Consider the following 72,089-nt stretch of genomic DNA (forward strand, 5'->3'; position numbering starts at 1 on the left):
TTTGACCAATCACAAACAGGGACAAGTGTACTGACAGCGCAACATCATACTTCATTAATGAAAAGTAAACTAATATTAGACAAATATGAACTTTAAACATCCATGATGACTTAAACATATAATCCAGGATACAAGCCACATAGTTGCACCTGCAAGGAGAATACAGAACAACTCGTTAAAAAATAAACTACCGAGTGTTTGAAAGCGTACAACAGTTTTATGATACTGCCCCATCTAAGACACGAGGGGATCTGACTTTATTACATTTGAGTTGAGTGTTTCGTCAACTTAATGTGTTGCTTAAAATAATACGTCTGCATACAGTATATGTGACAATGTAACTAAGTGTTGCACGGCCAGATACGGCTCGAGAAGCTGACTCAGATAAGGAAATATTGTGATATCGATGTGAGATCGATGATCTGATTGATGATGTGATGTCAGTGTGATATGAATGATAAGTGCGACACGTCGGCGTCTTCTCTGCATACGGCAGTTTAAACTGCATTTCCTTTTTCCTGTAATATGACTTGATAGATTTAAACTCCGCACACTGAGCTCTGATCGGTCAGCAGACGGTGCTTTCACTGAGTTGATGTATTTTCTATAGACGCCGGAGGCAGGGCAGCGTAAGATGAAAAAAAGAGTTATTTAGCCTTCCCAAACCTGAGCCTCACGCGCCGCCTATGTTAGGCCTACTGTATACATACAAAGGCCATTCAAGCTAGAGTTCTTCTGGAAATGTTCACATCAGGCACCTTCAAGTTAAACAATACTAAACAATTAACACTGTAGGCCTAAATTATGTGGATTAAACCACATTTATTTCGTTAAAAATAAACGAAATATGATTTAGTTTGAATGATTAAATGTCATCAGGCACCTTCAAGTTAAACAATCAGGTGCACACTTTAATGTGCCGCCACCTCCGGACTCGGCTTGACTCGGTTTAAAGAATGCACAAATGTGTTTAATCGTTTATGTCAGATATGTACTAAGTAGCCTAAATACATTTGTTCCTGCTCAAGATTAGATTCAACTTTATTGTTATTGCACATATTGCAGGTACTGAGACAACGAAATGCAGTTTAGCTTCTAACCAGGGGTGCAACAAGCAGCGAAAAGTAATGTGCACAATACAGTAAACAATTAACACAGTAAATTATGTGGATTAAACCACATTTATTTCGTTAAAAATAAACGAAATATGATTTTGTATGAATGATTAAATGTAGGGTGAATTGCCCTAATGTGGGACATTTTTGCATTTCAGACTTCGGGAATATATTGCGATATGAAGCCGATACAATAAATCAAAATCCAGTAGGCTACCATTCCGAAATCCCCAGTAATATTAGACACTAATAATACAGTAAACTATTAACACTGTACATATTATTGTTTGCCCGTGGGATTAGGATGATCGGTAGTGAGACCCGTGCTGCATTTTCCTCCGGTCGGATGTGATATAAAATCAAAGCGATTATTTTTGTTGTTGTAAACTCACGTGGATTAAATGTAGTGCATTCATTTCAACTCGCGAACATATGATACATTAAATGATCATGAGGATGATGATTGAAAATCGTTTGTTTGAGCCTGGATGCATTTCCTGATCTAAAAACATAGTGATGGTTTTGTACTTACGCCAACGTGAATTAAACATTATTTTGTTAAATAAAAACATGGGGATGTTTAGTAAATGATTACATGTCTCTTATTTAGCACAGAATATGATCCTATCCGTGACATATGGATCTTAACAAATATCCGCTATATCAGATACCTGTAGATCAGCTGTTTATTTCACATGAGTTCCAGTGTGGCAGCTTTTTAATCACGGCTCCCCCTGGTGGATCCATTATCCATTGCAGCTGGTTTCACTATAATTAAATGTATTTATCAAGGGGGCGTTTCAAGTCCTGCGGGGGGGGTTTTCCTTTTCAGCAGGGGCCCACCCCGTGCCGATCACGGACCCGCACGGGTAGGCGTCTGAAATGGAGCGCTTCATCTGTATACACACCTTTTAGGTGTGTAAGGAGGGACTGTTAGAAATTAAAATCAATGTTTTATGGCATAATGTACCTTAAATATACCGTCAGTTTAAATGCTATTTTATTCTGGAAAAAAACGGAAGTTCTCAATACCAAGCTTTTATTCTGAAAATCCTTCATGACGACATCCGGGACTACCGTCCATTAGTATCATTAAAGTGGCTATTGACGCCGTTAACATGTATTACATATAAAGTTATGAAAGAGATAAGGAGGAGAAAAGGCATGTGGAAGTAAGCAATGAATGTAAAATGTCGAAATCCTCTGTTTAACGCGATATCGGACACAGAAGCACGAGGGAGGAAGTCCCCTACGTCACTACAGCTCACAGAGAGGAGGAGCGAACAGCCAGCAAGCGGGAAGGACGAAGGCTTGTGAGCTCTCTACGGCACGGCCACCACCTGGGAGAGGAAGCTGCAGCCTTTCTCTCCTGACTGAACAATCTCCTGCTTATAACATTACCGCGCCATATTTTTAATTAAAGTAACCATTTGAACCTTCTCAGAGACTCCATTTAGTCTCCTTTTAAAGCTTGTCTCCTGGACAAGAGAATAACGAGCACAGTTAACACTGAGAAACAAAGAGGTGCAGGTGGAAGGCTAAGGATTTTCAATGAGGCACAGGAAGCAGCAGTTACAAACTGGGTTTTGGCAAACAATGCCATCACACTTACCCCCTAATTCCACCAGGAGCGTCTGCGCTGCGGCGTTTTTAGCGATCGCGGCCACTCTAGTCAATGGGTGCTATTCCACCAGACCCGCTGCGCCGCGGCTCGAAGCGTCCCAGAAGCTCCTCGCCGCAAGGAATTTCTAAAATATAGGATGAATCCTATTTTTGACGCGGCGCAGCGCGGCGCAGGCAGGAAGTGGAACGTTCATCCAACAACTGCGAGGCTGCACACACGACGCTCCGCTTCCGCAACGTTTTGAAACGCGCCTGGTGGGTTATGACGCAGGAGGAGGTCGCAGCCCGGCGCAGACGCTTCCGGTGGGATCAGGAGGTTAGAGTGATCCGAAGTATATTAGCTCTGTGCTGAGATGCATGTTGCACAATGTTATCTTTGAATAAAATGTGATTTTTTTCAACAACTCATTTGTATTTCTTCATTTACTGTATTTCTGTAAACTCAAGCAATCTTTCTCTGCAGAAACCTCTATGTACAGAGCACAGCCCATAACAGATGAAAGCGCTTTAGATTATGCTCAGCAGTGTGTAGCTGGGTGGTCAAACAATCTAGTATTATGAATGAAGTGTGTTATATTTGGTGCAAAAGTTTGCATTTGGAAAGTGTTTATGTAGTTTTGAGGGCAGATCTTCATTTAGCAGGAAAAATGAAGAGTTTTGCACTTTGGAAACTTTGGAAACTGAGCAATTAAAAAAACAAGGTGTGTTAGCAATCGAGAAAAACTGTAACATGCATTTAAACAGTCCTTCGGCGCCACTCAATGACGTAGTATACTTGAAATAGTTGCTCTGCAGCAGTTTTACTTGCGTTTGAGAAACGGCCCCTGTCTCCTAAAAATGACGTTCCCACAGAACTAAACTGCATTCTCAATTACGTTTAGCAAGAAACGTATTTTCCCCACATTGCGTTTCTTAAGAACGTATCTTAAATACGTTTATTTTCTATCTTTGCCATTTATTCTGATGATAATAGTCATTTATAAATATCATTTTAGAGCACACATTTGAAATCGAGAATCGGGCTTGATATATGGTTGAATTAAAGTCAGTAGGCGAGGCTGTAATTTCACCAGCTGTTACTTTCATGAGCGAGGCAGAAAATAATAGTTTTAACATGCCAAAAAGCTGCTGTGTCGTTTATTGCACCTCAAGCATTACAACAAATCCAGAGTTACGTGTTTCTGTACTTTCTCTAAGAAGAAAGGACAGTAACAGAAGATCTCTGTGGCTTCAGGCTTGATCGCCGTTCAAATGACAGTATTGGTTTCCCTAAAAGTGGGCGGGGCTTGTTAGAAATTAAAATCAATGTTGATATGGCGTAATTTGAATTAAATACACTATTTAATTTAAATCAGTTTTATTCTGAAAAACCGGAAGTTCACTAACTATTAACTTAATACTTTATTCTGAAAATTATTCACTTCCGGTTAGCATTAGCATGTGGCGAAATGCTGCATTTTCAAACCGTGAATCAAAGGTGAAATGACATGTGATGTTGTACACTGAGCACACTGGGTTTAGCACTCATTTATTACCGCTGAATAACGTTTATTAGGGAATGTTTAAATAACCACAGACACCAGAATGATATAATTTAACAACAGAAAAAGGCAGGAATTGCATTGAACCCGCCCCCGACGACGCCGGCCAATAGGAGAAGACCTCAGATGACAGCAGGAAGAGCAAGCCAAGAATGGATCTCTTCCACCTGCTGACCTGGACTGACCGGTCGGATGAGGAGAGCGCCTCCACTCGCACATTTCATTTGTACACCACCGCATCTTTTGTGTAATTAAATGCTGTTAACTTTTATAAGCTTCCCTTGACTCTTTTCAGTCTCTCCTGCCTTCAGGGTTCTAGAATACACTAACAGGCTGTAAAGTGACGTAGATTTTACTCTCATCTATTATTCAAAACCATTATATTTATTCTAACTACATGTATCTATTTACATGCCAGTGTTTTATCTTTTTATTACTTATATTTGTATACTTTATTTGCTATGAGTTATATCTGAAGCAAATTATGTTTCTGAAGATGTGTAGTCAATTCCACCCTTCAATGTAGCATACAGGAACTCTCATTACAGGAACAATATGCAATGCACGTTTTTAAAGATATTACTGATTTTCTTTGAATATAAGAATGTACATACTGAGTTGAGAGAATAGTCAGGGGTTTTGGGGGATGGGAGACACATCTATGGAATCACAATTTCAATAGCTTACCATTAAATGACGGATATACCTTTCTGTCTGTGATGTTTCACAAATCAGATATTAAGGCGAGACACGGCAGGCAAAAACATCGTTTTTCAAGTACTGGTCAATTTTGTGCTATTTTGATTCCATAACATGTTTTCTTTCAGGCTTTTGGAAGGAAAACGTACAAAATACACATTTAAGTGTTTATTTTACTATAGTTTGTCTATTTGTGTCTGTAGATTTCTCCTACATTCACCAAAAGTTAGCATTCTAACGTAACATAAAGTACCGCGACCGCTGTGTGCACCATGTCAACAGAGGTATCGCTGGAAAGCTCCGTCTCTCCTGCACAATCTCATCGGATCCAAATATGGTCATTTCCTTTGTATCAGCAACCAATCGTGAAAGCACAAAGGGGTCTTAAACCAAGAAACAAAATCTCATTGGCTGGTGTCAATTTCTGACAACGTGATTCGTTCAGATGCGTCACGTGGTGTGCTAAAACACTTCCTGGATAGCTTTCCGCTAGAAATTGAAATCTCAAAATGCCAAAAGAACGGCGAAAAAAACGTTCACAGAGAAGACGACAACAATTGTCACTTGCACGAAGCAAGGTTATACAAAAAAAAATGACCCTGAACATGAAATACCTTCACGGAGTGCGTCGATGCGCAAGCTGTCATCCAAAGAACAGGAGGGTATAGCTAGCGCCTCACTGGAATCTTTAAAGGTCGTTTTCTCAAAATGATTTTTTTCTCCCACTCTGAGTTCGAAATTTCAACTTCAGTAGCACGTACATACACCAAACCTTCCAGTTATATTCCTATCAATATTATGAAGGCTTTTACAGGCGGGTTTGTACATATATCATTCATAGCCTGAATTATACAATATTGTATACCTAAAAACATGGCGAAAATGGATATTTTAGGGCTGTTGACAGTATTTTCTGATTTATGGAGTGATAAAAAGAGATATCCAATATCCCTTCTGTAAAAGCCTTAGATACTAATATGACTACAAAATGAAACAAGAATTTTGAATCTGGCTATATCCAAAGTTCAGATTTCGATTCCTGAAATGTGTTAAAATATGTGCATATTTAATGAAGATAATGGATCATTTGCATATTTAAACATGCTATTTCAGAAAACTTGTAATACAAAAGACAATTGCCTTATTGTAAGTAATTAACTGGAGAAATTTCTAGCTGATACCTTTAAGTTAATAAAATTACCCTATTCACCTGGGGTGTCTCGCTTAATGTGTAGAAGTAAAACATGAGAAATAGTATAGCAATATCCTGTAAAATTATGTAAAAACATGAATAAAACCACATATCTTCAGATGTTATACATACATAAGTGTCCTACACTAATAATACAAAGTTATTATTAGTATGCTGTGTGTACTTTGTGTGCACCGCCTAGTGGTTAAAGCACGTTATTGAATTATTTTTGTTGAATAATGTTATTTGATGAAAAAAATATTAAGAGTACATACTTTCATAGGGGGAAAGTAGAAGGTCAATGATAGAAATATAGAATATAAAAAAGTCAAGAAGATAATGTAAGTGATCTCTACAATAAAACAGTTTAGTGCACGATGTACAAAGATATTAATATGAGGATGTGCAAAACAGACAAACTAATTAACCTTTATTAACACATTAAAGAATACTTTAGGTTAAGGTCTTCTTTTAAATACCTTTGGGGGTATCTACAGATAAATATTAAGCCTGACAAAGTACTTAACGTCTAATATATTGCTTTCCTGCAATGTTAACTATGTTGAAGCACTTATTTTAACCGATATTATACACATTAATTATACTCTTATGTATGTAGATAGTATAAGAAATGTGCATAATTTGACAGTTTAATACTGGAGGTATACACACATTGATAGATGTCTTGTAATGCACTGTTGAGGAACCTGTGACCCAAGTTTTTCATTCATTGCATAACTACACCATAGTTGTGTATATGATATGTCAATACACCTTTGAAAATCTTGAAATCTTGAAAGGGATGTGCAAAATAGCAATTATGTACAGTTTTTAATTAACTAGCAGTAGAGAATAACGAGTAATGATCCCTTTCATGCATAGAGGTCACTACAGTGGACAGCTATTCAAAATGTGTTTTCTTGTATATGCATTGTTTTTTTTTGCATAGTTGCACAATCAGCCACTACATAGGACCCTATTGCATCATCCCATACACTGCTACTCAGTGCCAAGTCAGTGTAAGTGCATGATACATGTCTATAAACCAAGATGGACGACAGAAAGCCACATGGACCAAGTCACCCATCTATATCTTGCCAATCCTTTTATGGAAAGCGTCCCCTGCAGGTATAAAAAATGTGGTGACATCAAGTAACAACTAAGGAATCATATAATTAATAAATGATCAAAGTATTGATTTTATGTTTGCAGGAAATCATGATTAACCACCTGTCCACTACAGTGGACGTCATGCATTACTGGCTATATTTCAACTACAATTAATACTGGTACTGCTGCTGCTGTACCCAGGGCCGTCCCTCCCTACAGGCAGATCATGCAGACTGTGTGGGGCCTCACCTTGTGGAGGGGGCCACACCTTGCGGAAGGGGGACTCATCTGAGGCGCACCTATGTGCTTATGTGGCGCAATTAGGGTGGTGCGGCACGGTTTCGCCGCTACGAGGCTCCACTAGCACTCATCAAATAACTGTGCGTGGGGCCTCAAATTGGCCCCTGGCCCTGGTTATTCTTGAAAATACTTCATCTGCAATATCTTTTTGGGCCGTAAATCAACATACTTATGTTAATATAATGTAATTTTAAGTTTGCACATCTTAATTCATCATTACTGGCTGCAGAAAGGAGCAATTTCCATAGACCCCCATGTTAAAATGCCCAACTTTACAGCAGAAAAAAACATGTTTCTACCCATGGATGCAATAAATATTATTATCGATATAGTTAGATTCCACCTTCATGATTATGAATCTGTGAGTGAATTGTTTTCTAACACAACCCTTTTATTTATATTAGGTCTTAAAGTTTTTTGCATAAATTAGGGCGTGGTCACTTTGATGGACACGTACATGCCTCACTGTCAGCTAACAGCAACTTGTCCACTCTGCTAGGCTATAACCATAGAGGCTACAATGTTAGTTAGTCATAGTAGCCTACTGTACTTGACCCTTTAGCTTTAGCCGTGTTCGTGGTGATTGTGCCTTTTAGGGAATATTGTTACAAATACCAATTAAAATGTCGTGCTGTGCGCTTGAATGTACTAACAGAACTTCCATGAAGTCTAAAATGATAATATTATACATGTTAACCCCGTTCGCAGGTGTTTGTGTGCTTGGTAGCTTAGCTTGTTACTTATTAGCCAGCTAAGGACGTAACCCTTTATACATACATACATTTTAGTCTATGGCTATGACGCCCATAATGCTAAACAGGAGCAAATGTTAATAGGGGACCCAATTATCCCAGTGGTGGCCGCCGGAGCTAACGGAGCCGCAGGGGGCTAGCTCCAGCCGGCGTCCCGGAGCTAGCCCACTGCGGCTCCGTTAGGTCCGGGCGGTGGAGTCCGTCTTTTCTCAACGTGTGAATGACAAGCATTAAGAATAACAAAATATAGCTAATTCTCTTGCAGATTGTCTCATTTGATTATGAATGTAACGTTTATATAGGGGAACTACACTGTTAGCAGTAACTTGGTATGCATGTATTCCATGTTAGCTTAGCTTCTTAGCCTGAGCTAGCTCTGTTTACTTCCAGTTCGGAGGCAGCAGGTCCCGCCTCGGCTCCGCCTCTTTGCCCTTATTTGGAGCAGGCGGGATTAGACTCTGACGTCACAGTCGAGCCGTTAGTGGCCGACTCCGCCTACTAAGGGCTTCACGGCAACTCTGCAGAATCCTATGGGTGACGTCACGGACACTACGTCCATTTATATATACAGTCTATGGTTCAAACCCTGAACGCATACTGTCCACCTGAGTGGACATATAAAAATCTATTTGAAAAAAATAGATTAAAAAAAACTAAAGTTAAAATCTTGTTTTCCATTCCCCAAGAAAAATATAAACACTTGGTAAAAAATATCCTGACTGAGGTTTTCATAATTCATGCATGAAAGGGATGACTTTATAGAGATCTGCATATTAATGTTTAGTCTTCTCAAGCACCAACAATCAAATATCTCTCCTGATTGTTGGCACTTGACAATCACCTTTCCATGAATTTTACTCAGGTGTAACTAAAGTCTGCTTTAAGGGTTGTTTATATTTCACATCATTAATCGCAATCTGCAAAGTAACTAAAATAAATGTAGTGGAGTAAACATACCAGGTTAACCTCTGCATTGTAGTGGAGTAGAATTACAAAGTAACAATGAGCTGTCATGTGGGTATATTAATGCTGCCCATTATGGATACAAGCGATTTTCACCCATTTAGTAATTACATGTTTTAAATGTGTACACACCAATTTGTTTCCTATCCCCTAAACCTCCAGGGCTGTACACAGTTTAATACTGTCAACTTCTAATTTTGGGAAAAACGAAAACGTCTTTTAAAACTACAATTCCCAGTAGAGACGTGCCATAGAGAACATGTTGCGAAACACAATAGCCAGCATGTGTAGTTCTGGGGGGGCGTTCGAGTCCAGTTTTGAATAGTCTGCCATGGTTTCGTTCCATTTCAAAGAGCTTGACGCTCGGCGTAACTTAGCGTACTGCCAATGGCGTTTTCTCCTGGAGGCCAAGGGAAGCCAGGCTTCCCCTGTTTTTTTCTGATTGTAGCCTAGTTATAATTTGAATAAATAAATAAAAACACTTCGTTTAGTTTCGGAAATTCTTTGTTGTGTGTTGCTGCCGGCCCGTCTCTCCCCCATTCTCATTGAATATTTTACAAAGAGTGAAATAGCGCCCCTCTAGATGTTATGGTGAAACAGTAGATTGCACTCTCTGTTGCGAGAGGAGGCCAGCCGAAATTGGCTTCCCTTGGTGAAAACAAATGGAGGGATTGACCAATCAGACAAGGCTCACGTCATGCCCCTGCCAACCTGTGATTGGTCAGGGCCATGCCAAGGGAAGCCAGAGGCGGCTGGCTTCCCTTGCCTCACAATCCAATCAAATCGCATCAACTTAGTGTTGCAGTGACGCATCCTAAAACACGGAAGTAAGCTGCGCTAGGTTTCCCTCGACAAAAAGGCAATGGGATTTCTCCATAGGATTTTGGAAAATAGCTCGAAATAAGGTCAGTGGAAAACGAACCTGTTAGATAAATGCACGTTTTGTTCAGCCGGATAATATCCACATGTCTACCCTACTTTTATAATTTTCGAATCATAAAACTAATCGATAGAAGATAGATCGCGCCACTGCACCACTCTCATCGCCGTTAGAAAGTAGCAAGCAACTGAAGCAAGTGCAATTATGGAGGGTGGAGATTTGGAGTATTTAATCAAAAATAATTGTACTAAACTTCCGCTACAGCAGCAACAACAAATACAATCTGATGACAGGCCAATGCCCAAACTGGAGCTGTGTACAGCGAGGAAAAAAGGAGCGAATCGGACGTAAAACGTTAAAGGTCTCCTGATTTAGTTTGTGAATGAATGCTTATTAGAGTTTGGGCTGGAGAGTGCGTGCGGACCTGTCGGTTAGATAACAGGTGTGTGTAAGTCCTGCATCTGTATGATACAAATGTGTGTAAAATGATACCGGGTGCTGTAATCACTCATCTGGTTACGTTATTATATTGACCACCACACCCCTGACCCAAAAGAAAGGACGTATTATTGGCTTCCCCTAATTTTTTCCCCACGCCACGCTACTGCGTACTGCCACTCCAACATCCAATCTCAGAGCTTGAAGATTAATCACAGGGTTTGCAAAGCGGACAGGCGTCGTCACAACAATAGCTGGGGATTGTGGGTAGTGTAGTCTCTTTGGCGCTCCACATTTCAGAGAAAACAAGTTGTTTCTCAGAATTGAAGGGGAAAAACACAAAAGCATTGTACACAATTTAAACCTATCAATGTCGTTTAATTAACAAGGATAATCTGGTGTTTTTGAGTTGATGAGTAGTGGAGATATCACTGTCAAATCAATCGACAGTAAGGAGCATACTTACTTCCGGGTGTACAATTCTCCGTTATCCAATGGGAATGGACGCTCACATTGCCTTTAAGAGCTGCCGACATAAACGAGTGCGGTGCTTCCATGAGCGTCAAATACAGCCTCAGCGCGTCCCAACTGCACGCCACGGTCACCCTGACCAAGCGTCGCTCCTGGACGTTTAGGGAGTGAGAGTGTGTTGGTTTCTTAACCCTGCTACGCCGGCCATAATGCCCCTGTACCCGCATAGCGTAGGGGTTTACAACTACCAATATTTACTAGTGGAGAAGTTTTTCAAAATAGTAGTCGACTAGTTGTTACGAAATAATAAAGACACACAAAGAGAGGTGTAAAACTGTATTTTGTATTGCAATGCATACAGTTACATTACAAACTGTAACAAAGCAGCATTTTAATTTGGGTTACATGGGTTACATGGCTGATTAAATAAAAAACAGTAACTGGACTCACCAAATCTACTGCAAAAACTATGTTAAGAACATAAATGAAATGTAAATCCAGTGCGCATTGCGCAACACTTTACTCGCTGTCACTGTCCTCCTCGATAACGATGTCCACCCTTCCAGGTTTTTTGGTTTGCGTTAAGGAAGACCAAAGCATCAACATCTGAGCAGGGCCGGCCCTTCCCACTGGCGAACTAGGCGGTCGCCTAGGGCGCCAGATCAGGAGCGGCGCTGTGCTGGGAGAAAAAAAAAAAGAATAATTTATTTGTATTTTTTATTCTTCCTAATTTTATGCCCTTGATGTAATACGTTTACATTAATAATTGAATAAAGTAAACACCCTTTGCACCCCGGGCCGGCGGCAACATTTGCCCTGTACGATGGGCGAAAGGGGGGGATGGTCGCTTATCTGGCACCCACGGGCCGCGACTCACAGCCAAAGTGACGTGGCAGCTCCAGCTGAAAGTGTCAGAGATTGCAACGATGCAACAGCAAGAGGCAAACAATTAGAATTATGAAAAGGTCCAAGCCTTCAGGGGCAACGGGAAGGAAACGGAAAAAAGAACAGGAGGAATCGAAAGTCAAAGACAGAGGTACGTCGGCTTGTGTAAAAAAGAAAAAAGTCAGTATGTAGTACAGATGAAGCGCTCCATTTCAGACGCCTACCCGTGCGGGTCCGTGATCGGCACGGGGTGGGCCCCTGCTGAAAAGGAAAACCCCCCCCGCAGGACTTGAAACGCCCCCTTGATAAATACATTTAATTATAGTGAAACCAGCTGCAATGGATAATGGATCCACCAGGGGGAGCCGTGATTAAAAAGCTGCCACACTGGAACTCATGTGAAATAAACAGCTGATCTACAGGTATCTGATATAGCGGATATTTGTTAAGATCCATATGTCACGGATAGGATCATATTCTGTGCTAAATAAGAGACATGTAATCATTTACTAAACATCCCCATGTTTTTATTTAACAAAATAATGTTTAATTCACGTTGGCGTAAGTACAAAACCATCGCTATGTTTTTAGATCAGGAAATGCATCCAGGCTCAAACAAACGATTTTCAATCATCTTCCTCACGATCATTTAATGTATCATATGTTCGCGAGTTGAAATTAGGGCACTACATTTAATCCACGTGAGTTTACAACAACAAAAATAATCGCTTTGTTTTTATATCACATCCGACCGGAGGAAAATGCAGCACGGGTCTCACTACCGATCATCCTAATCCCACGGGCAAACAATAATATGTACAGTGTTAATAGTTTACTGTATTATTAGTGTCTAATATTACTGGGGATTTCGGAATGGTAGCCTACTGGATTTTGATTTATTGTATCGGTTTCATATCTCAATATATTCCCAAAGTCTGAAATGCAAAAATGTCCCACATTAGGGCAATTCACCCTACATTTAATCATTCATACAAAATCATATTTCGTTTATTTTTAACGAAATAAATGTGGTTTAATCCACATAATTTACTGTGTTAATTGTTTACTGTAGTATTGTGCACATTACTTTTCGCTGCTTGTTGCACCCCTGGTTAGAAGCTAAACTGCATTTCGTTGTCTCAGTACCTGCAATATGTGCAATAACAATAAAGTTGAATCTAATCTTGAGCAGGAACAAATGTATTTAGGCTACTTAGTACATATCTGACATAAACGATTAAACACATTTGTTAAACCGAGTCAAGCCGAGTCCGGAGGTGGCGAGTAGTAGTACAAATGCCCCTTCAATCACATTAGTATGCAAGAAAAGTGACAGGTGGTGTGACAGGTCACACCTCTCCCTACTTATGTTAATGAGCTAAGTCCCGCCTCCCTTTCTTCGTGGTGGATGTCCCACCTAGGTGTGAATTCACACGTAGGTGTGAGATCCTTTGATGTGAGGGGTGAGGTATCATCACACATAGGTGTGAAATGCCCCCCTGTGTAGTCCCTTTGTTAGAGATCCTTTTGTGTCATGTGAAAAGCCCGGGGCTAGCGCCTTTGTTGTCTAATTCTTTGATGTATTGATTAAGTCTCTTTGTGTTGTCTGGCCCCTTGTCCCCTCAGAGTTGTATAATTATGAAGTCTAGTCCTTTGACGGGAGGTGTTATAACACACCGGTGTGACTTCACACTGGTGTGTTATAAGCCTCTGATGTTAATTTAGGAGTTGATTAAGTCTCTTTATGCTGTCTGGCCCCCTGCCCCCTCAGAGTTGTATAATTATGAAGTCTAATCTATGAGGTGTTGTAAGCCTCTGATGTTAATTTAGGTGTCTCTTGAAGTGAGGTGAGACTGTCTACCAGCCCCCTCCTAGCCTCTCCCCCCTTCCGGGCTATGACGCAGGCAGATAGTGGGGGGTGGAATTAGAAATATGCGCAAACTAAATAAAAAGACAGCAATTCCATTCACCTTTTCAAAAAAGAAAAATGGCCAAGAGACGCCTCGAATGGGGTTTAATCAGTCAGCTTACCGCATCCGTCCTGAGCGTCAAGAAACGAATGCATCAGCAGCAATGCGGGGGTCTCTGTGCACAAACTTATCTCGCGCCCCCTTTTGGTCATGCGCGTTCATGTGTGTTGGAGGAGGGGCTCTGTGAGGAAGTGACAGACTTTCCCTGGTTTGACTGCAAAATACTTTTTACAGAGGGCTCCGCCTCCCCTTAACATAACAAGCCCCGCCTTTTCCTCGCCAGATCATTTAAAAATGAGAACACCTCAAGGACATTTTGTGAGCAGCAACCATGGATCTCGAAGAAAACAACTCTCTCACCGCGAGCTGCAGCCTGGAGCAAACGCCTGTAGGACCTCCATCCTCTCCAACAATCTGGACACCAGATCTCGACAGCTATATGGCTGATATTGATATCACGGGGTGGCTGGATATGCATCAACCTCCATCCGAGTCTCCAGGGGAATCAACAGTAGTAGGCGTTGATGTGCCATGCTATACTTGTGTTTCAGAGGTTCATGCTACAGAATGTGAAAGGACAGCTTCGTTCCTGAATACGGTAAAAGCTGTTGTAGTTCATCTGCTGGATAGGGTCGTGCAACTGTACAGAGAGGAAACATGTAACGGATGTCGAATCGCTCACCCCAGTCAGAGGCAGCACGAGTGTTTGTTTCCGACCCAAGATTACTTTCTGGATATAAATTATGACGATGTGATAAAGAGACACAGTTCGTTTCTCTGGAACTCACTCCCCCAAGACCTCCGTGAGTCTGAGTCCCGCACCCTGTTCCAGTCCCGCCTCAAAACCCACCTTTTCAACTCTTTATCTATAAAGCCCCCCCCCTCTTAATCAACTTCCTCCTGACTGCTTTTCTGTTGTGTTTTTTTTTTTTTGTTTTTTTTTGTTTGTTTTCTTTTGTTTGTATACCCCCCCTCCCAAATGTAAAGCGTCTTTGGGTCCAGAAAAGCGCTATATAAAATTAATATATTATTATTATTATTATTATTCATTCCAGCCATTCGGGACGCTTTACACCAGAGCCAGCTTCATGTGTCGGAGAGGAGAGTCTTTGGAGCTACCGAGGCGATTCTGCACAATCTCAGAAACACCAGACTCTTTGAGGCTAAAATGAAGAAGATTTTCGACCAGATGGTAGATAACGACGAGACCCGTCTGAAGACTATAAGAGCAGCTTGGGTCTTTTGGCAGCAATAGGAAAAACAAATTTGATACTTTTTCGTTAAAGTATGTTTTATATTTTACTTATTTTAACATGTTTTTTATACATGTGTGACATATCAATAAAATGCTTTGTAAGAAACACTGTTGTACTCATTACCTCATCGGGCTGTAACAGGGAACATGTCTGAGAAACGTGTCATGCAAAGGCTGTATTACACTCCTTCTAATCCAGGGAGTTTAGGAGGTGTGGATAAACTCCATAGAGCTGTACAGAATGAAATGGGTAAACAAGTAAATGTAGAGAAAGTCAGAGAATATTTATCTGAGCAGGATGCATATACTTTACATAAGCCGGCTCGGGTGCATTTTGTAAGAAACAGAGTTTTCGTACTCAGGCCGCTGCAGCAATTTCAAGCAGATCTCTGTGATATGCAGTCGCTGTCCGAATATAATGATGGTTTTAATTATTTGTTAACAGTCGTAGATGTATTTTCGAAAAAAGCCTATGCTCAGGCATTAAAGAAGAAGACGGGTATTGAGGTTACCCAAGCCTTTGATACAATTTTAACACACAGTGAGATTCCTAAAAAGATACAAACAGACGCGGGGAAAGAATTCTTTAACAAAGTTTTTCAAAACTTAATGAAGAAACGAGGTATACAACATTATGCAACCGCCAGTGATATGAAGGCATGTGTGATAGAGAGATTTAATCGTACGCTGAAAACTAAAATGTGGAGGTATTTTACAGCTAAAAACACTCATAGATATATAGACGTCTTACCTGAACTACTTGAAAGTTACAATAATAGTTATCACCGAAGTATTAAAATGACGCCACTGCAGGTAACCAAGGAGAATGCGGCTCAAGTGTTTCGGAATCTATATAACCCCTCCAGCCTTCGTAAAAAAGCTGCTGTCAAAATGAACTTTAAGGAGGGGGAGCTTGTAAGGATATCCAAATTGAGAGGAGTATTCGATAAAAAATATGAGCAGAGTTATACGGACAAATTATTTACGGTGTCTGAAGGCTTACCTCGACAGCCACCTGTTTACAAACTCAAAGATTATGATGGAGAAGAGATCAAGGGGACTTTTTATGAGAAAGAGTTACAAAAAGTACAGATATCCAAGGACAAGGCTTTTCAAGTCGAGAAAATTCTAAAAAGGCGGGTGGTGAGAGGGAAAAAACAAATGTTTGTATCTTGGCATAATTGGCCCGAAAAATTCAACAGCTGGGTTGATGCAGGCGAAATCCAAGATGTATAAAAGCAAACAGAATCGCCGCTCAGTCCTTCATTACAGCCATGGAGATAAATGAAGGGTTCTACATTACGCTGCCGTCCAATGCCAGCCTTGATGTATTTCAAAACAATACAAGCTCTAGTTATCAGGTGAACCTAGCACAACCTTTACACTTGGATGGTTCGTGGCAGGTAGCCCTGACAGAAATATCATACCCACACACCTGGTATAACTTACCTACGGAAGCAGCCTTTTTTGAGTGGATAAAGAAAGCAAAACTCCCCGACATAGCCCCGACTAGCAAGTTAAGGCTTCATATGTTTAGAGCTGGTTACTATAGTAGCATAACTCAGCTCATGGAGGAACTTGAGTCCTGCTTCAAAAAAATTGACTCTGATGTCACTTTGTACTATAGTCCAATTCACAGGAAAATTGAATTTCTAGGAGGGGCCCAATATCGTTTCCGCTTTCCAAAAACCGTTGCTTATATGCTTGGAATACAACCAGACCAGTGGCTCAAATTTGATGATAAATCAGCAGCCTATCCAGCGGATATAAATGCTGGCTCAACACATCTATACTGCTATAGTAATGTGGTCAGTCACCAGCGGGTTGGTGACGCTTTTGCTCCTCTCTTGAGAACTATAGATATAAGAGGAACATTCGGCGATACCGTAACTCAGTATTTTAACCCTGCATATTACTTACCGGTAACAAAAACGCACATCGAGAATATACAGATAGAGATAAAAACCGATCAGAACAAACCAGTAAACTTCACCTACGGGAAGAGTGTGGTGAAACTTCATTTCAGACCCTCAAAATCAGGGCAATCTTTTACAAAACAATGATTCATCAAGACCCCCAACGTTTTGTGAGTTACTATGAAAATCAAGTGGGAGGATCCCTGCCGGGTTTTTATGGTGCCCCAGTGATGTACGGGCGAGGCATTGGCTCTATATTTTCCAGATTATTTCGTTTTGTCGCACCCCTGGTGAGAAAAGGGTTCGCCATAGCTAAACCTCATCTGAAATCGGCTGCCAAAAATATTGCATCAGATGTTATCAGTAAGGCTGTCCGTAAATTTGGCCGCCAGTCAGACCCCGGATCTCAAGAAGGAGCAGGTGGTCTGATGGTTCTGGCAAGAAGGGCCAGGAAGAGACCTCCAGGCAAACGGGTTCCGGTAGGTGTTAAAAAAGGAAAGCACTCAGTCAAAAGAAAATCATTAGGGAAAAAACACCCTCGGAGAAGGAACGTACTGGGGAGAGATATATTTTAGCGTGTTAAATATGGCTCTTTTACATCACAAATCTGCTGAATGCAGCATGGCAGAGCTGGATTTATTTTCAGCCCCAATGACGCAACTGTCTATAGAAGAAAAACACTACACAGAGGTCCTTCCGCTGTCTGCCATTACGGAGGACGGACCCATAGAATTTTTTATCCCCGGGGACGGAGATAAATACCTGGATATGAATGACACCTTGATACATCTCAGGATCAAAATAACCAACGCAGATGGGACTAATCTGGCAGCGGATGCCCCAGTCGCCCTAGTTAATTACCCTCTGAATACAATTTGTAGTCAATGCGACGTTATTCTAGGGGACAGGCTAATTTCTCAATCCAGTTCGACTCATCCTTACAGAGCTGATTGAAACGCTATTGAATTACTCTGATTCTACTTTAAAAACTCAGTTCACAGCCGGCTTATTTTATAAAGATACCGCGGGGTCTATGGACTGGCCATAGCCAATGGACCAAATAAGGGACTGGTAAAGAGGGCCTCATTCACAGCAGAATCTCGGGAGCTTCACTTGATGGGTGCTTTACACACGGATATTTTTTTCAGCGACAGGCTTCTCCTGAACTCTGTAGATTTGAGAATCAAACTCACCAGATCTAACGATGCCTTTACTCTCATGTGTGCAAATGACTCTACATACCGTATAAAAATACTGGGGGCTTCACTTTTTATCAAAAAAGCCACAATCACGCCTGCAGTGCGTTTAGGTCATGCTGCGGCTCTGCTGAGAGGTAACGCCCTCTACCCCCGATCACGGGTGAATCTAAAGACCTATAGTATACCGGTTAATTCTAGAATATGCAACCAAGAAAATCTCTTTTTGGGTAATATGCCAAAGTACATAGTATTGGGTATGGTAAATCACGAAGCCTTCACCGGAAGGAGAGAGCTTTCACCGTTTAATTTCATTCATAATGACATGGAATATCTGGCACTATGTCAGGACGGCAGACAAGTACCAGCCAAAGCATTCCAACCTCAATTTAACCGGGGGTCGTCAATCAGAGAGTTTTACAACATGTTCACTGCTACAGGGAGACACATGAAAGACTTGCCTCTGAGTATTGACAGAGATGATTTCGAACAAGGAAACTCATTGTTTGTGTTTAATTTAACTGCTGCTGAAGATGCCGATGCCTTATCTCCCATCACAAGCGGTAGTTTAAGACTGGAAATGAGGTTCAGAGTACTGCTGCCACAGACTACCACTTTAATCGTCTTGTTTTGATTCGATTCTGGAGATTAATTCAAAACGTCAAGTGTTGGTAGATTATTACTAAGAAGACTACAAACATGAATAATCACCAATTGGATAGTCTCCTGCATCATATGGTGGGGGACTCTTTCGGTGGGGTGTGGGCCTCAGATCAGCTACCCCGAGTAAAACAATTATTTAGATGCCCTGTATACATGATTGTAAACACCCACCCCTCCCACATGCCCGGAGAACACTGGCTAGCAGTGACTTTAGAGGAAGGGGAAGGAACTTTTTTTGATTCTTTCGGATTTCCCCCCGATTTTAGTCATTATCCGAAAAGCATCCTGCAATTTCTAGAAACACAGTGTGACACTATTTTATACCATAACCGGCAACTTCAGAATGTCATGTCTACAGCCTGTGGTCAACACTGTGTTTTTTATCTATGCAAAAGAGCGTCCGGGTTGTCTTACGAAAATGTGCTATCTCTGTATCACGATGATGTGGTAAAAAATGATACTGCTGTAACGAATTTTGTGAAAAAATACCAAAGGTGTGAGAGACGTCATAAAGACACTCATTTTAATCACAGTGTTTGTTCTCTACAAATGTTTAAAGATTGTTATAAAATGTAGAAATAAAAAAGGTCTGAAGACAAAATTAATTCAGTTGACTCTGTCTTTTATTAGGAGAATAAAATATATAATACAACTTTAAGGGGTTAAATGTAGCCATCTTGGTCTTAATATTCTGTCTTGCCTTATCCTTTTCTTCTTAAACAGGGCACTCAGAGGTTCTCCCCCCTCTGTGGTGTCTGGCCCCCCTGCCACCCCCCATCGGGGGGTCGTAGGAGATGATTTAGTAATCCTTCTTCTTCTTCTTCTTTTTTGGGGTATATTTTCTCCATTTGGCTCGCCCTCTTTGATTATACGATATTGTTCACGAGCGTGCAGGTTTTGAAAAGCTGATAAAGGAATGTTGAGCTCATTCAGACTATTTAAAAAAACCCCGCCAGCCTTTAGGTTCCCGGGCATTTGATTTATACGAACAGGATAAATGTTTAAATAAATCTAACATGTGTGATCCTTTGACAGCTGTCCCTTTTTCTACAAATTCCCCCGCGGGTGTCCATCCAGCTGTACTAGTGATTAATTTACTCATAATGTACTCGGCATTCTTACGGCTGCGCGCAGGAATATTATGAAGTACCTCATTCTTTATTTTATCATCGGACGCGCCATCCTTTTCTTCTCCTTTTACCAACCCGCTGTCTTCGGGTAGAGTTAAAGTAATATGGCGTTCCTCTTTCCCGTCTTGTTTGAGTAAGGTGAGATATCTCTGTAGCAAGGTGTTGTATTTTCTTATTTTTTCATAAGGGGGTAATCCTGTTTCGTTTAACACTGCTCTCATTTTTTCATCCAGAACATCTTCGGCAGTGCTTCTCATTGTTTCCTTACTATGGGGGGTAGTTACACCAGTCTGATTGAGCTGATTAAACTGGTGAGGTGATAACAAAAACATCTTTTGACTCATGATCGAGTGAGCCCTCCTAAAAGTTGTCCTAATATGGGGATCACAGCACCAAGCAGCGGTAAAAGAAAACCTCCAGATTGTTTTCTTAAGGCCGTGAATTTAGTTTTTAAGTTGGTCTTTTTATCGGCCAAGAGTTTGAAAATTTTCTTTTGTTTCTTGAGCTTCTTATACTGAGCGCCTGATAGTGGAATGTTACCCTTTAAAAGATTTAGAGACAGCTCACAGAGTGATTGAAGAAAATCCGTGGAGCAGTTCTTGAGAATATCCTTGCGCCTCGAAGCCTTTGCGTTACACAAAGCCTTCAGCAGAGGCATGTTTCTTTTTAAACGGGCCGACATACTGTTTCAAATTTTCGTTTTTGGTACATAAACAACTGGCCACTGATTAGGTAGTACTCCCGATCTAAGTCTGTAGATGTCTGGACAGCTGGGGGTCATGTCTACGATTAAATAACCGTGAGGTTCCGTTGTAGCGTCTTCAAAACTTTGTAGGAAAAATGATTTATTACCCGGGTGTATTTGTTGAGCAAGTATGTTCATCTGTAATCTGTCTCTGGGGTTTTTAAACAAGACCATGTAATTAGTATTCAAACTAATGGTACGACTGTTTTTCCCCTGATGAAAAACATTTTGGGTAAGCATGATAACACTCATATTTCTGTGATGACGGTATTGGGTGAAAAGTCTGACTACTTCAGGATGCTCCGAGGCCTGAAATATAACATCGTCCAATATAATCAAATGACTTTGATCAGGAGGAAATAGAGATTCATCTTGAATTGATTCAGGCAAATCTTTGATGAACTTTATATTTTTATTATTTTCCTGCAGTTCAGCATACATGGGCTGGAAAGAAGTATAAATCCACACAATATTTTGAGGCTGTACATCCATTACATGAATACAATTTTGCAATACATTCTTGACAAAAAAAGTTTTTCCGCACCCACTGGGGCCCACGACTAAACAAGAAAAAGGAACTCGTAGTCGGGGCTCAAAATCAATTTGACGGGGTGAAAACATTTTGTCTCAATACCCAAAAGGCAAAGTATTTCCTCCGTCTATAGACGTCTCTTATCAAACACAACTCGGAACTTTTTGGTGAATGACACATTTCTCAAAACGAAGCCCTTTTTATTCCGTGCAATGTTGTGTTGTGGGGCCTGAAGACACCTCCCCCTCTCAGAGTTTTGAACGTAGCCTTCCACCAGATCTGTCAGACTGTCAAAGTTCACTCGTTCACAACATTCGTGCGTTTGTGTAATGCCTTTCACACGCATCACCACCTTTTTCTGATTTTTGGTCTGATAGGCATAACTTTTAGGGCCTGCTGAAACAAACTCTGCAATTGTGTCGCCCCCCAGTTCGTCTGTCAGATCCCCCAGATAAACCCCCATGGGCAGTGGAGTCTCACCCGGTCTCGTCACATATATGATACTGTCTGTGTCATAGTAGAAGACCTTGTGCTGTAATTTCTCCAATTCACTGTACAGTTTCAGCCTGGCATACGCAGTGGTAAATGCTGCAATGAATATGTTATCTACCTTGTTGGGGGGAGAGTAGCATTTTTCACCGTAGCACCACTGAACGAGAAATACTTAACCTTATGTTTAGCTGAAAACAAGAGGTTAAGAAATTCTTCTGTTTTGGTCACAATCTTAGTCTGAGTCAGGTTGCTTCTCTGGGCAAATTTACCCCAGAAACTGTTGACATAGTTTTGCCACTTGTCTTTTGGCTGGATTTGATTTGATTTTATCTGCATCCAGCAAGATGCCCTGCTATGCATGATAGTCTGCCACATACTTTTGTCTGCTCTCATCATCTGTGGCCTCTGAAGGGTAGCCTGATGCTTCTTGTTTACCCTTCAAAAATGTGTGTATATAGTCTACAAAAATGCTGTCACTTTTCTTCTCAAAATGCCACACCTCTGTGATCTGAGTCATCTTGTAGCCCATGTCCAGGGCTTTGGTGAATTCTGTGGTCACCCAAACTCCTGTTAATGCTCTTTCCTCTTTGCTATGCATGCAGGGCCCCTGTTGGTTGTTAAGCTCAGCGCATGTGCGGCATAGAGTGAACACCAGTTTACCAGCTGCAGTTCGGTAGGGCAGGACAGGAAAGTATAGACCCCTAGGAGGTTCTACTGTGGCTTTGATTAACCCGAAATAACTGCGAGGGTCTTTGAAATCTCGGAATATGAGCTGCGGGTGTCCAAGGGGATATAAGCCTGTACAGTTTACAAAAGGGTAGAGTGAGGTGAAGTCACAATAATGAACCAATTCATCTGCCGCTGTCGTGTGCCTCAGCTTTACAGCACATGTCCTCCCTCCGTATAGAGCATCGCGGGGGGTCAATGGCTCTGGCGCTTTGTATTCCCTGAGGAAAGCCTGTAAATCTTGGTTGGATTTTTTCATCTCAACCCATGTATGCTCACGCATAACGATCACTTTGGCCCCGTGACTAGACTGTAGCTCATGCAGCTTTTCCTCACTAGCAGCATGGAGCTGCTCGAATGTGCCACCTGTCAAGGGGTTTTTCTCATGGCCCTTGTAACAAGATGGACACCCGTGATAGAAGCAACCAAGAAATTCCCAGACAATCTTGCCCCCGGCTACTTTGGCGAAACCATCCACGACAAAACGTCCCACTCGTTTTTCTCCTTCGTTCAACGCATGTTGAATAAATACACCTTCTGTTTGGGCTATCCACTCTAGCCACTGAACACCTGCGTCAGAGTACATCTTGTTTTCATAGCGATAGTCATCGGGTGGGGGAATTGCCAAGGTTTTGGGTGATAGAAAGTTGGTGGTAAAAACTTTCATACACGCAGAAGCTATGGTCGCAAGACTAAAAGGATCAACTCCTGTCTCTGCAAGAAACCCTTTCCGAAATAAAGTGGCTCCCTGGGCAAGAATGTCCACATCGTTTTTACAGTAAAGCTGTGCCTGCTTTTGAAAGTCAAAAGTACCCGTGCGTACCGTCTCATACCAGGTGAAAAAGTCACTTTTTTCATCAGTTGTCATGCGTTCAATCCCATAACAGTGTGCTGGGGGGTAAGGTCCGATATAACTCAGATTAGCCTTAGAGCTGAAACTGTGTGGGAAGTATCCCTTGATTTTATCTTCAAATCCCAAAGCTTTTGGCATTGCTGCTAAACGCATAGAGAGATAAGACAGGGAGTCTATGTACTTTTGCCGAAATCCTGGTCAGTAAAATAAATCACTTTACTTCCCTGCATTATCAAAGAGGGTTTTAATCCTTGTTCTAACATTGCATTGATAATTAGATAGCTGTCAAAACCCTTAGCATTGTGAGCGATGAAGGTTGCATTTTTGAACTTTGGACGCCTAAAGTGTGTCAGAAACTGCAGTGCACAGTCGGTGCCCTCCGAGACCCAAATTTCACCCGCCAGGGTTTTTGTGCAAACCAGAAAGGAGACATGGACACCATCTGTCCCCGCCATGGTTTCAAAATCATAAAACACAATGTTGTCATTGTGTTCTGTCTCTTTGGGCAACACTCTGATGTAACACAGATGTTTTTCACCATCGGCTGTAGAAGCAGAGGGTAATTTCTCCTTGCATGTCTTACATTTTTTCACCGCACACTTGTGTGTTTTATCTGCACTACTCTTGGGAGTGTAGTAGGAAAGTTGACAATCTACACACTTTGTGTAAATCGCGGTTACTGGCAATGTCTGATGATCTTTGTGTCTGTTTTTTATGTCGAGAGTGACAGCCAACCGTACGACACGTTTTGTTACAGTCTTTACAAAAGAGGGGTTTAAACTCGTCCAGAGTACATGAGGGGTCAAGACAGACATAACAATGACCCGTACAGGAATGACTCCATTGAGAGCTGTAACCTGTGTAACAATGTTCACAGACAAATGCAGAGCCTAAAAACCCCTTCAAGTTTTTAATCCCATAGTAGTGGTTTTTGAAGAGAAACAAAAACACAGTTTTGTCTCGTTTGGGACCCTCTGTCTGGAATTTACAGTGAGTACGATCTTCATCGCCTATGAAAAATACCACAATCCTGCATTTTAAGCTGTCTTCGAATTTAACAATGTCGTTGAATGTCACAGCTGTCTGATCTGTCAAACCCACCATCCTCTGAATCTCTTTACCGCGCTCAAAACCTTCTTTATCAGTGAGGTTGTCGTGTAACAACAGTGCTAAATTAATAGCAAAACACAGCTGGTTGGACGGATTCTGTACCACGTACAGAAAACGCCTCTTCTTTTTAACTATCTCATTGTCCAACATTTTACTAGCCAATCGTTTAGTACCGCCACGGGGGTATTATACAATTTGCACTACTAACTCGAGGTTACTGTCTGCCATTACCTCCAAATTTGACTGTACAGCATTGAATAGGGCCTCCTCAAAATCAGCTAGATTATCATCATTAGCATTCAAAATGGGGGACACATTAGCTTGAAGCTGCTCTCCCCGGAGTTCAATCTGAACAATATCTTCCCTCTCTGCCTGTGAAAAAGCATAATTTACCATATCCTGTACATTGTTCATCAGAACCCCATAATAGGATGTAAAGTCTGCTTCGTCGTTAATATGAGGGGTAGGATTAGAGACTGACGCAGTTCTGTGTTATGGAATACAGGTCGAGATAAAACACTTGGTGTAGCATTTCGGTTAGTGCCTCCTCCATGCTGTGACAGGGGGCCCGGTGATTCAGCAGCATTCGGGGTGTCATTCTGATCAACATGTCCGCTACTTTGCATGGAGCAAACTAGTTATTCTGAGTCATTTTGCACGCTGGAAACTGGTGCTTCTGTAATGGTTGAAGCTATGCTATTTACGCCATTCAGATGGCTTACTCCGTCTGCGAGCTGATTTAAAAGCCAGAGACCTGGGTAAGTGTCAGCACTTTGATAGTATGCCAATACCCATTCTAAAGCACTATCTAAGGTGGGGGGATGGCTTGAGTTGGTTTGTGATGAGAATGGAAGCTCTTCGTCGTTTAACTCATTGATATTGTCCGAACACTGAGGAAATGACATATCTCCATACACGAATTCCTCATCACTGCTTAGTTCATTTATGTCGTTTATAGACTGAAGAAAAGAAAATTCTCTATCTGCTAAATCATCCATGTTTGACCGTTTATGAAACAAAAATCAGAAATACATTTGTCACAGCTGAAGAAACATACCGGTCGGTTACATCGGCATCAATTTACATGAGACCCTCAGTAGGTGTGTCCATAAAGATGGCAGTAGCAGCAGTGTTGGTCACCTTGATAGCTTGACTGATCTATACAGAAAAAAGATAGAGAAAAAGAAGGATAAGTATTTTGAAAAACACATGATTATACATTTAACACTATTCATTTATCAAACATCTTGTAAAATAACCATAAAACTAATTTACCGGGGTGATATCTCGTCAGGAGGGGGTCTGTGACGAGTGATATACCGGCTTGGATCTCTCGAATATTCTGTGCTGATGGTTCACCCTCGACCCGAGGATTAGGGGGTGAGTCTGTCTGACTCGTTAGGAGTGTGTCTGGTTGTAACTCAAAGTCGTCCAGATAGGCACTGCAAGTGTCAAAATCGGCCTGCAGTTCTGGTGGAATTTGTAGGAAGGTTTCAGATATAGGCGGCTGCTGCTGTTGCTGCTGTTGCCGCTGCTGCTGCTGGCGGGTAGCGTTGAAAAGGGGGGTGTCTGTCTGGTTATCTGAGTCCCGGGGGAGGGCGACGGCTGGCCCCCAGGGGTCTGCGGTTACCTCAAAGGGGGGGTTGTGTCTGAACTCCTCGGGGAAAAAGTTTTGATACACAGAGCCTCTGTCTGTGCTATATGTCTGTGTGCATCTGGACCCGGTGACGACATTACCTATTGACGCAGCAACCACTGTAAGTTATATTCTTGTTTAATTAGACTTCTCGGTTTCATTTATTCGACTCTGTATAATTGTTACTGTAGCTTAAACGGCTAAATCGCTTTTGAGAGATTTTAAATCTCAGATCTGCTCAGGCGAAACCTGCTTTACAGGTCTCAGCACTCAAGCCTGAATTATTAATATAGGCAGGGCCAGTCTATTGATTGCGTGAAGTAGAACCGCGTGACTCAGTCATCTTTTAGCTCAAAAAGCATTTAAATACCGCATTTAGAAACTGATGAACTCAGTGTGCATCTGGACCCGGTGACGACATTACCTATTGACGCAGCAACCAATGTAAGTTATATTCTTGTTTAATTAGACTTCTCGGTTTCATTTATTCGACTCTGTATAATTGTTACTGTAGCTTAAACGGCTAAATCGCTTTTGAGAGATTTTAAATCTCAGATCTGCTCAGGCGAAACCTGCTTTACAGGTCTCAGCACTCAAGCCTGCATTATTAATATAGGCAGGGCCAGTCTATTGATTGCGTGAAGTAGAACCGCGTGACTCAGTCATCTTTTAGCTCAAAAAGCATTTAAATACCGCATTTAGAAACTGATGAACTCAGTGTGCATCTGGACCCGGTGACGACATTACCTATTGACGCAGCAACCAATGTAAGTTATATTCTTGTTTAATTAGACTTCTCGGTTTCATTTATTCGACTCTGTATAATTGTTACTGTAGCTTAAACGGCTAAATCGCTTTTGAGAGATTTTAAATCTCAGATCTGCTCAGGCGAAACCTGCTTTACAGGTCTCAGCACTCAAGCCTGCATTATTAATATAGGCAGGGCCAGTCTATTGATTGCGTGAAGTAGAACCGCGTGACTCAGTCATCTTTTAGCTCAAAAAGCATTTAAATACCGCATTTAGAAACTGATGAACTCAGTGTGCATCTGGACCCGGTGACGACATTACCTATTGACGCAGCAACCACTGTAAGTTATATTCTTGTTTAATTAGACTTCTCGGTTTCATTTATTCGACTCTGTATAATTGTTACTGTAGCTTAAACGGCTAAATCGCTTTTGAGAGATTTTAAATCTCAGATCTGCTCAGGCGAAACCTGCTTTACAGGTCTCAGCACTCAAGCCTGCATTATTAATATAGGCAGGGCCAGTCTATTGTCGCCCATCAGCTGTAGATAGTTAACTAATTAGAGGGGCGTGCCCCTACAGCTGTGTGAACTGAGCAATCAGGCGTCCATTTTAGGTATCACTTTCCTGGAGCGTCAGCGTCAGACAGGCTAAGACTGACAAAGACATTAGAGTCCTACAGGAGTCACGAGGGAGGCAAAGAGGAGGCAAATCCTACTTTGATTGAGCTAAGTATCGTTGGTGTTTTTATTTTTTCATTTTGTTGTTTAGCCCCTCATGCTATAATCATGTGTATTTTCTCCATTCCTGTTCATGTGTCTTCTCGCAATTATCACTGGCCCCGTGTATCTCGTAATCGATATAACCGGCCTGCTCTCGTCTATCCCACGTGCTCCACTGAGATCCAACATCTAGTTTCAGGTGGCCTGTGGAACTGCCAGTCAGCTGTTCCCAAGGCTGACTTCATCTCTGGCTACGCCTCCCTGCAGTCTCTGGATTTCCTTGCTCTCACTGAGACCTGGATTACTCCATCCAACACATCCACCCCAGCAGCTCTCTCCACTGCATATTCCTTCTCCCATACACCCAGACCCACTGGCAGAGGAGGTGGCACTGGTCTCCTGCTCTCTCCCAAATGGAGCTTTTCCCTCTTCAAGCTACCTAACTTCACTCCTTCCACCTTTGAGTTCCATGCCGTCACAGTAACCCATCCTATACAGTTAACCATTGTTGTTCTCTACCGTCCGCCAGGCGCCTTGGGGGACTTCTTGGAGGAATTAGATCATCTCCTCTCACACATCCCTGAAACTGGCCCTCCCGCTGTACTTCTCGGAGACTTCAACCTCCAGATGGGGAAGATAGACGAACTAACATCTCTGTTAACCGCCTTTGCTTTCTCACTGTCTCCGTCCCCACCGACTCATAAAGCTGGCAATGTCCTTGATCTCATATTCTCAAGGAACTGCGCTACTTCTAACCTCTCTGTAAACCCGCTCCACACATCCGATCACTTCTTCATTTCATTCTCTCTATCCCTTTCCAAACATAACAAACTAATCTCTTCCCATCCTACACTTGTCCGCCGTAACCTTCGCTCCCTCTCTCCCTCTACCTTTGCCTCGTCGGTGCTCTCAGCCCTCCCTTCCTCTGATTCGTTCCAACTACTGCCTCCAAACTCTGCTGCAGAAACTCTCCTCTCTACTCTCTCATCCACTCTGGACTCGCTCTGTCCTCTCACATCTCGGCAGGCTCGTCAGTCCCCTCCTGCTCCCTGGCTAAATGATGCACTGCGTGCTAATAGAACCGTCCTTAGGGCAGCAGAGCGGAAATGGTGGAAATCCAAACACCGTGACGACCTCCTAACCTATCAAGCTCTCCTCTCCTCTTTCTCTGCTTCGATCTCTCAGGCAAAAAGCACTTTCTTTCAAGATAAGATCCAATCTTCCTATTCCAATCCTAAAAAACTATTTTCCATCTTCTCCACCCTCTTGGACCCTCCAAAAGCTCCTCCCCCCTCCTCACTTCTGTCAAGCGACTTTGTTACCCACTTTGAAAAAAAGGTTGATGATATTCGCTCTTCTTTTTCTGACTCACCTTTACTCACCGCTGGGTCACCAGACCCTCCTTCCACCAACACACTAACCTCCTTTTCCCCTCTCTCTCCAAGTGAGGTTCTTACCCTCATTACCTCTGCCCGCCCTACCACCTGTCCTCTGGACCCTATCCCTTCAAACCTCCTTCAGACTATCGCTCCTGATATTCTACCGTTTCTCACCCATTTCATCAACACTTCTCTAACTTCTGGTCACTTTCCAAACAGTCTCAAGGAGGCAAGAGTAAACCCTCTCCTAAAGAAACCCACTCTCAACCCGTCTGATGTTATAAACTACAGGCCTGTCTCTCTCCTCCCGTTCCTGTCTAAATCACTTGAACGCGCTGTCTTTAAACAACTCTCCTGTTATCTCAATCAGAACAACCTTCTGGATCTGCACCAGTCTGGTTTCAAGGCAGGTCACTCCACAGAAACTGCTTTCATTGCTGTCACGGAGGAACTGCACACTGCCAAAACTGCATCCCTCTCCTCTGTCATCATCCTGTTGGACCTGTCTGCTGCATTCGACACGGTGAATCATCAGATCCCCCTTCGCACTCTCCAAAAACTTGGAGTTTCAGGCTCTGCACTTTCCCTCCTCACCTCATACCTGAAAGACCGTACCTACAGGGTGACTTGGAGAGGGTCTGAGTCCGACCCTTGTCAATTAACTACGGGGGTCCCTCAGGGCTCTGTTCTTGGTCCCCTCCTCTTCTCCCTGTACACAAACTCGCTCGGATCAGTCATTAGCCCGCATGGTTTTTCTTACCACTGCTACGCTGACGACACCCAATTAATTCTGTCCTTTCCCCGCTCAGAGACCCAGGTCGTCGCACGCATCTCTGCTTGTCTAGCTGACATCTCTCAGTGGATGTCTGCTCACCACCTCAAGCTCAACCTTGACAAGACTGAGCTGCTCTTCCTCCCGGGAAAAGATTGTCCAACTCTTGACCTGACAATCAACATCGGCACCTCAGTTGTTTCCCCGACTCAGACTGCAAGGAATCTGGGTGTGACCCTAGATAACAGCCTGTCCTTCACTGCAAACATCGCTGCTACAACCCGTTGCTGCAGATACACGCTTTACAACATCAGGAAGATACGTCCCCAGCTGACTCAGAAAGCGGCTCAGGTTCTGGTCCAGGCTCTCGTCATCTCACGCCTAGACTACTGCAACTCCCTCCTGGCTGGTCTACCTGCATGTGCCATCCGACCTCTGCAGCTCATCCAGAATGCAGCGGCTCGTCTGGTCTTCAACCTTCCTAAATTCTCCCACACCACTCCGCTCCTCCGCTCCCTTCACTGGCTTCCGGTAACTGCTAGAATCCACTTCAAGACACTGGTACTTGCTTACCATGCTGCGAATGGATCTGGCCCTTCCTACATCCAGGACATGGTTAAACCGTACACCCCAGCGCGTGCACTACGCTCTGCATCAGCCAAACGACTCGTTGCGCCCTCGCTGCGAGGGGGACCCAAGTTCCCATCGGCGAAAACACGTGGGTTTGCTGTCCTGGCTCCAAGATGGTGGAATGAGCTCCCCATTGGCATCAGGACGGCAGATAGCTTGCACATCTTCCGGCGCAAACTGAAAACTCATCTCTTTCGACTCCACTTCGAGCGTTAGAACTATTAACGAAGCACTTTTATACTAATAAAGGACTGGCTTACCTAAAGCCAGTTGAGTAGCACTTGAAATGTTTGGCTCTATGAAACCTGATGTACTTATATGATTCTGTTTTCTTCAAGGTTGTGTCTTCCTGGTCGAATGTACTTATTGTAAGTCGCTTTGGATAAAAGCGTCAGCTAAATACAATGTAATGTAATGTAATGTAATAGACTTCGTCACCTTTAAAAACAAAAGAGTAAACACCGTTATTCGGGATACTTTGCACATAAAAACCTTATTTGATTTCAAAATAAAAATACAATCAGTTTAAATATACTCACTTTCCACAGGGGGTGAATTAAGGTAGGCTCCAAGTACAGAGCATATTCGTTCCAATACTATTGGCCTTAGCTGACTCAGAGTATCCTGAGCTGAGAGACACAGAAAGATTTGATTATAATCCACACCATATTGCTCTATACTTTTCTAATTAAAAACATGTTTAAAAACATGTTTAAAAATAAGTAAAAAGAAACTCACCTAGTATTTCAATAACCCCATGACCCCACACATTAGGATTTCCAGCACACAGGATCTAAGTACTTATTTTATAATATCATGTATTTATTAAATGTTGTTTATATATATATATATATATATATATATATATATAAACATATATATATATAAACATATATATAAACATATATATATATATATAAACATATATATATATATATAAACATATATATATATATATATATACATAAACATATATATATATATATATGTTTATATATATATATATATATATATATATATAAACAACATTTAATAAATAAATGATATTATAAAATAAGTACTTACCACATTGGCTTGTGATGGCGTCCAGGTCAATAAAGCGCTGAGCTGGAATGGCAGGGTAATTCATCCCTTGTTTTTCTCTAACTGTAAATATTTTGTCGTCTTATATAGACCATCAATTAACAGAGCCTTGTCACCCCTCAAAAAGAAACTGACCAATCGATGAGTCCTTTTATCCAGGTAATTAGCTATGCGTCTTTCTGCCCCCCCCCCCCCCCCCAGAAATGACTATTTAAATTTACCCTCAGACTGTTGATGGAGGTTGATGCATATCCAGCCACCATGGAGTGAATAGGAAAACACATTTAGAAAACTTCTCTTTTATGGATACAGCAGAGTTCTGATATTACCACCTCATATGGGGTTTCCTTACAGTGGTGTAAAATAATGATTAAAAAGACAATATCATGTTTTTAATTTGTTTTATTATTTCCGTCTTCAGAGAGACTTTTCTTATAGTTAATAAAAGGTAATTACACATTAGTTCACAAATCCATACAACTAAAAGAGAATATCCTTAGGTATCACTAAAAAACTAAATAAGATATTTTGAAAATAACCTCTTTGCAAAACAGATACTTCTTAAACAGTTTCACAAAAACTTGAAAAGAAAACATCCTTAGCCAGCACACACCATTTAAAACAGACCCTGAATCAAATCTAGAGAGGATAATAACGTTTTAGATGTCTTGGTGAGTGAAAAATAATGGCTGTTTTTATTTAATTTGAGTTTATTTCTTTTTTAAAAACTAACTTCATTTCTCTCTTCTCCTCTTCTCCACAGAGAGTGTCTTAATTAACATATGCATTTACACCCCGGCTATCTCAACCCCCCACATCTGGTTGTGTGTGTGTGTGTGTGTGTGTGTGTGTGTGTGTGTGTGTGGTGTGTGTGTGTGTGTGTGTGTGTGTGTGTGTGTGTGTGTGTGTGTGTGTGTGTGTGTGTGTGTGTGTGTGTGTGTGTGTGTGTGTGTGTGTGTGTGTGGTGTGTGTGTGTGTGTGTGTGTGTGTGTGTGTGTGTGTGTGTGTGTGTGTGTGTGTGTGTGTGTGTGTGTGTGTGTGTGTGTGTGTGTGTGTGTGTGTGTGTGTGTGTGTGTGTGTGTGTGTGTGTGTGTGTGTGGTGTGTGTGTGTGTGTGTGTGTGTGTGTGTGTGTGTGTGTGTGTGTGTGTGTGTGTGTGTGTGTGTGTGTGTGTGTGTGTGTGTGTGTGTGTGTGTGTGTGTGTGTGTGTGTGTGTGTGTGTGTGTGTGTGTGTGTGTGTGTGAATTGTTCTTTAAGGTAGGGGTTAGATAATTTGGAGAATTTGCAGTCACACCAGGGAAAGTCTGTCACTTCCTCACAGAGCCCCTCCTCCAACACACATGAACGCGCATGACCAAAAGGGGGCGCGAGATAAGTTTGTGCACAGAGACCCCCGCATTGCTGCTGATGCATTCGTTTCTTGACGCTCAGGACGGATGCGGTAAGCTAACTGATTAAACCCCATTCGAGGCGTCTCTTGGCCATTTTTCTTTTTTGAAAAGGTGAATGGAATTGCTGTCTTTTTATTTAGTTTGCGCATATTTCTAATTCCACCCCCCACTATCTGCCTGCGTCATAGCCCGGAAGGGGGGAGAGGCTAGGAGGGGGCTGGTAGACAGTCTCACCTCACTTCAAGAGACACCTAAATTAACATCAGAGGCTTACAACACCTCATAGATTAGACTTCATAATTATACAACTCTGAGGGGGCAGGGGGCCAGACAGCATAAAGAGACTTAATCATCTCCTAAATTAACATCAGAGGCTTATAACACACCAGTGTGAAGTCACACCGGTGTGTTATAACACCTCCCGTCAAAGGACTAGACTTCATAATTATACAACTCTGAGGGGACAAGGGGCCAGACAACACAAAGAGACTTAATCAACACATCAAAGAATTAGACAACAAAGGCGCTAGCCCCGGGCTTTTCACATGACACAAAAGGATCTCTAACAAAGGCACTACACAGGGGGGCATTTCACACCTACGTGTGATGATACCTCACCCCTCACATCAAAGGATCTCACACCTACGTTTGAATTCACACCTAGGTGGGACATCCACCACGAACAAAGGGAGGCGGGACTTAGCTCATTAACATAAGTAGGGAGAGGTGTGACCTGTCACACCACCTGTCACTTTTCTTGCATACTAATGTGATTGAAGGGGTATTTGTACTACTACTGTGGCGGCACATTAAAGTGTGCACCTGATTGTTTAACTTGAAGGTGCCTGATGACATTTAATCATTCAAATGAAATCATATTTCGTTTATTTTTAACGAAATAAATGTGGTTTAATCCACATAATTTAGGCCTACAGTGTTAATTGTTTAGTATTGTTTAACTTGAAGGTGCCTGATGTGAACATTTCCAGAAGAACTCTAGCTTGAATGGCCTTTGTATGTATACAGTAGGCCTAACATAGGCGGCGCGTGAGGCTCAGGTTTGGGAAGGCTAAATAACTTTTTTTTTCATCTTACGCTGCCCGCCTCCGGCGTCTATAGAAAAGAGATCAACTCAGTGAAAGCACCGCCTGCTGACCGATCAGAGCTCAGTGTGCGGAGTTTAAATCTATCAAGTCATATTACAGGAAAAAGGAAATGCAGTTTAAACTGCCGTATGCAGAGAAGACGCCGACGTGTCGCACTTATCATTCATATCACACTGACATCACATCATCAATCAGATCATCGATCTCACATCGATATCACAATATTTCCTTATCTGAGTCAGCTTCTCGAGCCGTATCTGGCCGTGCAACACTTAGTTACATTGTCACATATACTGTATGCAGACGTATTATTTTAAGCAACACATTAAGTTGACGAAACACTCAACTCAAATGTAATAAAGTCAGATCCCCTCGTGTTTTAGATGGGGCAGTATCATAAAACTGTTGTACGTTTTCAAACACTCGGTAGTTTATTTGTTAACGAGTTGTTCTGTATTCTCCTTGCAGGTGCAACTATGTGGCTTGTATCCTGGATTATATGTTTAAGTCATCATGGATGTTTAAAATTCATATTTGTCTAATATTAGTTTACTTTTCATTAATGAAGTATGATGTTGCGCTGTCAGTACACTTGTCCCTGTTTGTGATTGGTCAAATGTAGCTAACCCCGCCCCTTTCACGTGAACGCGTTCTCAGCTGGAGAGAGAAACCCTGGCTTGATTTACCGAGTTGATAACCAGCGCCGTAGGACCGTTTAGCGAGATCGCGTTTGTTAGGGTTAGTTAAGATAACTCAAGCATATCCAGGGTCTGTTGAACTGGCTTCGTGGTACAGGGCACAGGTGGCTGCATAGCAGCGCTAATGTCAAAGACATTATATTTTTATTTTACCAGGATGCAGTAACACAAATATTTGGGAAGGCTTAGCCTTCCCTAGCCTACAGCACCCGCCGCCCCTGGGCCTACAGTATAGCCCAACCATGTACACCTTCCTTTTTTCCCGTCCAAAGTTTGAATTGGATAAAGGTAATGGTTATCGATGGTGCTTTTATAGCCTATTGTATAATAACTGTGTGATTTATATTGCTTTTCAAATGCATATGGCCACCCATTTACACTGCTCTTCCCGTCAAGAATATGATTAGAACTTAGTTAGATCACTTTACATTTCTGCAAATACATTTTTAATCACACACGTCTCCCCATCCCGAAAATGATAAATAAAATAAAAAGAGGAAACCATTTTCAAGTTCAGTTTTCAACGTTTTATTTAAAATGACTGACATAACAGACACCATACTGTAGACCTATCTGCTGCGGAGACCAGGACGAGCTATTTCGGGATCTGTTTTTCGGGGGCTCCTCAGTCTCTCATTTACCCCGGCTCCTGATTAGGACACATCCTGGGGATTGTGTTTACAAACATTGACCAGACCGTTCACCAGCCCCCACCCCCCATGTTGCCTATGCTGTCCTGTGTTGCGAACTCTTTGTTTAAAACGAATTGGCCATCGGAATGTGTGGAGGAATTCTCCCAAGGGTCGCATTCCACAGCTCCCCCCCCCCCCCCCCCCCCCCCCCCCACCCCACTCCTGTGATCTCCCATCCCCCAGTCTGTAGGTTTGTGTTTGCATATTTCTATGCCGTAATTCATACTGGTCCTCTCACGCACATACATTCTCCTTACAGTATACATACATAGGCTATATGAGTCCGTGTATCTACGGACCATTTGTTTTTCTTTATTAAAAAAAGTAAACGGAAGAGCGTCTGAGAGGCGTTTTTGCCCTTTTGCTTGTGACCTTACTAAATGGTCTAATGGTCAGTGGAGCGAGGGGGGAGGCCCGCGAAACTCGCGGAAGTGATTTCAAAACAAAAAGCACTCGTTTGCTTGGAACAAAGAAAACGGCCAAGACACACATTGAGTCCAGAAAATGAATGTTATTAAGGGCTGTACATATAATAAGCCTGTGTCTAAAATTGACAACAGGCTTATTATATTTACAGCCCTTAAGTTACATTTTTGTGTTTAACAGCTGACCACTACCATGACATACTTTGTTTTAGTAGATTTCGCATTAGAGCAAAATGTATAAATATGAGCATTAAATTATATGAATATGAGAACAAAATGCATGAATGTGTGAGTGACAATATATGAATGTGTGCATTGAAATATGATAATATGAGAGCAAAATGTATGAATGTGTGAGTATATATACGTGTGTAAGAGTGAAAATGTATGTATGTAAAAGGAGAATATATGTGTGTGAGAGTGAAAATGTATGTATGTAAAAGGAGAATATATGTGTGTAAGAGTGAAAATATGCTGCATTTTGAATGTCCGATAGTCCACCATTTCCACCGGAAATATCAAACAAGACTTAACGTATTGTAACGTTCCCAAGATGAGTCGGAGACAGGCTTGTAGTTATTAGGCTTTAATAACTAGTATTTGAAGACAGATGATAACAGGTCAAGTACACTTCGTGGGTTCTACTGCACACTCCACTCACCTCACACTCCTACACATACCCATATAGCACTGTCTATGTCACAACTCCCCGCCCTCCCCACCAACCACAGGCCCGCACCTCAGCCACCATCAAGGTGAAGCTCTATGATTGGCAGAGAGACGGGGGATGCCTAAGTGACACCCTGAGTAGCCTATCAGGATCGCTACAGTATTCATCATAATTAATTATATTTATTTCGTTTGGATGTAGGATTTTTGACTTTGTTTAGACCAGTGATCTTCTACTATATGAACATTTTGGACCCAAAATCACAAAAAAAAACGTAAAAACAGATTTTGAAAATGATATTATTTTTCATATAGGTAACATAAACATACACAACGAAACCATTTAAAAGCTAGAAATATATACATGGGATGTCACTATGATAATGTGAAAGTTTGATTGAGGTAGCATGGGATTTCATTCTGATAAGGCAAAAGTGTTATTATAAATATAATACAAATATATATATATACACATTATGTACAAAAATCGGTTTTTATACGACACAGAGGGCAACATCACAGGTTCCTCCTCCTCCATGTCAAAAAACAAGCTTAAAGCTTGACTCACGTTCAGAGTTCTCTTCATCATAGTTGAATCTTCAAAACTCTAAATCTATCTAACTATATCTAAATTCTCAATGTTTGTCTGTCACTTTACTTCAATCCAGTCTCCCGCCGTCTCTCTTCGTCTCCCGCCGCCTGTCTTCGTATATCTTCGTCTCTCTCATTTCCCGCTGTCTCTCTTCGGTTCCCGCCGTCCCTCTTCGTCTCTTTTCGTCTCGTTTCGTATCACTCCGTTTACCTGATTACCTCACCCCCTCCCTGGTAAATACATCCTGTTGAGCAGAATCTACAGTTTCCATTTTTTTCCGTTTCGTAAAATTATCAAATACGGCGAAGATATTAAAATATGTGCTTCCATTATTCATACTTCTGAAATATATCTGTATTAACTTTATATCATCGTATGTCCGTGTTTATTTTTGTCTGTTTATTGGGTCTTTTTGCATGAAACAAAGACTGGCATATAGTTTCAAGCCAGTACTTTAGACAGAAATACACATATACATCCTGTTGAGCAGGATCTACAGTTTCCAGTATTTTCCGTTTCGTAAAATGATCAAATGCGGCGAATATATTCAAATATGTGCTTCCATTTTTCATACTTTTGAAATGTATTAACTTTATATCATCGTCTCTCCGTGTTTACTGGGTCTTTTTGCATGAAACAAAGACTGGGATATAGTTTCAAGCCAGTACTTTCGACAGAAACACACGGCAATGTTGTCCGGACTGTTGTTATTATGCGGCACAGGTCATGTGATCTGATCACGCCGGCGTGACGGTTGACTCCAAAGGGTTCATATTAAATACATATAAGTATTTTTACAACTTGTATTTAGAAATACTCTGTTGTAATTATTGATGCATAAATGTGTTCATCCATTCAATGTGGTATCTGCTATAATGGGGTTAATGTATGATATTACTTAATAATACAATACATTATAATATATGATATGATAATTATATTTTAGTTTTATTCATTTCTTATTTCATAGTTTCTCATTATTATTATTTGTATAGCTCATCTTATTTTTGATTTTATTAATCTGTGTGAATCTGTGCTGTCCTGTTTTTCACTCTCACCCTGTTGCTGTATGAACTACTGAATTTCCCCACGGGATTAATAAAGGTCCATCTTATCTTATCTTAATGTATAAGTTGATTTACTTCAATCTACTGTACTGTGTAAAAACACCCCAACAATATTACAAGAAATATACTGCATAAAGCAAACTATATACTTTATTTGATCTAAAATATTGATGTTTTTTCATTATAGTAGCTTGTGAAAACCATACAGTAACAAATAAGTGATTAAATGCTACAGTATTCAGCAAACACAACTGCAGAGCTGCAAACATTGCAAACAGACTAAGTTCATCAACACCCAGTTGTCTTTGTGTATTTTGTGAATGAAGCGCCATCTCATGGTTAAATCCTGTAATTGAACAAATCGGGAAATTGGGCAACGCCCTCTAGCAATTTGGCAACACCCCCAGCCGCTGGCATCCGCTGGGCTTTTGACTGGGACACACCCACCTGAGTCTGATCTGGAGTGCTTCATCTGTATGTACTGTACCGTTAGACATTTGATTTTAGTTTAGCTAGCTAGCTAAGGAGGTAGCCTGCCCATGATACAGCTTTGATGCCATGCTAGCCGCGAGCCTCTGATACAGAATGATAAATACAAATGATTTAAAGTTTTTATTTATGTGTTATTATTCTTATATAATCTTTTTGTAAATAATATACTACTTTTCTATTGTGATAGCTGTAAATTGATCCTCCAATAGTGTTTAATTGGTCAGATAGTTTATTTTCACGGTCAACTTGTGTGTAGGCCTATATATATATATATTTATTTTTCTGTTTATTTTCTATTATATTTTAGAATTTGTTTATTTTCTGCTCTTTTTAATGTCTAATTATTGTGCAATGCTTTGTTTTATATGCTTCTGTAACGAAATAATGTGAATGTTAGCCAGAAGAAAGCTATCTGGATAACTGCTCCTTTGTATAAAGTGAGGCTGACCAACCAATATGGGCATGTGTTATTATTTACATTACATGTAATTTGTTAGACGCTTTTATCCAAAGCGACTTACATACATTCAGTATTGTGGACAATCCCTACTGGAGCAATTTGGGGTGAAGTGTCTTGCCCAGGGACACAACGACATGCTGACTGCAGTGGGACTCGAACTTGCTACCCCCTGATTCAAAGTCCAGACCTAACTTTTATATAGGCCAGTTGTGAACTTGCATACAGCTGAGGCAGATTGCAGCAGTTATTTTTGCCTGACTGTATATACATGTTTTTGCTTGTAATGTGCTAATATCTACCCTATAATTTTCCAGCTGCACTTGAGAAATACCTCAAAAAGCCCCCAGTTGCTGGAGAAGGAACATCTGATCTCCCATGTACATCACACTCTGAAGAATGTAAGTTTTGCCACACATTTATGGTCTCTGTGTAATCGTTAATACACTACTTTTTGTCATTATTATTATTGTTATTATTATGATAAATAATGAAAACTGAAGCATGAATAACTTCTTTGCATGTTTGGATTGCCTGCCTGCAGGTGAAGGAATAACGAGCACAGTATGTGAGTCCACCATTGCAGCCCCCTCAGATCCTGCTGACTGCCCAGGCCCATCTGAGTCCACCATTGCAGTCCCTTCAGATCCGGCTGACTGCCCAGGCCCATCTGAGTCCAACATTGCAGTCCCCTCAGATCCTGCTGACTGCCCAGGCCCATCTGAGTCCAACATTGCAGTCCCCTCAGATCCTGCTGACTGGCCAGCACTGAGTGATACAGTGAGAAAAACCATGTGAACATCACATTTAAATCATGGTCTGATATCAGATGGGAGAGTCGGATCAACAGCATAGAGACTGTAATCAGGCTGCAGAAGTCAGAGATGCACTTCTAGAGATGAGGGATAAAGCCACAGATGGAGTTGTAAAAATTGAGGCACAATCTTTGGCTGAAGAGGTTGGATCATACCGCTTTGCAATATGCACTGTGTATGACATCCTGACCAACATCAAACATGTCAGCAAAATGTTGCAATCAATGTCAATGCAGCTGGATATTGCTGTTGACCTCCTGAGAAAAACAGAAGTGTCTTTGGTCAGCTACAGAAGCAATGGATTTGCTTCTGCCCAAGCATCTGCCAAAAGACATCTGTGGCCAAATGAATGTGGAAGCTGTTCTCAAGCAGAAGAGGCTTAGAACAACCAAGAGACAGTTCTCCTATGAGTCCCCGGAGGAGCAAGTGAGTGATGCACTAAAGAAACTCAAAGTTTCTTTTTTCAATATGGTGGTGGATGTTTCCATTGCATCACTGCAGGACAGATTCAAGGCCTTAGGTGAAGTAGAGGAAAAGTTTGGGGTGCTACTCAACTTCCCTGACCTGCCAAAGGAAGATCTGACAAAGCAGTGTGAAACACTCAGCAACACCCTGAGCTGGGGTGGACAGTCAGACCTGGATAAGAGGGAACTTGCACTGGAGATGCAGAATTTCCCAGCTTTGCCGAAAGCCAACATGACCACCCTGGAACTTCTGACTTTCCTACAGGAGAAGAAAATGAATGAAGTGTATCCAAATATGTGGGTGGCCCTCAGGATCGCTGTCACTATTCCAGTGACAGTTGCTGCTGGGGAGAGGAGCTTCTCCAAATTGAAGCTCATTAAAACATACCTGAGGTCGTCGATGGCTCAAGAACGCCTCAATGGATTAGCTTTAATAAGCATCAATCGCGAGGTTTCGGGGGCAAATATAATTTGACGATACAATAAATGAATTTGCAGCAAGGAAGTCCAGACGTGTCCGACTTTAAGGATGTGGACTAATTAAAGGAAACAATAACATAGCAGAGACTTGTTGTTCTGATTGCCTGTTTCATTTGATTCATAGTGTGTGTAATGTTGTTCATTATCTTAATTTATTTGCAATAACCTCAGTTGTAAGAGCTCCGTTGGCTATATTTGTGTCCACATTTGCACTTTCTTTTCTTAAAGTTTTAAGAGAAGCTACTTTTGTTTGATTAGTGATTTTCATTTAATAACTACAATATTAATAATAAGGATAAAATAAATAAATATGTTACATTTATTTGTTATTGGCTGTGGGTTATTGTGGTTGTTCACATACTTATTTGGTTATTAAAATGTAAACCGATCTTTTTCATATGGGTGTTTTTAGAGTTGTACCTCCTATCAGGTCTCTAGTAATTGTGTGCTCAAAGTGCACCAGATTGAAGCATTTTACTTTAAAATGTTAAAAAAAATCTTTCCGGGGGGGCATACCCCCGGACCCCCTAGAGCAGGGGTACTCAAATACAAATCTTAAAGGTCCAAAATAAATGTTTCAATAAGACAAAGGTCCGTTTATTACGGTCATTCAAACTTTTAAACAATTGCAACAAGATTCTTAACACGAGGTTGCAAAAACAAAAATAATCTGTATGCAGCAGTTTTCATTGTTATTGTTTCTGTGCTTGACCCCTCAGAGTCGCAGTGTAAGAGCTGCACAGTTAGGAATAAAGGCAGCTGCACCCTCTTTCATTCAGCATTCCCATTATTGCTTTATAAATGTCTTGCCCCCTTGTGTGTCCACTGAGGTTCGTCAGGCCCAACACATCTTCAACAAACTCCCCCTTTGCCTCATCATAAAAACTCACAAACACCAGCAACTGAGCATTGTCAGTGGTGTCAGTGGACTCACCCACAGCTAAAGAAATGCACTGTGCATTTTTTATTCCATCACAAAGCTGATGAATCAAATCACCAGCCAGTATTTATGTTCTTCTGGTTGCTGTGCAATCTGAGAGGGGATTTGCTTGATTTGACCTGTTATTTCCTCTTTTTGTTTGCCTTCAACATGGTCTGCATCACTTCAGTCATGCATTCTTTTATACTGCAGTTATTATCCAGTGGAAAGTCCTTACCTACTGGCCTAGTTCAATCAAAGTGGTTACTTTTTTTTGGCTGGGCAGTGTAGTTTTAAACACCGTCTTATTTGACTTTCTCAGGAATTAAAACAGTTTTTTGGGGGAAGACCCCCTCAAAGAAAACAATATATTTACACACGTAAGGTCATCATCTTAATAGTTTTGTATGCTCATCCGTGAGCAGAGCATCAAGTTGACATGTCTATTACAGCTGAATGCGGCGATTACCATCTTGTTCAGCAAAACGCCTCACAAACGTATTAAGATCAACAGCTTTAGTGCGTTTTGATTCAATGCTGAGTACAGTCAAACTGACAGTCTCTTCTCTGTCATTGTAGACCGCAAATACCTCATTCCTTCAGTGCTTGGGTCCGAATGCTTCTCGTTTTGCGCCGTCCAGTTAAAAATGAAATCGCCGCCAAATCGTATGTCCACGCTCGCGCCAGGACCGGGGGAGGGGTTACATGACGTGCATCTTGTGCTGCATTCACTTGCACTCGGACATTAGAGACTTTCTCTCATAAATGTCCGATGAGCCACAACTTTTCTTTCAAAACAAAGCTGCCAACTGGGGTGGCAGCTGGGGTGGCAAGGCCTATTTTTAGGGTGTCAGTTGCCACCCCGGTAGGTGAAACTAGGCTACTAGCTACAGTACAGATGGAACTAGATGAGCTGTTAACTCTCGCTCTGAATTTTTTTTGTTTTTGTTTTAATTCTCGCTCTGACTTAGACAGGTTGAAAGAGACACACACATTTTTCCCACCCGCATTCCGCGAAGACCCGCCCTACTGTGCCTCTGATTCGCAGATTGTTTTGGGGGAAAAAACGCTGACTGGATGCTGAATGTGATTGGACCAAAGCGTTGACACACACAGGTGGAACACAGTGGAACAGTCAGACATGCAGAGCGCTGTTTGCAGTGGACATAGCGGAGAATTTTGACTCGTTGCGAATGCGTTGTGGCGATGTCTCACATATAATACAGAGAGATCATACATATGAAAAGTATAATTTGCTCAGAGTCCGGAGACAGTGCTGGTTCGGTCCGGATCCGGACCGGAGTCCGTAGTTTGAGGATGCCTGCCCTAGAGGATGTGACATCCACCCCCCAATTAAAACATGTTCATACAATAATGAATACATTTGAAACCTTTATGTATATTACCTATGTCAATAAGTTTCTGTTTTTTTAGTGTATTGGTCTTTTGTAGAGATTTTTCATTTATTATTTATATATTCTATTGTGTATTGCTTGGAGGGGGGGGGGGGGCACCAAATCATAATCTCGCCTAGGGCACCAAAATGTCTAGGGCCGGCCCTGCATGTGAGGGAAGGAGGCTTGACCGCTGTCGGGTGACAGTGGTGCCTGCCAGGGGAAATATCTGTTCACTTGGGGTGCTGGTGTAGCCAGGTAGCTCCTGGAAAGCTTGGCTAAACAGGGGAAGCGGTTCGCGTTTTGTGCCCACCACTTCAGAGGGTTATCCATTGTGGGGATATGGGGTGTCTGCTGGCAGTAATCCCGTAGCTCATCCGCGCCACTGTTGTCCTGTGTTTTCTTGTTGCTCTCGAAATGAGGTCCAAACAGCTGTTCAAAGAGGGGGGTGCTAGTGGAGCACGCTCGTGAACTTTTAGCGCCGGAGCTAAAACTGAAACTGTAGAGTGCATAGGTGCGGCGCATTTGCGCATAAAATGAGGACCCCTGAATGTCGGACGTGTTTTGCTGGAGCATTTTGCAGCACCTCAGCGCCAATGTCGGCAATCTCATCTCCCACCTTTGCCTCCATTTTGTTCACAACTAGATGACTAAGGCCTAGAGCGCCGACTAGTGGTAGAGGTAGTCGACTAGTCGACTAGTCGATTAGTTGGTGAAACTCCTAGCATAGCGCGGTTTATCACTCTCATCCGGGCATGTCCACTAGCTGCCTCCTTTACTGGAGTTACAACCGGGGCAGCGAGTGGGGAATCTGTACGGTCAACATTATGTGGCAGTGTGGTTGTGTGGAAAGACGCTCAGACTGGGATACAAGCAATCTCTTTTATTTGTATTAAAAGACTATCGCGTCAACACAGTGGGGTCAAATAGGGAGGAGGCGGGATTCGCCCTCGCGTCCTGGCCGGAGAAAGCACCTCTCTCCGCCGGGACCCTTCCTCCCGCCGCAAGTCAGCTCCTGGAGGACGGTGCACCCCACCCAGCTCCCCTTCGCTGAGCCGGAGCGGGAGCCGGAGCAGGAGCCGGAGCGGGAGCCGGAGCGGGAGCCGGAGCGGGAGCCGGAGCGGGAGCCGGAGCGGGAGCCGGAGCGGGAGCCGGAGCGGAGCCGGAGCGGGAGCCGGGAGCCGGAGCGGGAGCCGGAGCGGGAGCCGGAGCCGGAGCGGGAGCCGGAGCGGGAGCCGGAGCGGGAGCCGGAGCAGGAGCCGGAGCGGGAGCCGGAGCGGGAGCCGGAGCGGGAGCCGGAGCAGGAGCTGGAGCGGGAGCCCGTCGGGTTCGGCCAGCCTGTCCCCATGAGTGCCGGTACTGGGCCGGTTCTCCGGGACGGACCGCGGAGGCAGAGGGAGCAACGGGGGCTCTGTACCGGCGCCTCTCTCTCCGCCTTAACACCACGGGTGCTCTCTCCCTTGAGGAGGGGCCTGAGGGCGAGCCAGTGGCAGCATGCGGCCGAGCTGCGGCCTCTCTTCCTCCAGGCGACTGAAACGCTGGGTGACCGAGGATATCGACCCGAAGAGCCCTTCCGTGGAAACGGGGGCCCCAAGGAGATCATCTCTCTCAGTTAGGTCTAACTCTTAGTTTGTTTCGCTCCGCTCAACGGTCCGTCACAGCAGGCAGAGCTGTGATCCCGAACAGCTGCGTGTTCTCCGTCAGCAGCAGCTGATCTGATCTCTGATCCCTCTCTCGCGTCCGGTTATACTTCACTCGCGTTTATATCCAAATAATTCTATCAGATCTAGCTAGTTCTAGTTAATGATATGACTGCCTACTTATCAAAGGACCTAAACAATAAGCATTGCTTGGCAACGGTGTGTTGCCGCAAAGTGTGTGTGTGTCACTCACTCAGCCTTATCTTTTCTCAGCCGCGGCTCTGCGGATCTCCGCACACACACATGATCAGTGCTCAGGCTGAGTTCTGCGGCATCTCGCTGTCTCGCAGACCCCACGCAGCAACCAGGAAACGACACCAGTAATCCAGCTCACACTGTCCGCTCCTCGAGCCTCAAAGGGCGGAGCACCGAGCTCCACAACGTCCCGACAACACTGCACCCAGACCCCACGCAGCATTCTCATCTGTTTGTCATTACTGGTGTCATTTTCTGGTTGCTAACAAACGCCATTGTAACACATAAACACTGATGTTCCGCTGTAACGGTGATTGACTAATCAGAACAGAGTGGGCGAGCTGACCAATCAGAGCACAGTGTGCTCATAGGGAGGGGGGGTCAGGTTCTCCAACAAGCCGTTTAGGACAGAGAGTGAATACACATATTATACAGAGATGCTGTATGACAAACCAATGTGATTTTGGAACATTGAACAATGTAAATCTATTCTAGTAGACCTCAACAATCGAATTATGATCAGTAGAAATGGCCATGACATGGGACCTTTAACAAGAGGAGTCTCAGTGCTGTGGTGCGGTCGAAAGCCTGACTGGAACACTTCGAAAGAGTTATTTAAATGCAAAAAATGACTTGAAAAACAACTTTTTCAATTAACATAACAGATATAGCCTTCAAAAGTGTACGTGTTAAACCACTTGTTTAACCACTATTCATGGTATACTCCCGGAAGCCTGGTGCTTCAATTGTAGCAAAAAATGCTTAAAAACTCAAACTCAAGAGCTAATAGTATATCGCTATTGCCCCCCATCGTAATTGTTTGGTCTAAAGCTCAAGTAATATGGCTCAAAACATGTATTCATTCATTTGGTTTTGTACCTAATACATTTTGACTGCAATAGTTCAATGTTGTGTCATTTACACTGGGGACATGTCCCCTTCACCTTTTGAGAAGGCTGATTTGGTCCAAAAGTATGGTCAAATATTTGTTTAAAAGCTTGCGCCCCAAAATAATTATTAAACATGTACTCATCAGTTTTAAAGCCCAATTTTGGTATTTATCTACTCTAACCTGACTTTGATCCCCCAATTACACTGCCTAAAAGTGTATATGTTGAAGACCATTTAAAATCTTCTGACCTCTGATGACCCCATCACTTTTCAACACAAGTACATGTCAACTGCAGCGTATGTCTTTACAAAATGTTCTTTACTCTGTTTAAAAATGACATAACTGTTTGTTTGTCAGTCTTTCTAAAACACAAAATATTGTGTGATAGGCTGTCTGTCATACATTGATGAAACCCTCTCTGATTGGATGGCCCGGGACGTCATACTGGAAGGCGTTGTTGATGCAGTTGTTTTTGTGTGTGGCTAAGACAACCATCAACCCTAACACAAATCTGTGTGTCTCAGTTGAGGCTCTGCATCACATCTTTGGTTCCATCATGACGTTTGGCCTTTCTCAGGAGCAGTTCTGTTTTCCGGGCTCTAATGCCTCGTGTGTTACGGATCAGTTCAATGCAGGGACCAAAGTCGCCCTTTACTTGTTGTTTGTTTCATGTATGCTGGTTACCATTATAGGGAACTTTATTGTCATGGTATCAATAGCTCATTTCAAGCAGTTGCATAATCCCACCAATGTGCTTGTTTTATCTCTTGCTCTTTCGGACCTTCTTGTGGGTGTCGCTGTGATGCCCTTCAGCACCATTCGGACCATTCATGGCTGCTGGTTTTATGGGGATGATTTCTGTATGCTTCACTCAAGTTTTGATATGTTTCTTTCATCTGTCTCTATATTCCACCTCGTTTGTATTGCGGTGGACAGGCAACAAGCAATATGTAATGCTCTGCATTACTCTAGGAATATCACCATGTCAGTGGCGTGGATTATGGTATGTGCAAGCTGGGCATTGGCTGCCGTCTTCTCTTATGGACAAATTTACTCAAAGGTTAACTTAGTAGGGTTAGAGGAGTATATGGAATCGATAAAGTGCCTCGGCAGTTGTAACCTTCTCTTTAACCCCCTTTGGGGAATCCTGGACAGTGTAATTGCCTTTTTCTTTCCTTGCACTGTTATGGTTTGTCTGTACACTAAAATATTTATCGTGGCAAAAGAGCATGTCAGAAAGATTGGAGATATGGGCAATTGTTCAAACGACAGAGGGTTGGTTAAACAGTCTGAGCATAAGGCTGCAAAGACTCTGGGTATTGTGCTTGGAGCCTTTATCTTTTGTTGGATGCCATTTTTTACCAACACAATAATCGATGCCTTCACTGGCTTTAACACACCTGCTGCTCTCTTCGAGGCTTTTGTTTGGTTGGGTTACTTCAACTCAACCTTAAATCCAATCATCTATGCCTTCTTTTACACTTGGTTTAAGAAATGCTTTTATCTTATTGTCAATCTGAAAATACTTAACCCCCATTCTTCAACCATAAATGTGCTTACACATTTATGAAAGTAGTGGTGAGTATTTTTATGGAAATGATTGCATTAAGAGCCGTTTTAAATGCATTTGTTACAGATAAAACAAAACCTGAGCATTCGTCTTTATAGTGATTATGATTGTAAAAATTACAATTAAGTCAAACTATTTCAATCTGTTAATGCCACCATCTAAAAAAACAATTCCTGCATTTAAGAAAGACCAACAGTTTATGATCCCTAATGAAGGTACATTTTTTTCATTACATAGTACAGGTACTATGTAACTAAATGGTTTCTCTGCATTTGACCCATCCTAGTGTTAGGAGCAGTGGGCTGCCATTATGAACAACGCCCGGGGAGCAGTGTAGGGAACGGTGCCTTGCTCAGGGACACCTCGGTAGCACTTAGTCTTTCCGGGACTTGAACTGGTGACCTTCCAGTTGCCAAGCCAAGTCCCTATGGACTTCGCCACCACCGCCATTTACCACATAAGGAACTTTATTGATTTTATTGAAATTTGAATAACTAAAGGTGTTATTATGAATAAATGCGAACAATTGTGTATGTTTTGTCATTGAAACTAGAGTAGGTTAACAAGTCGGTAGGTTAATAATATATGAATTTCAGGATTTAATTAAAAAAAAAATGAAATATTTAACAGTTATTATTGATTATTGATTTTTTAAGTGTTCCTCCACATTGATCTTGTCATCCTTACGTGTGCACAATATCTGCAAATTGAATGCAAAATACATACAATAAAAAAGGTATAACAAGTTGTGAAAAATCCTTAAGTATTGATTGACTTCATAGATTCAGAATGTAATGATTGACATCATAGATTCACATTTTTAAGTCCAATACATTTTTATTTTTTCACATCTGTGGCCGATATATGCACTTTGGTTTTTGTCTGGTGTTTTTGCCTTTTGGAGATGTCTAATTCATTCTTTATCATGTATTTTATTCTATCCTGAATCTGTCTTCTAGTGTTGATATATTTAAAGCTGTGTAAAGCCTGACTTTCTAACAATCAGTCGGTCAGGCAGTGGCCCGAACATGTACATTAGACAATATCCCAAACAACCTCATCTTACTGTGGCACTAACCGAAGGCTGTATGTGTTACGTTACACGTTTTCAGGGCCACCGTAAAAGTTTCACATAAAAAAAAGCATTGTATGGATATTAAAAAGGATTATTTAAAAGAGAGTCATCTGATACTGTGATACTCCACCCAAAACAGCTTTATGAATACAAAACACTGGCTACAGCCAGACATGAAGCTGGCTGTGAATTTTTCAGGGTGGAGCAGGATGGATCCAAACTCATAGGAAACTTAGAACAGATACAAGGTTTGGTCAAGACAAGGCAGAACTGAACCGAAAACCAGCCTTAAATACAACCACAACTAATCAGGGGATACATTGCAGGCGTACCAAAGGTCACGTGATTGCAGGGCTAATGGTGAACAGATGGAACTAATATGACAGATGGGAAAACACCCAAAGACAGGAAGTAAAAACAGACAAGACACAGGGGAATACAAAATGTTTCAAAATAAAATAGGAAACAGATAAACAATAGCAGATTGATTCAAAGCCGTTAAGACAGCCGCTACTAGAGTTCAGAAAATTATAGGAATCTGTGATTTCAACTGGTAACGAAAGGACCTCGAGATGAGAACTGAATCGTGCAAACAAAAACACATGCCAAATAGATTGTTAATACAAACACCACTGCAAGAAATGTGTTATATTAGTTACCATTAGGTTAAAAAAAAAGTGCATTTGATATTTAAAATACTATCAGAGAACAATATCTATATAACTGTATCAGGTCAGCATGTCCGATTGTCAGAACACATACCCCCTCACAAAACAAACTCCTAGCCTATAATCTACTCACCAAATGGCCTCTGAACAAACCTTGGGCTTTGAAGAATCCTTAATGACAGTCGTAAATCAGGTGTTCTCAGTTTGATAGAATTCATGTCACGGTTCAGAATTTGTCTAAACTTTAAAAAGCTTTGTCCACAGTGGGCATATTCTTCATTTGTGGGAGACTTTATGGAAGCCTTTACATTTTGGCTTAGTTTGGTATAAAAGGCTTTTCCAGCATTCTGCTGCCTGAAGCACTTAGCTTGAACACTAAAATCAAATCATCAAATAGACAAAAGACAATGGAAAACAGTATTTCCCAGTAACCACCAAGTATGATACAGAAAGAGAAGTGAAGAAGAGAAGAGCTGCTATTATACATTGCACATGGACCCCTACTTGTTATAAGACAAGATAGCACACAGTCCTTGTAATCTTCTACCTGGCATAAACCCACGATAGGCTTCTATTATAGAAGAAACTTTACACTAAAGATCATTTGATTTCAGTGTTTTATATTCAAAAAAATCATTTGGTTTGGAATATCACTTGCCAACACAACAGGAGCACATACATGTGCAAGGGATAAATCCTGAAATAGCAATGTAATGCCATTAAACTGCAATATGTCGTAACTGTACAGAATGTATCAACCCTATAAACAACTATAGATCAGCATGATAGTAAAGCCCTGTGTGTCTTTAAATATGGCATGTGTAAAGTAAAGCAAACATTTGATGTTCAAGCGTATGATTACTAAATAATTGTTATTTCATTTTGTAAGATGTAAATTATTGTTCATAAAAAAGCATTAATCAGACATGTGCCTGTCTTGCTGATGTACATTTACTGATTTAATTATGATATAATTCATTTAATTGTATTTTGGTCGTTGTATTTTCTCTAGTGTGGAACATACAAATTAATATGCAAGGCTGTTCCTTTTCTCTTTAAGTTCTTTGGAGATAAAGCAGGTACATGAGACATGTCACTAATGCTAGCAAGAAGCTTCATGATAGCACCGTTATATTTTTAGCGACTGAATGTGTTTATTAAGTGCGTCACTTCTAACTGATCTATAGGGGCTACCTCATCACTTCAATCAAGTTAAGCTGTTTTTCTCAATTTGGACACTTCTCATAGTACATTGCTTGGTCAAGGATCTCATTATTTGACCTTAAGGGCTATACTGTATTTCAGGCCCTAAAGTTCTGCTCCATTATCCGTATCAAATGCTCACATTGATGGCACCAAATGACACAATACAAATAAAAAGTACAACAAATAAGTTCAATAACTTAAATTATCAATATATACACAACATTTTTTTTTTAAATATCCAACCTTCAAATTGCTATTTTAAATCAACATTGCTCTGCACACTTGCTGAAGATCATTTGTGTGGAAACCTCAGTTCATTTGTAGGGCTGCGCGAGTATGGTCAAAAGTATGTGAGTAAATCTCACTGTAAACTATTTAATTATGACTGATCATACCTCAGCTTTATGCACACATACATTGAGCATGGTTTAAGAAACCGTGTTACAAGACGGGTCATTTGGCGGCACCGCTGCAGACTCACTGCACTGTCACGAACCAGCTGAGAACCAAAATGCAACACACAGGAGACCAGGGAAAGTCGGTAACCAGTTTTATTATAAATTGTTTCAACTGAACAGTTCTGGTATAAGACAAACCGGCAGACAGTAGGCAAAGGGCTGGTCGGGGACAGGCGAGGCTTCCAGGAGTAGGCAAGACGGGAGACGCAGGTACAGGCAGGGTCAGGGAGCGGGCGAGGCAGAATAGTCCAAGTACAGGCAGGGTCAGGAAACAGGCGAGGCAGAATAATCCAGGGACAGGCAGGATCGGGGGACAGGCAGGGTCGGGAAACAGGTTAAGCAAGCTGGTCAGGGACAGGCAAGGTCGAAATCGGGAGAGCAATCTGGGAGGTAATGCGGGAAAGACTAGCATGCTGCGAAGTACGATCTGGCACTGAGGTGAGAGTGAAGGGGGCCTATATACTAGTGGAGCTGATGGGTGTAACAGAGTGTGAGAGAGAAACAGGGTGTGACTACCAGTTGACAAAGGTGACTGAGAAATGCTAAAGCGGAAAATAAGTGAGTGAGGGAGCAGACTGTGACAGAACCCCCCCCCCCCCTTTAATGGACGGCTCCTGACGTCTAAGAAAAATCTATAAAAATGGCAAACTAACCCCAAAACTGAAAAAAGAGAAAAGAAGAAAACAAATCAAAAACCTACAGACACAGGGTGGGTGGGGGTATGGGGAGGGTTAGTACTCATCTGATGAAGCTGTCTCTGCCTCCCTCTCCTGGAAATCCTCCCTCTCCTCGACCGATGACGCCTCACCCTCTTCCTCAACGAAGCCCCTGGTCTGTAGCGGACGTTTCCCCCCTGGCTTAACGCCTGGTTGGGCGTGGGTTCTAGAAGGCTGCTCCGGGTGTCGCAGGTGGAAGTCCCGGATGAGTTGCGGGTTTAGGATGTGACGAGCGGGAATCCACTGCCTCTCCTCAGGACCGTAGCCCTCCCAGTCCATCAAATATTGTACCCCTCTTCCTCTGCGACGGGAACGGAGCAGGCAACAAAAGTTTTAAGTAGGACCCCCATCGATCATCCTAGGGGGTGGTGGTGGAGGGGCGGCGGTGATCATAGGACTCTCCCGGACAGGTTTAATCCTAGAGATGGGATGGATCTTCATGTTCCGGGGCAAACTCAGTTGGACCGCTGCAGTGTTAATAACTTTGAGAATCTCGACGGGTCCAATAAACTTGGGCGCTAATTTCTTAGACTCCACCCGAAGGGGAATGTTCTGAGTGGAAAGCCACACCTGGCCTACCTGGTTCACAGGTGCCTTGGTGCGTCGGCGGTTCGCTGACGTGGCGTACCGGTTAGCAGACTGAAGCAGGGTCGTTCAGGCCTGTTTCCGGGTCCTCTGACAGCGCCCGATGATGTCCCAGACAGACGGACAGATGACCTCTTTCTCTAATGCAGAGAACAATGGGGGCTGAAAACTGTAGGCACACTGGAAAGGGGAAAGGCCAGTGGCGGAACTGATGAGGGTGTTGTGGGCATACTCCACACAAAGGAGTTGTTTTGACCAGGCCGTTGGATGATTGGACACCATGCAGCGGAGAGTGGTCTCCATCTCCTGATTCTTCCATTCGGTCTAGCCGTTGGCCTGTTGGTGGAAACCGGAGGTGAGACTGACCATCGCCCCGATCAGTTCACAAAATTCTGTCCAAAACACAGAGGTCAACGGGGGCCCCCGGTCGGAAACCACATCAGTTGCCAGTCCGTGGAGGCGAAAAACGTGGAGAAGAATAAGTTCTGCCGTCTCCTTAGCTGACAGGATCTTAGGCAGGGGTATGAAATGAGCCAATTTACTAAACTGGTCTACCATCGTCAAAATGGCAGTATGTCCATGGGACGGTGGTAGACCAGTCACAAAGCCCAGGGAAATATGTGACCAGGGGCAACGCAGGACTGGTAACGGATGAAGGAGGCCAGCAGGCGCTTGGTGAGAGGGTTTGTGCTGATTGCACAAGGCGTTCACAAACGTTCACAAACGTTCACAAACGTTCACAAACTCCCGGGTGTCAGCTTCCAGCGTGGCCCATTAGAACCATTGCAGGACCATCCCTCTGGTACGTTGAATCCCAGGGTGGCAGGAAAGTGTGGAGCTGCTAGCCCACTGAAGCACCTCAGCCCTCAAAACTTGAGACAGAAACAACCGGTTGGGAGGACAAAAACTAGGACTGGGTTGGTCCACCAAAGCAGTTTTAACCCTCCCCTCAATCTCCCAAGCGAGGACGCCGATCACTAGAGGAGCAGGGTAATAATAATAATGTGTTGAAGGCGGTCTCCCACTCGTCCCCCTCTCGGATTCGTACCAAGTGATAAACGTTCCGTAAATCCAGCTTAGTGAAGATTGTAGCCCCTTGTAGTAACTCGAACACCGACAAGATGAGTGGCAGGGGATAACGATTATGTACAGTGACAATGCAGGGCCTCAGGGTCTTGTCCTTATTCTCCACAAACAAAAACCCTGCTCCTACGGGTGAAGTAGAAGGACGAATAATTCCAGCAGCCAGAGAGTCACTGATGTAAGTTTCATTGGATTTCCTCTCCGGCGCCGACAGCGAGCACAAACGGCCTTTAGGTGGGACTGCGCCTGGATGTAGCTCAATGGCGCAGTCATAGGGACGATGAGGTGGCAGAGATGTCACCTTAGTCTTGCCTCCTTAAAGTCAATATATTCCGCCGGAACCCCTGTGATATCCGGAGCCAGGCTCATATCCACGGATAGTTGAGGTGCGGCGGCCTGCTTGAGGCAAACCTGCTGACAGGAGGGAATCCACCCTAAGATAGCCCCCGTCGCCCAGTCGATGTTCGGGTTGTGGCGGCGGAGCCATGGATAGCTCAAAATCAGAGGAATTTGGGGGGACCGTAGCACATGAAACTGGATAGTCTCATGGTGATTCCCCGACATGAGCATATGGACCGGTGTCGTTTGGTGTGTCACCGTTCCCAGCAGGTGACCATCCAAAGCATTAGCCGGCACCGGCTGGGGCAACCGAACCTGTTGGATGCCCAGCTGCCGTGCGAGCTCCTCGTCAATGATGCTGACATCTGATCTGGAGTCGATAAAGACAGCCAGGGCCTGAGATTTGCCTGTCAGGAGGAGTCGGGCATGGCACAGGGACCTTTGATTGGGGATCAGCTCAGAGGTTTGGCCCACCAGTATACTCCCCATTACTGGTGAGCCCTGCCTTTTACCGGACAACGGGAAACAAAATGGCTAGCCCGACCACAGTAAAGGCATAGATTACCTCTTCGGCGTAATTCTCTTTCCTCTGAGGTAAGACTGGTACGACCCACTTGCATGGGCTCAATCTCCCCGTACCGCGAGTCAGAGTAGGGATGGGAATTCTCCTCCGAAACCGGAAGTCGAAATCCCCCAGAAACCGGAAGTCGATGTTCCCCAGAAACCGGAAGTCGTTGTCGCGAGCTGCGGTGCGCTGCTCGCGTCTGCTGCTCTCGTCTCCGAGTCTGGATTCGCCTGTCAATCCGAGAGGTGAGCTCGATCAACCCATCCAAGGAATGAGGGAGATCATAGGAAACCAGCCCATCTCTCACATAGGCTGCGTTTCACTTCGGTTATTTTTCATTTCCTAGCTCCTTGGTCTCGGTATCACAGGAAGTTGATTTGTCTGCGCCATCTTGAGTAGCGTCCCAGTGGCCTTATTTGTGCCAGAGGACCGAGGATCGAGGAGCGATAACGGAGGAGCGATAATCGAGGAACTACCAGACCATCCTCCGGTGAAATCCTCAGACACTCGCCCCGCCCCCTTACTGTGTATCGCTCACTGATTGGACGATGCAGCGCATGCACTGATCTGTTGCTTCTTGACATGAGAGCAGTTTAACAGTGGAGTGAAGAAAACACATGAAACTCACTCCTCAGTTTATACTGTGTTTTGTTTCAATTAATGTATCATTTAGTTTCAAATATGTGATATATCTGAACAACAAAGTGGACAAAAATAATTGTATTCATTTATTGGAAACATTTTCATGATCGCTTTTTTCGTTTTACATTTTCATTTATTGTCATTTCCATTCAGTCAGTCATTAAGTAGGCTACTATTTTATAAAATGTGAATTTGCTACATATCCACACAAACAAACAAAGAAAGTGTGCAATCCAATGAATGTTAATCTAACTGGGTTTTGATACATAACAAATATATTTTTCTTCTCTCAATTATTTGTATTTCTATTGTGCACTCTAATCAATATTAAATCAAACTATTGTTCGTTTATACATTTTAAGAATGGCGTTTATCTTTTTTGAGAATGAGTTCTTATTTTGTTTTATTTGTTTGGGTCTACAACAGATGATACAAATGTCAGTAAATGTGTATTAACAGAGGCGGGGGTGTTTGTGAAAATAACTGGGACAGAGCTGGCTGCTGTCAGACGATCAGCTGTGCAGAGTCATCACAAACGGACGTCGTTTCATGTGATGCTCCGGAGGAAAGGACATCCTATTGCACTTAAAACTAATTTCCTTGCTTCTCGTGGTTTCCTTGCACCATGCTTCCCTGGTGGGAGGGACTAAACGCAGGGAAACGACGCAAGGATTTAATTTAACCGAAGTGAGATGCTATGAAGGTAGATATGGTGCAAAATGCGAGAGCGTGTAAAACCTGATGTGAGCACTTGCGGAAAAAAAGTCTGAGCTTGTGTGCATACATTTACACTTGTATAAAATATCCACGTAACTGTGAACCAAATTTACACTTGTAAAAAATATCCACGTAACTGTGAACCAAATTTGAAGTCACAGAAGAAAAAAAAAAGTTTTGTCGCAGAAAAAAATGAACATAGTGATGAAATGTTCACTTGCAGAAAAATACATATTTTTTAAATATATTTTCCATTACAACTGCAACTTGGTTATGACAACCTCTCAAATCAGTCATTACAACTTGACGAATCTGCTCTGTGGCAGTATAAATCGACGAATCTGCGGTCTTGACTTTTGCTACACTTCTTGCGATAAATGTGTCGCAAAAGTAATTTTCACCTGTAGATGTGGGGGGAGGGAGGGGGGTTGGAGTGAAGGGGCGGAGCTATCAGAACGACGAGGCTCGGCTAGTGATGGGAATTCCGGCTCTTCTTCGTGAGCCGGATCATTTGGCTCGGCTCACCAAGAAGAGCCGGCTCTTTCGGCTCCCAAACGGCTCTTCAGTTTACCACATATTATACCTTTTAATGAAATCAAATGTAGCCCTGTTTTGACTAATGATTTATATGTGTACACATATCACTTAAATTATTCAATACATCCTTTGTACTGAAGTATTCAAAAGTAAAAATTACATGTTTAATATAAATGATTTGCTGTGGCCAATTGTTTTCATTGCATTTACAGACCCGTGTAACTCTCTGATACCACCCAATGAATGCATTGACTTGCTTGTAAAACCACGCTACACAAAACAGATAGCAACACCTATAACAACTATTTAAAAAAGGGGCTACTGTATCGACCTATATAAAGTATATAAATATAGGTTTTTTTTCAAAATACCAAAAAGATCCTGCATTTTAGCCATGCCTCATTTCGCTCTATTTGCTCTTTCCAGCGCTGTTTTTGCAGGGGGCTGATTCTGTGAGCTGCAGCTGACCACGCCCCCCTGCAGGAGAGGGGAGCGTGCTTTGAGATCAGCTGCTAGGCTGCAGCGGGGAGAAGAGGGGGATATATGGAGTCAGATTTGGGTCAATAACCTAGCCCGTAAAACAAGCTACTCACGAGCGGAAAATGTGCTTTTACACGAGCCTAAAATGACCCTCGCGCGCAGATTAAACCCCCGCGAGGAGAGAGAGCACTCGTGCTCGCTCGCGGGAGTGTCAGCTTCACTCGCTCACAGTCTGTCACTATGGAACGCCATTTGCGCCATAATTTGCGCCATAATTTGCGCCATAATTTGCGCGTTTATTCGCGCGAAACTACGCGCGGATTAACGGGGAGGTCCGTTTATTCGCGCGAATAAACGGGGAGGTCCATTTTATAAACGGGGAGGTCCGTTTCAGTTCAAAGTTTCAGTAACCAATCAGTGAAGAGCAAAGCCAGACCAAAGCAATCTGTAGATGAAAAGTTCCTGACATTGTGAGGCTGTAAATCGTACGTTATTCCAGATTCAGGGGACTATGTATTAATTTGGCTTTCAATATAATACATATATCAACCAATATAACCTGCCTTCATTGTCTTTTAAAATAAAATCGGCTTATCTTACTGAAGTGAAGGGTATTTATGTCTCCTTAAATCACCTTTGAAATGTACTTCTTATAACATGGCATGGTGTAACATATCAAAATGTTCAGTCTCTGGTCTTGCTAGAAATGCAATGTCACTCACCTTAGAGCACTGTCTTATGAGATACTTAGAAATCAGATTTTTGGAAAACTTAAAAACTCTTGTGAAAACACAGATGTACTCATGTCATCCATTTTTGTTGGTGTTTCAGATTTGGTTTACCAACGTTTTTGGTTCACAAAAGTAGTGAAATATATGAATTACACTATATGCCTATATAAATGTGTTATTCATGTCTAAAACGAAAATGTGTAAATTAGAATTTGGAGTAAAATAGTTATATCACTCTACTTTCACCACAGAAAAGTTACATCAGGACTGATTCATGACTTCATATTCCATACTGAGGTTCATGTGATGTGTACAAATTAGGGCTGTCAAGTTAACGCGTTAATAACGCGTTAACGCACAAAACAATTAACGCCACTAATTATTTTAACGTGATTAACGCATGTGTATTTTTTCTCCTCGGCCGCCCCGTAGTTTCAGAGCGCATCGAGTTTAAAATACCATCTACAAGCTGATGCTGAGAGCCCCGCTCCTGCCGCCCGCTTGTGGCAGACCACACTTCCACGCTCACCGGCAGGCACCGACTGGCCATTGGGAGGACCGGGAAGGTGTGTGTATGTATGGCCCGAGCGAGCGAGAGAGAGACCTTACGTGCATTGTTGTTGTTAGCATCTGGTGCTAGCTAGCTGCGCTAACGGATATAAGAAGCTGTTTAAATGAAAACAGAGGAGCGACATTTCGCCACAACTGCGCCGAGCACTTGACTTTATGCAGGAAGCCAGACAGTGGGACATTGTACGAGAAGTCAGCACACTCAGCACGGATAGTGCGCAACATGATTGCAGCATCCAGGCAGCTCCCGTTCGAGCATATGCCTTGAGTTGCACATAGCTCCAACGATCCATCACACACACACACACACACACACACACACACACACACACACACACACACACACACACACACACACACACACACACACACACACACCATTTCCAGGTTGAATTGAGGCGAATATTTGTAATGTTCAGAGGTTGTTGTGTTTAATATTCATGAGAATATTTGTCATTGTTCAAATGATAATAAACATTAGCATAAAGCATATTTGTCCACTCATATGTTGATAAGAGTATTCAAAACTTGAAAAATATTCCTCTAAGGTACATTTAGAACAGATCAAAAATGTGCGATTAATTTGCGATTGATCGCGATTAACTATGGACAATCATGCGATTAATCGCGATTAAATATTGTAATCGACTGACAGCCCTAGTACAAATACAAATTGAGCATTACAACTTTTTTTTTCAACCAAATATTTATGTTAACATAAGAAACTGTCAAATCTCAATATTTACAATACAGGGTTCATACACTTTTTCACCAATGATTTTAAATGACTCTTTCATGTGGCTAGCATGCGCTGCCTCGCCCATCTTCGAAATATTGAATATGTTACAACACAGTTTGCATTTAGCACGTCTTGGGTCAATGTCTTTTGATAACCACAATTGGTACTTATTCTTTAGAAGCCATACATTGTTGAAACTGCACTTCCCTGGTATCTTTATATCAAATAGTAGCTCCTGTAGACTAGAGGGCGTGATTGTAAACATCTCTCACCAGCTAAATACTGCCACAGTTGCCATTTTACGTTTCATTATACGATACAGTATTTATTATCATTATAGTATTACTATTTCGGCGATTAGATAACATCTACTGTGACGAAGATGGCTTCGTCACTGTGGACAGACGGCTTCGGGCTTTGTATATTGCACATGTCTTTTATTTTGAAAAGTGTTCCCCCTCCCGTTCTTTCTGTTACTCTGTTACTGATTATGTTCACTTGGTGCCCTGTTTTGTCTCCTCCCCCCTCACCTGTGTCTAATTGCTGATTAGTGGGTGTGTATTTAGGCTCTGTGTTTCCTGTTTGGTGGAGGCTGGTAGTGTGGGTGAGATCCTGGTGGCTGGTGATTGTGTTCACCTGGGCAGCAATATTGAGGCGGTGTATCCTGTACCACAGCGATGAATAAATGCCCACACCGGGTTATATTTGAATTCTCTGCCTCTGCCTCCTTGCTTGGTCGGGCCGCTCAACGGTCAGCTTCACATTTGGTGTCAGAAGTGGGATTGACCAAGTGAGGAGGTGAAAACGATGGAGGAACTGAGGGAGATGATGAAGTCATTCCTGCAGTATGAGACAGCCAAATTCAAGCGGGAGGAGTGTCGTTTGAGGAACATGGAGCAGCCGTTTTCACGGATACAGGAACAGGTTTCCCTGATGGAAGAGAAAGAGGAGCAGCTCAGGTTGCAGAGGCAGAAAGAGGAGATGCGCTTAGTGGAGGAGGCTCGTCTGATACACCTGCAGGAGAAGAAACTTGCAGAGGAGAGGAAAATTAAAGACGAGGAAGATGCTTTTCTAGCGGAGGAGGAGCGGGTGAAAATGGCTGAGGGGATCCGTCGGGAGAGAGAGCGCGTCATGCAGCAACAGCTGGAGGAGATAAGGGCTCAGGCTCATGCAGAGGCCCTGTCAGCCGCTCAGACTCAGGTGGAGAAGCAGGTGATGAAGACGCTGCAGGCGGAGAAGGCGGCGTACGTGGAGAACCTGACGGAGGCCATCGCGAAGGAGCGGGAGAAAGAGTTGAGGAAGAAAGGGAAGCTTCCTTCTGACTTCACGCCCTCCTCTGAGGAAACCATGCGGCACAAGGGGAAGCAGAAACACCGGGCGGAGTGGAGACACATGGAGGAGAGCAACATGGCCAAGATCAATAAGTGTTGCAGGAATAAGGTACTGTTCTCTTTCGGGAGAGGAAGGAGGAAATGTGACGAAGATGGCTTCGTCACTGTGGACTGACGGCTTCGGGCTTTGTATATTGCACATGTCTTTTATTTTGAAAAGTGTTCCCCCTCCCGTTCTTTCTGTTACTCCTGATTATGTTCACCTGGTGCCCTGTGTTGTCTCCTCCCCCCTCACCTGTGTCTAATTGCTGATTAGTGGGTGTGTATTTAGGCTCTGTGTTTCCTGTTTGGTGGAGGCTGGTAGTGTGGGTGAGATCCTTGTGGCTGGTGACTGTGTTCACCTGGGCAGCAATATTGAGGCTGTGTATCCTGTACCACAGCGATGAATAAATGCCCACACCGGGTTATATTTGAATTCTCTGCCTCTGCCTCCTTGCTTGGTCGGGCCGCTCAACGGTCAGCTTCACATATACATTATATTTGATGCAACTTTAGATATATTTCCATGACTTTTCCAAAACTTTGGGAAAAATATTGCATTCCATGACTTTTCCAGGTTTTTAATGATTGTACGAACCCTGACAATATCAGAACTTTCTCAACCAACTATTCATTATAAATGTAAAGACAGGGGGAGCAGTGCCATGGTCTTTGTCTGTCTTCCAAGACAGTGGGTCTGGCTGCTGTGTATGTGGGGGTGATGGTGCATGGGCTGCTGGTGGCTGTGTCGGAGGGAGGGAGGTGTGCTAGGCAAGACTTCTTTGCTGGCTGGGTTGATCGTGATGGCTGTGGTGGAGGCCTTTGTACCGAGGTGCATCTTAATTTTGTGGCAGGCACAGATGGAGGTGGAGGCTGCTGTAGTGATGCTGGTCCTCTGGTCCTTGGTGGTGATGGCTCTGGTGAAGGCCCTTGAGCCACGGTATATCTTGACCTGGGTGCAGGCACAGATGGAGGTTCTTGCTGCTAGGCCCAGGCAGCTGTGAAATCGGAAATAAATATAGGACAATAATTACTACTAAGTTCATTAAAATATAAAGTTCAAGTGGAATGTTTCTCAAGCACAAATAACAATGCACAACTCAAAATAAAATGGGGAGGTGGGACAGGAGTCTCTCTCTCTTACAACCTATTTAACTAAACCCACACAATAAAAGTACACTATTACTGTAATATTTACATTTACCTATCTTCAAATGGATCCTTGTTGTTGTTGCTGTATTCTCCAGGTTCTGATGCTCCATCTCCACTGCTGCTAGTGTTACAAGTCTGCTGTGCAGAGCTGGTAATCAGATAATGAGCCTGTTGAACAGGATAAAATAATGAAGGCGAGGGAAAGTTGCTGCCGTTTGTGTGGTTGTCATAGCCAGTATTTATTAAACACATCAATAAATTCACTTACAAATTATATCCGTTCTCTATTTATCTAATCATTCTCTGGTTTGACGCCACATGTATCTCTGCGTTGTGTTGTGTGGTCGAATGAATATGACTTCCTTCTTGCCAACCAGCTTTATTATCTGTGCAAACAGAATATAAGGAAATGGCTTCACCAGCTTTCTACCTCAATACTTCTCCTCAGTGAGGTAATGCTCAATTTGTATTTGTACACATCACATGAACCTCAGTATTGAATATGAAGTCATGAATCAGTCCTGATGTAACTTTTCTGTGGTGAAAGTAGAGTGATATAACTATTTTACTCCAAATTCTAATTTACACATTTTCGTTTTAGACATGAACAACACATTTATATAGGCATATAGTGTAATTCATATATTTCACTACTTTTGTGAACCAAAAACGTTGGTAAAACAAATCTGAAACACCAAAAAAAAATGGATGACATGAGTACATCTGTGTTTTCACAAGAGTTTTTAAGTTTTCCAAAAATCTGATTTCTAAGCTAAGTATCTCATAAGACAGTGCTCTAAGGTAAGTGACATTGCATTTCTAGCAAGACCAGAGACTGAGCATTTTGATATGTTACACCATGCCATGTTATAAGAAGTACATTTAAAAGGTGATTTAAGGAGACATAAATACCCTTCACTTCAGTAAGATAAGCCGATTTTATTTTAAAAGACAATGAAGGCAGGTTATATTGGTTGATATATTTATTATATTGAAAGCCAAATTAATAGATAGTCCCCTGAATCTGGAATAACGTACAATTTACAGCCTCACAATGTCAGGAACTTTTCATCTACAGATTGCTTTGGTGTGGCTTTGCTCTTCACTGATTGGTTACTGAAACTTTGAACTCAAACGGACCTCCCCGTTTATAAAACGGACCTCCCCGTTTATAAACGGACCTCCCCGTTAATCCGCGCGTAGTTTCGCCCGAATAAACGCGCAAATTATGGCGCAAATGGCGTTCCATAGACTACGCCCTCGTGAAAAGTTTCTGGCACTTTGGGGCGGAGCCACTGGACTTTGATTGACAGCTGCCAGGAAGCCCGGAGTTGCCAGGTTTGATAAATGCATGAACTAACAAGAGCCGAGGAGTGACAGCTGCGAGATCAGGTGGACGAGATTGAATGGTAAAGTTGTCCATAAAAAACTATTATATTCGTAAAGTGTACAGCTAATATATATATATTCTGGAGAGGGTGCTGTATCGGTACAGAGAATAAATCTGCAACGGATGCCGAGTCAGTCACTCTGGCCAGAGGCAACACGATTGTCTCAATGACATGCCCGATTTCTTCTTCAGAAACAATTACAACGCGTTAATGAAAAGACTTTGGCTCGCCAACTTCATTACTGTGATTGACCAGAGTCTTATTGATAAAGGCATTTGCGAGGATGAACGGAGGATCCAACACGCTTCGGAGGCTTTTCTGCACAAGCTCAAAAACTGCAGACGCCTCAAGGAGAGACTTGAAAAGATCCTTACCGAGTTGTATGGAGAAGAAGAAGACTAATAACCAGCCGGGGGATTTTTTTCCCGGTTACTTTAAAGTAAAATAAAAATGGGAAACTACTATGCAAAACGCTCTGTATATATTGATCATAATGTAGTCAATACCGATTGAAAACAGAACGAGTAGTGACCCCCGTGCAGGGGCGGATCTATGGGGGGCAAGGGGGGGGCACAGCTGCCCCCCCCCCACTGTAGAGCCTTGCCCCCCCAGCTGCCCCCCTAACTTTTGTTTCCCTAAAACTGTACTAAAACAAACCTATACTATTTCCACAAGCTTCTCAAGCAACAAAACAAGCCTTACATTAGTTAAAAGTGAATCATTTTAAATATAATTTTAGGCCCGTTAAAAACGCAGCTACGGCCCTGCATTAAACTGTGGAGCGGCGTTCACACAGACCGCGGCTCACACCGCTGCAGAGAGGGAGCGAGCTGTCCCAGCACCTGAAGGTGGATCAGCTTCCCCTTGGAGCATTTCCCTTTCTAGTTTTGTTTTTACTAAGGACGAGAGCTTGAAACTAAATATTAATAAAACGCTGCCGTTTGAATCGATAGCGTTTAACAGACGGGCGCTGTTTGGGGCGTTACGTTACAAAATACTACGCAGACAGCGTTAGCTGGGAGATCGATCACTTTGCTAAACTACGCGGGAGCCTACTATTAAATCCACGTAAACTACACATCACAGCCATGAGGCCAGATCAATGAAACCAGGATACATCCTTTACCGTAAAAACTGGATCCAAACACAGCTGCCTGTGTGCGCTTGATCAATACTTTCTGATGTTATATTTATGATATGCTACATATTAGCTAGGCTACATGGCCCTAACGTGTAAAGTTATACAAGCATTTGTACCAGTGCTTTTCACAAGTAGACTCTTGCAGGCCAGAGTATAGGAGTGATTCAACAACAACAAAAATACATATGAAAAGTGATCAGGACGAACAGAAAGAGGAAAAGAGAGATGAAGAGACCAGGAGGGTCAGAGCAGGAGGAAGAGGAGGAGATGAAGACATTAGTGAAGAAGAAGAAATATATGTGAGGAATAAAGATGAAGTGTCAGAGAGAGGGCCAGAGGCAGTGATCAGGAGGCAGATGAGACTCCAGCTGGACCACATGGTATGTTCTTATTCTCCTTACATATTCCATTACAGCAGCACAATCTAGCAGCTCTTAGTATTGACAAATATTGATTGAAATGTGTTGCTGCACAGGTCACCTGTAGCTCTCTGAAGAGATGGGTGATGTCATTTGTGTACTTAATTATAATTAAGTACAGTATGCAGAATTCTCTGAGAGTATTCTCTGAATCGGGTGCCTTTTGGGTCTTTATATCTTTGAAAAATGAAACCAAAATGTTTGGTCATAACATCTGGTATTGGACTACTTACATTTTCCCACCTCAGGCTCAAAATATAAATAATTACTAGGAGGGTTGAACAGGGTTGAAGTTTTTGACAAAAAGTAGGCATGAGACCTTGTTTAGCTAAGATATGGCACCACATGGAAGTCAAGGACATTACAAAATTGTAATATTTTGCAAAACTATTGTTTATTTTTGTAATAAACAATTATTTACTATTATTAATTCATACAACATAGTTGAAATGTTGAGTTTGTCAATCTTAATCTGAAAATACAAAAACTGAAATATAGGTAAGAGAAGAAACTGACACTTTTGTGATGTAATTCCATGCAGATCACACATGGACTGATCCATTATTTTAATAGGAGGGTAAATGGTATGGCGTGACGGGGTTGAAACAAACTGAGGGACAATATTGCAATTTCATAGATAATTCAAGTATTTTTTCAGAATTGATTTTTGATCAGTTAAAGTTGACAAGCATATGATTATATTAGCAACAACATTTTGGGATAATTGGCCATTTTGATTTGTTTAATATTAAATTAATATGTAATAATGCTTATTGAGGACATGCAAATATGTCTGTCTAAGACAGGGGTCGGCAACCCGCGGCCCACGGGCCGCATGCGGCCCTTTAAGCCCTCTGCTCTGGCTCCCTTGAGCTTAGACAAAAATAAGAAGGAAATAAAATAAAAGTATTTGTAGGACTATTTATATTTTGTTGCATGGTTGAAAATGTTTCGTATCTTGTATTTTGAGGTGATACTGTGACACATAAATAAAAAACAAAACGGTTTTAATTAGGTCAACTAAAATATGCGTCACATCCTGCTACGGTCCCGCGCGAGCGCCTTTTCTTGGAGGCGAATAACCTGACCCCCGGCTCGATGAGCAAACTATGGATAAATCAAAGAAAAGTACCGGAGGAACACAGGATTTAATTCTGTGTGGACAGAGTTATATGCTTTCACAGCAAACGATGCTGGTTTACCGGTATGTTTGATATGTAGAGAGAAGTTGTCAACGGTGGTGCAGCCTTTACGTATCGAGGAACAACACGGGAGAGGAAGACAGCTGACGATCTTCAGTCATAATTCAATGGGGTATGTAATTTATTTCAGAAAACACTTTTTGTTATATTCCATGGAATGCTCTTAACGTCCCGATAGCAATGAATATATTAAATGCTTTGACAATAAATACAGACAACAATTAATCTCTGGAAGCCGTAGCGCTGTAAAAAGCACGACCAATCATCTGAGCCCGCCCGGCTAAAATAACTGGATGGCCTAACTGCCTGTCAGCCTTCCATCTGTGCACAAATGTATCTCGTGCCCTCATCAGACCCGGCGCCAGAACAAATCTAAAGGGAGGGCATATGATTTTCATGGGAGGGCACACAAAACCGTCACGTGCTGCGGGCCTGCAGCACAATATATATCAAACAGCAAGGCCAACGGCATTGCGTAAAGACGCACACTTATCGCAAACATACACAAATAAAGGGCAACATAGCAACCACTTTGAAACATTGTGTGCGTGGCAGCACAGGCACTGGTAAATCACGAGCAAGGCACACTGGTTACGGACAGGGGCGGCGCCAGGGGTTATCTTGGAGTTGCTGTAGCAACTCCAACAATTGGCCTAGCAACGGCTTAGCAACCCCATTGTTTTGCACTCAGATATATTGCTGCTTACAGATTTCCTGTGTTCCAGCTTAAAGCCTTCTCCTCGCATTCAGGCTGTCTCTGTGCGCTGGTGAAATGTCTGCTCTCAGATTTCGTCTGTGCGCGCTCGGATCTTTTGTGCAACAACCCTGTCAAATCCCTCAACCAATAGGAAGCCAGGTGTCCTTGCGGGTGCGTTCGCTTTACTTATTAGAGCGTCCCGTAAGGGCGGTTACTCTTTGGTTTATAAACTACCGCCCTCCACGGCTTTATAACATAACATAACATGTACTTCACTTGTTTGATTTACAACTTTTTTGGTGGGAAAGCACAGTTAGTATATATATACCAGCACCTTACATAATAGCTACGTTCAGTGGCGCACTGGGACTAAAAACGTGTACATTTGTAAAGTTATTTAGGCAATGTTGTTGGTGGGAGTAGAGACCGCCCCTTCCAGGTGTGTGCGTTTTCGGTGTGAGTGTGGAGGGAGTACGAGACGGTAGGAGTTGTGTTCGAGTGTGGGGGAAAGTCATAATGCTTGTTATACTATTGATTGGTTCTGTAAGGCGTGGCTGTGGCCGTCAATACCAGAAAATAAAGAGAACGTTTTCGACATTGAAGGGTCGTGATCTGTGATCTTGAATAGCGGTGAACGAACGCTCCAATATGAACAGGCTCGTGCTTGGCCCACTGGTATTGTTTGTTTATTTATTTTGAAAATTAACTAGCAACGCCGTGCTGTCATATAGCAACTGCTAAGCTACTGCAGCTAACAAATCCTGGCGCCGCCCATGGTTACGGATGGCAGCTTCCTCATCGCTGCACTCGGAGAGAAATAGTGAGACTGAGACGTTGAACTGTTTAGCCCGCCTTGGGCATGGTTTATGTTCCTATGCACTGCACCCGGATATGCTGTGGAGTGAATCGAGTCACCTCTGAGAGGGAGTTGGTTGACAGCTAAAAAACCTATAATATCAACGACAGCTGACACGTAATAACGGCTCCGTGCCAGCTGATCTGCACCAAAGTTCTAATTTCCTTATTTGTTTCCTCGCGTATCTGTCTCTCTCTCCACACACTCTCACATGAAATGTGTTCTTTTTTATGCGGCATGCATTAGCAGTCCTTTATCAGTCTGTAATGCGTGTTTCCAGTCGCAAAAACCTTTGACAGTAAAAGCTGCATCAGATGAAGACGTATTCACTTTAAACTGTCTACAGGGGAAACAAAAGGCTGCGTCTGCTTTTAACGAATATTCAAGCCATGGTCTGTTGTGTACCATGCAGCGGCAAAAGTGCGCTTCTTTCCTGAAAACAATCTCCCTGGATAACGATCCAGCTTCACCTGCTTGGGTTTATTAACCCCAAGATCATCTCTAACTCAGCCCCGGGGTTTGCCGAGGTCAAGCTTGTGACATTAAGGCGTGCTGCTGCAACGGCAGGTGCAGGGTCGCCAGCAGCACCATCGGCTGCAGTTCTTTCATCGCTATTTCGTTTTAATAAATCCTAAAGGGAAAAATGGGAGAAACCTCAGGGAGAGCAACAGAGGAGGGATCCCTATCCCAGGACGGACAGACGTGCAATAGGCCTAGATGCCGTGTGTAAATTGAAAAGATAATACATTTGCAACATAGGTAGTCCAAATGTTTGGAAATGCATGTGTGTATAATAGGAAGATGAATCCACAAGGATATCCATCCAGGACCTATGATCCATGACCACAGCCACAACTCAAGATCCAGGGCTCGTGATCCGGGACACAGGACCACAGGATCATCCATGTCTCCGGATCCCGGCGTATATAGACACCAAAAAGAAAGACATTTGGGGAAGCTGGGTTAATCGGAACATGAGAGTACACAGGTATAGACAGAGAGAAGGAAGAAGTAAGATGTCCCTCGACAAACTAAGCCTATATCAGCAAAACTAGGGGCTGAATCTAATCAGCCCTAACTATAAGCTTTATCAAAAAGGAAGGTCTTAAGCGCACTCTTAAAATCGGATAGGGTGTCTGCCGCCCGAACACAAACTGGAAGCTGATTCCACAAATGTGGAGCTTGATAAGAAAAGGCTCTGGCTCCCATTGTACTTTTAGAGACTCTAGGAACAACCAACAACCCTGCATTCTTGGAACGCAATGCCCTAGTAGGACAGTAGGGTATAATGAGTTATTTAAGGTAAGATGGCGCCTGCCCATTAAGGGCTTTGTAGGCGAGAAGAAGAATTTTAAATTCTATCCTGTGTTCTATAGGGAGCCAGTGTAAGGCAGCCAGAACAGGAGTAATGTGGTCCCTTTTCCTAACTCTGGTTAGTACACGAGCTGCAGCATTTTGAATCAGCTGAAGCGACTTGACTGACTTCTTGGTACTCCCTGAGAATAAAGAGTTACAATAATCCAGCCTAGAAGTAACAAATGCATGGACTAGTTTCTCTGCATCGTTTTGAGGCAAGATATGCCTGATTTTTGCAATGTTACATAGATGGAAGTAGGCGGTCCTTGAAATTGATTTTATGTGGGCGTTAAAGGATAAATCCTGATCAAATATAACAACAAGATTCCTTACAGTCTCACTGGAGGCCAAATTAATGCCATCCATAGTTAGTATATCTTTAGATAATTTGTTTCGTAGATTCTTCGGGCCAAGTACAATAACTTCAGTTTTGGTTGTGTTTAACATCAAAAAGTTTAAGGTCATCCACGTTTTTAAGTCCTTAAGTCTTGAATTTTATTTAGATGATTAATTTCATCAGACTTGATTGATAAATATAGTTGAGTATCATCCGCATAACAATGAAAGTTTACAGAATGATTCCTTATAATATTGCCTAACGGAAGCATATACAGTATAATGTGAACAAAATAGGTCCGAGCACTGAACCCTGTGGCACTCCATGGCTAACTTTGGTTTGCGTGGAAGATTCATCGTTAACACGTACAAACTGAGAGCGTTCAGATAGATAGGACCTAAACCAGCCTAAAGCAGTTCCCTGTATGCCAACTAAGTGCTCTAATCTTTGCAATAGGATATCATGGTCGATAGTATCAAATGCAGCACTGAGATCGAGCAAAACAAGAATAGAGACAAGTCCCTTGTCTGAGGCTATTAGAATGTCATTTGTGACTTTAACCAGAGCTGTCTCTGTGCTATGATGTGTTCTAAAGCCAGACTGAAAATCTTCAAATAAATCATTGTTTTTTAATCACACAACTGTTTTGCGACCGCTTTCTCAAGAATTTTTGAGAGGAACGGAAGATTAGAAATAGGTCTATAGTTGGCTAAAACCTCTGGATCGAGGTTGTGCTTTTTAAGAAGCGGTTTTATCACTGCTACTTTGAATGATTGTGGAAAATAGCCTGATAATAAAGACATATTCATAATATTTAATAAAGAAATGCTAATTAATGGAATAACTTCCTTCAACAGCTTAGTTGGAATTGGGTCTAACATACACGTTGATGGTTTAGAAGAGAGAATCATTGAATTTAATTGTTCAAGATTAATGGCTGAAAAGCATTCTAGTTGACTATCTAGTGCAGCGTTGCTCAAAGTGTGGGGCGCAGAGATGTGATAGGTGGGTCGCAAAATACAAAATAAAAAAATGTAAAAAAAAAATTAAATTATAATTGTTCACACTGGTGGAATATCAAAACAACGGCCCGCCCGGGGTGCAAAACGCATCAATGAAAGCGACCCTCTACCACAAAAAACAACACCTGTAAATAACCCAATTAGTGTTCTTTGAAATTGAAAAGGATATTGCATTGTGTTTGTTACTTTCGTTGCAGTTGTATGTCTTAAGTGTAATTTGGCATGCTTTTATTTTGAAGGCGAGTTTACGCTGTTGACAGTTGTTGTTGCTATGGAAACAAGAAACGTTTCACAGCGGAACTTGTCATAAAGTCCGTGATAATAAAGCCCATCCATTTAGAGGGAAGATATTATTGGTCAATTGTACTGTCATTTGACATTACTCTCTCGTTCAGTTACTATAGCTGGCCCTCTGTGAATTCATAGCTGGATGTCCAATCAGCTCCTGTCTTGACCTCGCAGAGACGAGCTTCTTTCATTTAACCCTTCACATTCAAACAGAAACTGAATAGGCCAGGCATCCTCAAACTACGGACTCCGGTCCGGATCCGGACCGAACCACCACTGTCTCCGGACTCTGAGCAAATTATACTTTTCATATGTATTATCTCTCTGTATTATATGTGAGACATCGCCACAACGCATTCGCAACGAGTCAAAATTATCCGCTATGTCCACTGCAAACAGCGTTCTGCATGTCTGACTGTTCCACTGTGTTCCACCTGTGTGTGTCAACGCTTTGGTCCAATCACATTCAGCATCCAGTCAGCGTTTTTTCCCCCCAAACAATCTGCGAATCAGAGGCACAGTAGGGCGGGTCTTCGCGGAATGCGGGTGGGAAAATGTGTGTGTCTCTTTCAACCTGTCTAAGTCAGAGCGAGAATTTAAAATAAATAAATTCAGAGCGAGAGTTAACAGCTCATCTAGTTCCATCTGTACTGTAGCTAGTAGCCTAGTTTCACCTACCGGGGTGGCAACTGACACCCCAGCTGCCACCCCAGTTGGCAGCTTTGTTTTGAAAGAAAAGTTGTGGCTCATCGGACATTTATGAGAGAAAGTCTCTAATGTCCGAGTGCAAGTGAATGCAGCACAAGATGCACGTCATGTAACCCCTCCCCCGGTCCTGGCGCGAGCGTGGACATACGATTGGCGGCGATTTCATTTTGAACTGGACGGCGCAAAACGAGAAGCATTCGGACCCAAGCACTGAAGCAATGAGGTATTTGCGGTCTACAATGACAGAGAAGAGACTGTCAGTTTGGCTGTACTCGGCATTGAATCAAAACGCACTAAAGCTGTTGATCTTAATACGTTTGTGAGGCGTTTTGCTGAACAAAATGGTAATCGCCGCATTCAGCTGTAATAGACATGTCAACTTGATGCTCTGCTCACGGATGAGCATACAAAACTATTAAGATGATGACCTTACGTGTGTAAATATATTTTTTTCTTTGAGGGGGTCTGCCCCCAAAAAACTGTTTTAAGTCCTGAGAAAGTCAAATAAGACGGTGTGTAAAACTACACTGCCCAGCCAAAAAAAAGTAACCACTTTGATTGAACTAGGCCAGTAGGTAAGGACTTTCCACTGGATAATAATAACTGAAGTATAAAATAATGCATGACTGAAGTGATGGAGACCATGTTGAAGGCAAACAAAAAGAGGAAATAACAGGTAAAATCAAGCAAATCCCCCTTTCAGATTCCACAGCAACCAGAAGAACATAAATACTGGCTGGTGATTTGATTCATCAGCTTTGTGATGGAATAAAAAATGCACAGTGCATTTCCTTAGCTGTGGGTGAGTCCACTGACACCACTGACAATGCTCAGTTGCTGGTGTTTGTGAGTTTTTTATGATGAGGCAAAGGGGGAGTTTGTTGAAGATGTGTTGGGCCTGACGAACCTCAGTGGACACACAAGGGGGAATACATTTATAAAGCAATAATGGGAATGCTGAATGAAAGAGGGTGCAGCTGCCTTTATTCATAACTGTGCAGCTCTTACACTGCGACTCTGAGGGGTCAAGCACAGACACAATAACAATGAAAACTGCTGCATACAGATTATTTTTGTTTTTGCAACCTCGTGTTAAGAATCTTGTTGTAATAGTTTAAAAGTTTGAATGGCCGTGATAAACGGACCTTTGTCTTATTGAAACATTTATTTTGGACCTTTAAGATTTGTATTTGAATACCCCTGGAATAGGCAGATTCAAAGGATTTATTTCTTTGGAAATGTTATTTTAAATACAATTTAATCAAGTTATTTTTGGTAAAACTAATGACAAATATTACTAAAAACATATTTAAAAATATAATTTGTTTTAATGTTTTGAAATATTATGTTGTAGAATATCTTAGGCCCTCAGAGACAGGCTCGCCGCTCGCCACTGGTAAACATCTCTCATACACACATGTGAAACGCTCTCACAGACACACACAACAGCGTTGCAGTCGGGAAGAAAAGCAATGTGGAGCGAGAGAGAGAGCGA

General features: G+C 42.4%; 2 protein-coding genes and 1 long non-coding RNA gene across 3 annotated transcripts; 2 read left to right on the forward strand and 1 right to left on the reverse strand.

Moving 5' to 3' along the window:
• Window positions 1-12,041: 12,041 nt before the first annotated feature.
• On the forward strand, window positions 12,042-39,913 carry LOC117539921. The gene is made up of 3 exons (XM_034206279.1): window positions 12,042-12,120; window positions 39,433-39,516; window positions 39,660-39,913. Exons 1-3 carry the CDS (start codon window positions 12,042-12,044, stop codon window positions 39,911-39,913), a joined length of 417 nt encoding a protein of 138 aa, XP_034062170.1.
• LOC117539680 lies at window positions 25,553-25,940 on the reverse strand. Its single transcript, XR_004568053.1, has 2 exons — window positions 25,833-25,940; window positions 25,553-25,715 (listed from the first exon to the last, which is right to left on the reverse strand). It is a non-coding gene; the product is annotated as an uncharacterized LOC117539680 (long non-coding RNA).
• Window positions 39,914-46,530: 6,617 nt separating the features above from the next.
• On the forward strand, window positions 46,531-47,544 carry LOC117539930 (trace amine-associated receptor 13c-like). The gene has a single exon (XM_034206291.1). It carries the CDS (start codon window positions 46,531-46,533, stop codon window positions 47,542-47,544), a length of 1,014 nt encoding a protein of 337 aa, XP_034062182.1.
• Window positions 47,545-72,089: the final 24,545 nt, after the last annotated feature.

Source organism: Gymnodraco acuticeps, unplaced genomic scaffold (genome assembly GCF_902827175.1).
Source record: "Gymnodraco acuticeps unplaced genomic scaffold, fGymAcu1.1, whole genome shotgun sequence".
Taxonomy (NCBI): Eukaryota; Metazoa; Chordata; class Actinopteri; order Perciformes; family Bathydraconidae; genus Gymnodraco; species Gymnodraco acuticeps.

Coding starts and splice junctions, on each gene's coding strand:
- LOC117539930 (XM_034206291.1), top strand. CDS start 46,531: ATGACGTTTGGCCTTTCTCAGGAGCAGTTCTGTTTTCCGGGCTCTAAT.
- LOC117539921 (XM_034206279.1), top strand. CDS start 12,042: ATGAAAAGGTCCAAGCCTTCAGGGGCAACGGGAAGGAAACGGAAAAAA. Junction 12,121..39,432: donor ATCGAAAGTCAAAGACAGAG/GTACGTCGGCTT, acceptor ATAATTTTCCAG/CTGCACTTGAGAAATACCTC. Junction 39,517..39,659: donor TACATCACACTCTGAAGAAT/GTAAGTTTTGCC, acceptor GCCTGCCTGCAG/GTGAAGGAATAACGAGCACA.